Raw genomic sequence first — 72,089 nt, forward strand, 5'->3', positions numbered from 1 at the left:
CTGGATTAACTTTTCTTCCTAGGAAAGAGTTGGGCAGAATGGTCACCCCAGCTGCTGCAGGTGCTGTGGGGGCAAGACTGGCACAGCAGGGTCACTGTCACTCCTGCAGTGCCAGGAGGGTGTCTCAGCCTGTGCTCAAGAGCCCCTATTCACTGTTCCTGAACCAAAATTCACACCGGATTTGGTCTCCAAAACCAAAAATCACGTGGCCTTGATCCATGGGAGAGCCTCCTTATTCTCTACAGACTAGTCTGGAAAAGCAGAAGGTTTTCCTGGAATGACTGTCTCAAATTGAACCTTGTGAACCTTGTGGTGCTCTGTGAGGGACCCCAGGGCTGCACACTCCGAATCAGCCCTTGTGGTGCAGAGCAAGCTACTCTGGAAACTGAGCAAGGAGAAAGGGGGCAGACAAAGGGACTTAGAAGCAGTGAATCACAATCTCCTGTTTGAGATGGTGTGTCTCTTTGTGAGGAACTGTTCAGTTCTCAGAGCTGAACAAGAGCAAAGGAGATGGGAACTGCACCAAAGGGGAACGCGTTGTCACGGTCTAAGCTGATTAAGGCTGAGCGACTTGGAATACACAATACAAATAACTGCAAAATCCTAGAATGTTGCTCTCCCTTAACTCCTGTGTCTTGCTTTTGCAGTCTCCAGGGAATAGTTTAACAAGTGCTGCTCAGACAGCCCAGCCCAGGCAGGGCTGAAGAAGCTGCGAGCAGCTCCAGGGCTCGGCAGTGCCCGATGCAGCCTTGTGCTGAGCTCTCGAACCCTGGGCCATGAAAATAACTTGGCACAAAGAATACAGAAGCCTCTTACAGGTTTACAGGCATTTTTCCAGCTTTGGCATCTATCTCCACTTCAAGTTTTAGGCACAAGTCTGCTTTGTGTGTGTTCCTACCCCCCTGCAAATTGTGCTGCCAGAGCTGTCTGTGCTGCAGCCGGACCGATTGACAGCTTTGCCTCCAGCCAGAATTCTGGTTCAAAGGAATATCCAATTCTGTGTAATAAAGTTTGCATGAAATTTTTACCTGCAACAATTCCCCAATGTGCTGAACTGCATGATACTGACTTATACAATACATCATTTTTGCAGCAGAGTTAAACAAAATGCAAAGTCGGACTCAGTTTGATTTTTCTCAGTCGTGATCACAGATATTATACACATGTGACAGCCATAAGCCATTATTTCCATTATTTTGTAGTGTATAAACATCAAATATAACAACTGTTTTAATCAAATCAAATGTTTAAATGTAGACTTTAAAATATATTTCACCTATAAAAATTAAAAATTAACCCCAAAAAATGTTTTCAGATAAAAGATTGAAAGTATGTGAAATATTAAAAATTGCTGCCTCAGTGTTATTGAAATACTTTACATTTTTAAAAAATGAAATGTTAGAGTGGAAGAATTTCCATAGACATTTGATTTAGATGAAAACATATTTTTTAACAGAACAGTATTCCATTGAAAAAATTCCAATTGCATGTTCTAGTGGGCAATTTTTCAATGACATTTTCAAAAGAACAATCTGCATGTGAAAAATTTTCCAACAAGCTCTTGTGAGCTCTTAAAGTCAAGAAGAAGTAGTTTTCAAATAATCCATTTTGAAAGGCAGTTATTATTCCATGTTTTACACCTCTTACAGTAAAAAAAGCAGACCAAACATAGGCAATTTCTGGGCTTTCTGTTACCTCCTTTCTAACTTAAAATACAAAATGAAAAGAAATGTTCCCAGAATTAAAAACCATGAGTGATTTTTAAATGGGTTGTGCTGTGGATGTTGCTTACCTTAGGTAGGGATCCACACATGGCAGCTGAGCTCTGGTGTCCAAGCACGGCCTCCAGTTCCAGCTCAGGTCTGCAGTTTGAATTTCCCTCTTTAGACTGATTTAGGGAATGTATCTGAATTTTGGTGGTACTTGCAAGTCCAGTTATTGACCCCACATCCCCTATCAAGCGCTGTCTAAAATACAGAAGCAACCAAAGAATAAATCAACATTAAACTTGTCCCATTCTAACCCTTTGATGAGATCAGGTGGAGAATCTGCTTGAGATCCCGCTGTGATACTGTTTACAGGGAACATTTACTACATTTCCAATTCCCATTTTGTTTTCTTAATGGTTGTTCCCAGTTTTTCAACCACACAACCCCTGCTGAAGGTGGCTGTGCCTGCTGGGTTTTTGTGCATGTGCTGAGCCCAGGTTTGTGTGACTGGGATGTGCAGGTGAGGAGGGATGTGGCCCAAGGTGATACCTCACAAGGGAGATTTAGCAGAATGGAAAATACCACTGTGATCTACAGCCCAAATTCCAAGCTTGTGCTTCAAATCTGCTGGTTCAGGACTTGGAATCCACACTGGTTCGAGCACTTTGACATTCAGGGAAAATCGTGGCCTCTTTTCAAGATCTGAATGTGTTATAAAAGTGCAGGGGTTATTTTCCTCCAGTTGAGAGGGACAGCTCTTGCCTCCAGAGCAGAGGCACCTCCCAGTCAGTGTAAATGACAGTGGCCCCTTTTACAGCTCTGCCACAGATCTGTTCTTGGAGTTCACACCCAGAAGTCAGGAGGGAACAGAGTTTTCAGTCCTCCTCCACTGAGTCACAGAGATGAGGCTTGTGCAGGGTACAGCACACAGCTGTGCCATGAACTGCTCTGGACAGGGTCTGGTTGTTCTGCATCACATGAGCAGACAGCCACAACACCCCATAGTGTCTGCAGAGATGGGAATTTACAGATGCACCTGGATATGAGAAGAAAGGTCTGTTCCAGGTATCCATTCCTCTCCTGTTTCACAGAAGTAATTAGATCTCTTGTTCTCTGCCTCAATCTCTACTTCCACTTTTCCCATAAGGTGGTTTAGTTGTCCTAAATTACAGATCAAAGAGCTAAATGCTAAATGCCAGGCTAATTGACTCATTTCTTGCTGTAGTCTAAGAAAACCCAAGACAGTTCAGAGGGTAATTCATCTCACCCTTAGATAGCCATCTCCAGTAAGTCAGAAAAGAGCTCTTTGGAGGTGTACCTCTGCTCACTGCCCTCCAGAGTTTGGCATATGCCTTTCCTGTGCTGGAGGTAAAGTGGGACAAATCACATCTTGCAGCATTGTCCATGCAAAGAGACATTAAAGTGTGGAGAGAAGAGATCACAGCAGAAACAACCACGGCATTCTGAGACAGTCCATCCCCTCTGCCCCAGCTGCCATCTGTTGCAGCCATTCCAGCAGATGGTGGTGATCCCTGTGGCACAGCCAGTGGCACACGGACGTCCTCCGCGCTGGCCGGTGAGCAGGCAGCTGCTGCCTCCTGGAGGCATCCGATGCTGACCTGGCTGAACTTTTTGCTGAAGCAGCTGAGAAATGTTCCTGCAGTCCCTCCCATTGCTCGGCTGCAGACTCAAAAGCTTTCACAGGAGGGGCAGGAACAAACCACAGGCAGCTGTTACACAAGGATGCATTATCAGGGCATTAGGAATGAATGCAAAATGCTCCTGGAAGGTTTAGTTCTTCCAACTGATGCTTTCTTATTTCTGCTTGAGCTACAGAGGATCTCTGAAGATTCATCCAATTTGTTCTATATATACCCCAACTGGTTGTTATTCTTTGCCCTGGAGGGAGTTGCAAATTGTGTGTGCAGCCTGTCCTTTTTGTAAAGAGATTTCCCATGAAGTATCCCCCTGCTTGCACAGTCCAAGCAGATGGCACTGGGCAGGTAAAGAGCTATTCTCTGAGAAGTGCTAGCTATGAACATTCTTTCAAACATTAATAACTTGAGAAACACAGCAGCAGCAATTAGATGCAAAGTGACATAAATTACTTCTCGAAGATTCCATTAGTTAAAAAATGATGTGCATGAAAGAGAAGAGCATAAAAGAAAAAAGAGCATAAAAGAAAAGCACAATCCCACAAGCCAGCGTGAGCTGACTCAGTCTACCTGAGAGACACCCACAGCAGAAGTTCATTGCAAAGACAAGGGAGCAGCTAATCTAGTGAAGGCAACCAGCCCAGATGTTTTGTTTAGATTCTGATTGTTTTTTTATTGCCTGCTGCTGTACATCAGCCCACAGCACCAAGATGGGGGGACTGGGGATGAATGCAGAAAGAAAGGAAATTTTTTATTAAATGCATCATAAAAGGGAGGGACATGGCAAGGAATGAAGGATCTAAGGACAATGGGATGGACCACTCTTCATCTGTAGGTCAATTTTTACTGCATTTCAGATCAGCAATTGCACGAGTCATTATTATCAGGTCAGTTTTATTGGATCAATTTGGCAATCTCAGTACAGCGTCTAATGTCGAAAGGAAAGACTTCAAAGACTGAAGAGATTTAGGAGTCTAAGTCACACTCATGAGCAGTGGAACTTAAACTCTCTGAGGATTTAAGTGCTTTTAGAAATGGGACATGGTCTCCTCATCCCTGCACACACTTCTGGAAGCATTATCCCACTTGGCCACAGCACAGTGCCCGCCGGTCTCCTCACTGTCAGTCCTGGTGCACAGGTCAAGGACTGAGTGGTTCACAGCAATTACTGGTTATGAAATTCTCTTTTTCTTCTTCTCAGAATAGTCCTTCCTGTCGAGAGCAGGCATGTTGGCAGGCAATGATGTTGTAGAGAAATATTTCAGTGAAGAAATAGAGAAACCTGTTGTCCGAAGAAGGCACTGTGGTATTTTCCATGAGTAAAAAAATGTTAAAAACTGAGAGATGTACAAATGAATACAATGCAGAGACAGGGATAAACTAAATGAAATGTTGGCAGATCTGGAAAGACCTAATGTGCCACTGGGACAGTGAAGACTGTTTTCCTGGACTACAAAGGAAACCTGCAAAACTGTTAAATAAAACTGGGGTTTCAAAAGAAAGAGAACATTTTCATTTTAGTTGAGGCCAGGAGGAATAGCTGTTTTCTTTGCTTTTGAAGAAAAGAAATGGCTGGGGAGAAACAGGGCTACAGAGCTGCTCTGGCCATCAGCAGTTGTGTTGCTGCTGCTCCCAACCAGCCTTCAGCTTCCTCAGCTGGGTATGTTGAATCTCACCTCAGGGGGGTGTGGGGCACATCTCAGTTCCACATCCTGAAGCCCAATCCCCATGCCTTATACCTTTCAGACTCCACTTATTTGTTCTCATCAGAAGTTCTCAATGAGACAAAAGAGATCCATACTTGGAACATAATAAATTACCCCAAGCTCCCTCTCAATATCTTTGTCCTTATGTGTTAAATAGATGCTGTCCCTGAAGAAATACCAGTGGATCAGAAATTGTGGTGGTGGCCCCACAGCCTGGATCTCAGCATCTGAGACTCTGGCTCGTCAACACAGCTCCAGTCCCATTCCAGACGTGCATCCTGCCAGCAGGGTGAAACAGGAGTGAGCTCTGGGCACCTCACCAGAGAATCCTGTGAAGCCCTGCTCCACCTGGATGTGTCCTTTCCTCACCAAAGAGCTCCGTGGTACTCAGGGCTTTTTATAGCTGATCTTCATCTATCCAGATGGTTTTCCTCTGCTCTTCCCCAATCCTGTCTTTTATTGTGCGGATCAGATCCTCAATGCTGCTCCAGGCCTCTGCCTCCACAGAGGCATAAAGGCAAGGCAGAGCTTCCAGCTCCTTCTCCTTCAGGCGGCACATCCGTAAGAACTCATCCTCCGTCTCCGGCTTCGGCAGCAGTTTCCTGTATGGAATGAGCAGACCAAAAATAAATGTCTTGCATCTTAAGTTAATCCTGTAGTCCCAGCTGTCCCATCAAGAATTTATTTTCTCCTAACTACTTACAAGCAATAAAAGCAGTGAGGAATGCAGCTACTCCAGGTCTACCATGCCCTTACCTCTATGCTGCCCCCAAGGAGAAATATTTGCTATGGGGAAACAATTTAAGAGGATTGAATGGAGGGAGAGTGCAAGTGTTTACGAGCTCTCCTCTTCTTGCATTACCTTAAGAAATGCTGTGGGAGTGCTGAGCACGGAGAAAACCACATTTTCTTCAGTCTCATCCTCCCACAATGCTCATTGCCACCAGTGACAGTGAAAGAGTGCCAAATTTGGGGAATTCCTGCTTTCTCTGGTTGTAAGATTTTAGGGAGGAGTCATGGGAGGAAATAGTGCACATAGAAGTACCAGATGGAGAGGGATGAGGTTCTTTATTTGTCTCGGTGAGAACATTATTGGACTCAAGAATTATTCACTGAGTAAGACAGAACATCAAATATGCAAAAGGTTTGACATGTTACCTGAACCTCTTGATGTTTTTCTCTGAGACTCTTATAAAGAGAACAATAGGATATATCTTGGCTTTGATTAAATCCTTCGTGCAGCTTATTCCAGCTTCCAGGAGACAATGCTTGTTCTAAAAACAAAGTCATAACAGTGTCACAAAGGAAAATTTACTGCTGTGGAATCTCAAGATAATGATATCTATCCCTTATGGGGTCATTTGGAAAGCTCTCTATTTACCATTGTACTGATTTAAAACCTTTTAATCAAATAGACATTTAAAGTCCAGCTCCTCCTACTGGTTTAAAACTAGTCAGTCAAATAAAAGTTGATCTTAACAGCTTTCTAAAAAGGTTTGAAATGGAAATGGAGTGCCCTAAAGATGAAAAGTAGGATAAAAGACCAGTTTTACACATAGACACAAACACAGAGACTTGCTTTCTGTTCAGAAAGAACATTTTCTGCAACTACTTGTGAGACAAAAACCCATCACTTTAATTCTCCTTTCTTTCCTTGCTGTGCATCAAATCTTCTCTACTTGACATTAGATCTCCGTCTTGGGCATTGCTGTCTTTGTTTTGTACACCTGTGTCTGGGTTTCAGGCTTCTCTTTCCTTTGTCTAGGTCCTTGTATCTCTTACTCTCGTGTATTCATATATACTGATGATATGAAAAGGAAATGAATAAAGGATGGGGCACAGAAAATGAAAGGATATTTAACTGCATCTATGTGGGTCATCACAGGGAATGAGGGAGAATATAAAAGGATATGGCAGAGGATGGGAAAGAAAAGGAAAGTAAGACCACAAATAAAAATCACTTGGGGGAATAAATAAAAATCTGAGAGGGAAAGAGGGCAGGAGAGAGAGTGCAACTGTAAATTGGTCAGTGTGTTGTCCAGGACACTGCAGAGAGGTTCACAGAGAGCCCAGAGAAGGGACACAGAGCACTATGAGCACCTTGGCAGCAACAGCCTCGATGTTGGCAGGTACAATACATTCGTATGTGTTCAGATTCTTTTCTCTGCTGAAGATGACAGTCTCTGTCCTTTGCTTCTTTAAGAACTCCTCCTTTGTTACAATATCTAGGAAGAGATGTGGATGGGGACAGAATCAAATTTACAGCAGCAGAACACGTAGAAAAGTATCCAGTAGTACTTCACATGGGATGTAAGAATGGTTCAGGGAAGGAGGATGAGCAATGAATTGTCTTAACAGCTGCCTCATTTCTTCCATTGAATTCAATTAAAGCCTAATCTGATCACATCTGAGCATCTCAGCTATATCCTGCACCAATGAGTCCTTGGGCAATTACTACAACACTATGAAGGCATTAAATTAAAACAGTAAATACAATTCCAGCACCTAATGTTATATAGTAACAGTGCAGGGATGGCAGATGCTGAGAAGTGCTAAAAAAAGGTGGTCTCTTCAGCACAGGATCCTAAAACAAGGATTTAGTGTTCCAACATTTGTGTTTAAAGTTTCAAAAAAATTTGGCTTAGGTTGCAGTGTGTGGTACCAGCCCCCTTGTGAATTGCAGCTCTACATCAAAGCTTTTGTTTTATGTTGCAAGACAGGGGATATTTATTATAATACTTAACTTCTCAGTTTCTCTGTCTGGATGACTGTAAGGCTGCATACTATGCTGTGGGTATTCAATATTAGTGTAAAAATGAAACGTCAGCTCAGTTTAATGCTGGGTTGTATACAATCCTGCCCTGCAGCCATCACGGCACTGCGTACTGCTTTAATAGTAAATACTTAGCATGGAAGAAAATCAGTCTTTCCAGTAGATCAAATGCACAATCTTCACAGCTTGGATGAGACAGAAACCTAAAGTTGCTCTAGGGAAGATATTCCTCATAATAGCAAATACTAGAAACAAATTAATCAAAATTTCACATTGCCTAGATATGCAGTATGCAAACAGTATGCAAACAGAAAGAGCACTCACAGCATTTCAGTCTCTGAGGGGCAGCCTAGCAACCACACAGCATACACATGGATAATATTTATAGACACAGAATCTCATAACCATGTGTACTGGCTGTCTCAAAAACATTCAAATATCCCAGATAGTCACAAAAAGCAGGATTTACAGCTACACATCACTCTGATGTGACTTGAAGTACCTCAAGCAACTCTCACATGTGCATTCCCCTACGTGTGCACGCATATAGATGTTCATATTTCCAACACAGAGGGCTGACAGTCACGGCCCTCTCTTATCCCATTACCTGGCTTGCACATGTTGAATTCCAGGGCACCTCCAGAGTTGAGAAGTTTCTGCACCAAGGGCTTGGCCAGCATGGTGGGGGTGAAGAGCACGGGGCGCCTGCGCTCGCAGTGGATGGGTCTCACCAAGCTGTACGGGATCAGACTGAGCTTCTTATCCAGCTCACTCTCGGAATCCAAATCTGAGCAAAGAACAACACATTTATCTTCTGGTTCAAGACATTTGTCTTCTTCATGGTTCCTCTCCATCAATATTTGGAGAAACAAAGGAAACACACATGAAATGACATGGTTAGTCATACTGGTCCTCCTTCCCTTCTGCTGGGGTTGCCTTTACTATGATCACAGCACTACGATGTCCAACATAATGCTGAATAATTCAACTGCTTTTTGCTTTCCAGAGATTATTTCTTAACCTCTTCAACACAGCATTTGCTGTGGACTCTCTGCTTGTTAGCTTGACTTACTCCAAGTTAAATGTTTTGGAGCAAAAGGCAGAAAGCAGCTAAAGAGCTGCCAGCCAAACTGGACAATTCAATGTCCTAAAGCTGCCTGTGAAGTTAGTGCCCCAAGCACTTTTAGCACAATCAGTTTTGGTCACAATTGCTGTTGAGCTTTAGCAGAGTGGACCACAAACACAAGACCTGTGATGTATTTTGCAGCCTTGCTGTTCTGTAGATGTTTATGTAGGCTTTTGTGTCAGTGCTATGTGTGTAAAGGCTATTTTAGAGTTGTACCTTCCAGTTTATCAGGCAGCTGCTTCTTCCCTTCCGATGAGCTGAGCGCCAGGCCCGAGGGCCAGCCCGTGACAATGCGGACCCGCTCGTTGCTGTTCATTCGCTTGTATTTGTTCTCAGACCTACTGACAAACTAAAAACGTGAACAAAAAAAGAGTTTTGAGCCTCATTTATTGCATGATTTACCCTCCCATGTATTCACCAGCCAACACTCTTTACCTGTGAGATCTGAATCACTTGTGTCTATCAAAGTCAGGACTCCGTGCATCTGTGAACTGAATTCTAAGGCTCTTTAAATATCATAGATCTGTTTCAGAGCCTGTGTTAATCCCTTTGGGATTTGTTGTTTTGTTCTCCGCTCCTAAGAAGCATGTTTACCCTTCACAAAGCTCCCTGCTATCTCCAGTACAAGCACTGATGTGTACATCATACCCAGAGTATGTGCACAAATGTATCACAGGCTATACCCAAACTGCCTCTTCTTTGCTCTACCAGAGAGACTTAAAAACTCCCAAATGGCATCTTTTTACAGTCATTTTACACGAGAAATAGGCTTCATGCTTTCCTTGCTCATCCACCCGCCTATTCCTCTATCCAAACATTAACTCCTCCTCCTGTATTTGCTAACCTTTCCCAACCTCCTTCCTTCACAAGGCTCTGTCTTTCACCCCACAGTCTCTGTCACGCTCAGAGTCACTAGCCCACAATTAAAGGACTGTTTTCTGATGGAGCCCTATCTTAGAGACTTGGAGATTTGATCCAGCCCATTGGATTTGTCCTTATGGTACAAACAAAGCACATTTCAGCCTCTGATGGCATATGTGTGGGATTCCTCAAGGCACATCAGTAAAGGAAGCTGTGCTCTTAAAAACAAATACCCCACATCACAACAGAAAACACAACCCATCCTTCTCCTTCATGCATTAAATCTCTTTTTGATAGGAATAAATTCCGATACAACCTCTAGACCTGAGCTGGGATTTCTGGGTGAATTAGGACAGCCTGAGAATATCTACTGTTCAGATCCACTATTTCAGACATTGCCCTGAGGATTTGAACTTTATTACCTGTAAAATCTGGCCCAAAAGAAAGCTTGCTCTGGATAGGCGAGGGCTGGTTTTTGGGTCGTTCTGCAGGGCTGGCTCCTCTGGCTGCAAAGTATTCTACCAAAAAATAACACAGGTGTTTTTCTTCCCCCCTCTTTTTTTTGTATTTTTTAAAATCATAACATTTGAGAAACAAAAGAAGTCAAACCAGATATTTTATATTTCCAATAGAAGGGATAGTGATTGATGCCTATCCCAAATAGAATGTTCTAAACAAACTGTGGACATGGCATGGCCTGTGCTGACAAACACTGCTTTTTCACTGCTCTTCACATTCCTGTGTTCACAGACTGTTCTCCACACCTAAGAAAGAGAGAATTTCTGCACCAAGAAAGAGTATGCACAGCTTTTGCTTTCCCAAGCACCTGTGCCAGTGATCTCTGTCCCTTTCATCAGTGGGGCTGTGAGCAATGTGTGACACTTAACCTTGACTGAAATCAAGCACAAGCACTGTCTACCTGTCTGCAAAACTTAGAAGCATGATCTCCCAGATTGTAAAAATAACTTATTGTAATTAATACACCAATAAGGCAGTTTTAATTATGTGAAAATGGAATTTTGGGGTCTAAAGAAAGAAAAATCAAACTTCTTTAAGTGATGGAAAATTAAAAATGAGAAGGGCTGTTGTGTGCAAAGGCCTGATAATCCCAATTCTCTCCACAGCATCCAGGCTGGAAGAGACAGGTCTTTGTGAAGTGGGACAACAGACTCTGGTTAAGAGGCTTATTCACAATAGGAGAGATAATTCTGATTATTAACTGCAAGGATACAACTTTTTCCTCATGTGTACATGAAGATGCATTAATATTTAGAGGCAGAGAAGCATGAGAAGGGTAACAAAAACACAGAACAGAGTTTGGACTTTTAAAGTGTAGTCCCTCCTAGCTGGAAGGGTTAATAGTGAGCCAGAACTGGGTTCATTCTCAGGGACAGTATTATTTAATGCAAACAGAAGGTGCCCACTGCCTGACACAATCAAAACCTACAGAGAGTGTAAACAGGAATTTTTGTAAAATGATGATGAAAAATGAAAAATGAAAAAGCAGTAGCAGGGAGTGTGAGGTGTTTGTTTGTAGATACTTTACCCGCAGTGCCCGAAGGGTGTTGTAGGAGTTTTCTGTCTCATCTTTGCTTCCTCTGTGCATCAACCGCTGCAGCTTCACCAAAAGGAGTTGCTGGGCTCTGAAAGAAAGGATGAAATCACACAGATCAAGGTATTTTTGAAACCACTCACAAGAAAGCTGGATTGCAATGGGTCTGTGCCTACAGAAAAGATGAAACGGAAATAGCAGTGAGGACTGACTGAACCACGCAGTAAAGGCAGGAACAAAACAATAGGAAGAACTGCACTGCAGTTAAGGATTAAAGAATATCCACAGAATATTTGAATAGGATATTTTTTTAGCAACCCACTTTATTTTTTCAGGTAACATCTGGAATCTCCGTCCTTAAGTTTTATAGCTCATACTAGAGTTTAACATCATCAAAATTTGAGACATAGACACCTCTTTCCTCACAGGAGTAATTAAGTTTCCCGTTTCTAGATCCCTGCTCTCAGTAATGGTCACTCAGTGTCGCTCTCACCTGCTGTAGCTGGGTATGGTCCCCATCTCCAGGTCCCTGTCAGTGAAGGGATCCACCCTGGCACACAGCCACTCACACCTGCCCTGGTACATGGTGTCGAGAATGTGGACAATCTCATCACATTTCACGGACAGGGAGCAGCAGTCCAGCTGGCTGGAGATGTTCAGGTTCAGGCGGATGTGGAACGAGTCCCCCGAGGTGATGATTCCCTCCTCCAGCTCCCACAGCAGCTTGCGGTACCCTGCAGCAGGGAGGGAAGGGCTGAGGATCTCACACTCTGCTCTTGCTGCATTCCCTCTGGGACAAGCCACAGCATGAACTGAGGTTCCTCTGACAGAGGTTTGTACTTCCAGAGTGCTGCTTGCACTCTGTAGTTCCAGCAAAATCATGAGCCTGCACCTCAGAGACACTGATGGGGCACAGACTCTCAGCTCTGTGGGAATATTCTCATTTTAATGCTACTCTTAAGTAACTCCATTCTCAGTACTCCCCACATGACCTGTGGAACAGAGAACTTCTCAGCAAAGACACAGGCACAGCTATAGCTCTGCCCTCTAAGTACCGTGTGAGTTCTGCCACCAATTTTAATGACAAGTTATTCCCCTTATTATTAGCTCTAATTGGCACTCCCAGAATCTATAACATGCTTTATCTGCAGTTAAGTGATGCTCAAAAAATTGCAATAGTCTTTCTTACCATTGAAAACATCAAAGAAAATCAAAGGCATCACTTCCTGCGTGATCTATGCAGCTGAAATTCTCTAACCAGCATAAAAATATGAATGCCCATTTATACACACCAGTAAAGAATGGATTTTGGAATGCAATTTTTGATCCATAACCTGAAATTATCATTATAGAACCTGAACACTAAGATCAAATTCTGTTCACCACACATGAACCCCAGCTGTTAAAGATAAGATAAAGCCACAAAGGTAATAAACAGGGCAACTCCATCAGGTAAATGCTAAATCGACCAGCTGAATAAAGATCATTCAGCTTGCCACATTGTATTGCAGAAAACTGTACATAAAAATAAACTTGAGCATGTTTCATGAGTCATGTTGCTATTGACCACCATGTAAATTTTTCAGAATCCTGTTGACAAGCACGTTTTTTTTTTTTTAGATGCCAGGCTAAAAGCTGAAGCAGTTCCATGGAGAAGCTGTAATTAACACCAGTGGCATGCTCCAGATTTATCCCAATATAAAGGATATGGTGGTCTTGTCACTCTCTTCCAGACAAGTTGCTATAAAACCCTGGGATTACTTGAGATAAGAAACACTTTTAGTCTTACCTTCATGATTTGATTTATACTGGAGTGTTACTGGACCACTGCACCTCTGAATTGTCCAGTGAACTTCTTCCTTTGTGCAAGTATCCAAAGGAACACTTTGATTTTCCCCTTTAATGCAGCCCTCCAACTAGATATGAAAGAAATATTACTCTCCAGTGCAGGTTCAATCTCTGAGTCAGTTAAACCATTTTTTTAAAGTGCCATGATCTTTTTCATATTAAAAAATGCAGACACTTTGTTATCAGGATGTAGATTATGTCTTAATTATATGATTCTTTTTCTCTCAAATTAGGAATGCTAGCAGTCGACAAAACTGCAGCATTTGGACAATCCCAGGCTTCCCTGGGAGTGAGAAGTGCAGGAATATAAATTGTGGAGGGTGTTTTTCCCCCTTGGAGGCATTTTAACAGGAAAATGGTTTGGGGACACTGGCAATGGAGGGAAAACTAAGTAAAGAGTGGCAGGGACAGCATGGGGGGGTGGCGGTCACCAGCGCCGCTTGGTGACGGTTTGATGCTCACCAGGAGGATCTGGTGTCCCTCCCGAAGGCCAGCTTTCTCTGCAGGGGAGCCTGTCTTGACAGAGCTGACGAAGCTGCCTTTGTCATTGCCCCCCAGCAGGGTGATCTCTGAGTTGAGGCTGTCCCCGTTGAGCGTCACGCGCTGGATGGTGTGACACGAGCTCCTGACGCGGCCCACGGACGTGACAGAGGGACGGAAGGGTCTGTGCCCATGACAGGAAGGGACACTTGGTTATCTCACTCTGAGTTAAATGCATGCATGAGAAATGAGACATTTACAAATAAACCAGCATCATCAAGCACTAGGATCTAAGGGCTCTAAAAGAAATCCTTGTTACTGCACAAGTTCTGGAGAAGAGCTCCCAGTGCATGTCTGAAAACTCGGTGTATAACAGTTCTCTGCTCAGCAAGCTCTTGCAGCAAGATAGCAAGATCACAAGGAGAAATTGAAGCCTTTAGAAGATTTTGTCTGCCTTGAAGTTTTTGAATTTTTAGGATGACCTTCATGGGTTTACAGGACATGAAAGGGCTCCAAGATAACGTTATACTGCTGCCACCATAATCACTCCTGCTGCTATAACTTCAGCAACTAATAAATAAATATTTTCCACCTCAGCACATTTTCCTCTCAGTCTCTAAGGTAAGCAAACTGGCATCTCAAATACCTTTCCAGAGAGAACTTTCTAAATATGGAGTTGACATGCTCGAGCTCGTAGGCATCCAGGCCTTCTGACTGATGAGAAGAGGAGGAAGAATGCACTGAAGGAGCTCCATGTGAATGCCTGTCGTGACTGTCATCTGGAAAGAGTAACAAGAATGATAATGAGTCCTGGATAAAGTGACAAAGATGGAAAAGGGGAAAATGAATTTTGATTGATCCCAGCCAAAGCTGAAGTAGGAAATTCTTCATGCAGAGCTATGATTCATATCGACAGGACATGGTACAAGGAATTCCACTCTCATAGAGCAGAAACTGGGAAGGGATCTCTGGAGACTGTTTAGTCAAAGGTGAATGCAAGGTCAGCTCAAGGAGATTGCTCAGGACTTTGTCTAGTTGGGTTTTGATATCTCCAAGGCTCTCTGGACAGCCCTATTCCAGTGTTTGCTCACCCTCATGGTAACAAAACTGACCCTTTTCCTTACTTAGTTCTTCAGGAATGACTGCCTTCCCCTTCTCAGCACTGGTTGACTCTTTGTTTCCTTGATTTACTCACAGGATGTGTATCCCATTTACTCAGAGCAGGGTTGGTTATCTGACAGTCTCTGTAGCTGGGGAGCTGATCACATATTAGCTCATAATTCAGTTATACATGATATCCTCTTGCTTACCATCCAGCTCCAAAGCATCACATCCAAAGCTGTCATTGTCCTCTTCAACCAGGCTGGAATTAAAAACAAAGCATGAGATAATGGAAGAGAAAGAAAGCTGAACATTTTCAAGCTTTCAGCAGATTTCCAGCTTCAGTAGATTTCATTAAGTTCTGAAGGAGGAACTTTTTCTGTGAAAAAGGAAGATGTTGGAGGTGTTGCATCAGGCAATGGTGCAGCTGCAAAAAAAATAGGCAAGTAACATCCTTGAGGGTCCAGGGAAGATACAGAAAAGGACAGGAGACAACACGTGTCAGCCAGCATGGGAAGCATGTGAAGCAGCAAGAAGGTTCAGAAGGAAGAACTGCCAGCAGCAGTGGGGGAATGAAGATTTTGCTGAGGACAAAAGGAAGCTGCTGACTGATGGTCTGGTGTGTGACTCACACCACGCTTGGTTCAGCACGGAGATCAAGGCTGCACCACGCCTGCTGTGCATGCACTGCACCATGGGCGCTTTCCACAACAGAGACAAAAGCCAGAAGTTCACTGATGGACAGAGTGAATGCAAGGACAGTTACTGAGGTGCAGCAGAAGAGGAGTCATTTATCTGCTTGATTTGAAGTACTTGAAGCATTTTATAGCAGTGTCAGGGTACCTCACATGGCTACTCAGGTACCTGCAGTACAGAATGGCAAAGTGCTCAAGGCTCCTGCACAGGAATTGCCACAGTTCTGGTCTCAGCCCAGCTCCCAGGGACACAGACATTCCTGCCAAGGTGACCAGGTTGGCTGGCCTTAAAACCACTCTAAATTCACTGAAATTTTGCTCTTGCAGGGATATTGGGGCTGTCCAGCCAAGGGAGTGATCTGTCAGCTTCACTAGAAGGACTTCATTAAACCATGTCCTTTGGTTGCAAAGCTGTTTAAATAACAGCTTGTTGTTTTTCCCATTCAAAATGATTTGTAGGCCTCCTGTGGAGCTGATATTCCTCATATTTGGCTCCAGCTGAAGGGTGAATTTTTGCAGCCAGGCTGCAGAGAATCAGCTATTTTTACACCATGTATAAGCAGGGAAATAATGTACCTTTTCCTACATTAAATGATGATCTCACCGTTTTTTTTTTCACACAAATTAAGAAGAGATGAACTGTGAAACCTGCAACTTGGCTTGCAAACAGCAATTATTCTGGATTATGTTCACAAATAAGTTCCAAAAATTTATCATGCTAATTACAAAGTTATAAACTACAGTAAACTTTTGGGTAGGTTCTTGAGATACTTGACTTTAGTGATTATCTGCCCAACAAAATAAGCCCACATTCAGACCTTGTTCCTGGATACCTTTTCTTTCCACATGAAGGATATCTAAAGTGAGGAAAAAATTGAGATTTCAGTAAAACTCCGTCTTCCAATGCCTTAACCCATGGAACAGAATACAGTCAGAGTTACAGTGAAGTAAGTCCACAAGATGAATAATCTCCATGTAATCTCTACTGTGTTCTGTAATACAGAGCAAATATTGAAAAGTTCAGGTGTGCCAAAGGTTTCTCAAGCACCCAAAGCACAAAACATTCAAATCATTAATAAAAAAAACCCTTTTCTCCATCTTGAATTGATACAACACACTTTAAAAAGGGACTTGGAGGACAATGAAGGAGAAGCTAAGGGAGACTAAAATAAACACTGCTTAAATCCTCAGCAGCCCAGAAAATTATGTGGGAGAAACAGCTGAGGATGCCCTCAGTGGAAAGCTGTCTTAAAAAGCTGTTCAGAGAGAAAGGCAGAAGTGGCAGTCTGCCCAAGATCAGATTGTTTTGAAAAACATAAAAATCTGAATAAAGGTCTTCTAAAGATTAGATATTAAAAACAAATATAATAAAGATCTGAACCCTCCACATATATTGCTTTCTTCTAAATTGGTCTGCTCTGTTCTTTTCTCCTTCTGCTTGGTACCTTTAGGGAATGTATTGTGTCTCCAGGTATTTGTGATGCAGACACCGATGCTATTGACACCACACCAACACAGCATGTCTGAGTATTGCATTGCAAAAAGCCTTTTAGAAAAGGGGTCAGTGCCCTTTAGGGAGCTTTGAGGCTGGAGAGGTCTCTCTCCTTCCTGCCACCAACTTCCCACTCACTAGCTGATGTGATTTCACTGCCAGGGGAACTCCACGGGGCCCTGACCCAACAGAAGTGGAAGCTGCAGCAGAAGGTGAAGCCAAGGGCAAAGCCTCTCTCCCCTCCCTTCTCTGCTGAGAAACAGACTGAGACTCACAAAAATCACCTCCCTCCTCCACTCCTCACAGACGTGCAAGCAGCTCTGCTCTACTTCAGCAGCTTACAGAGGGAAGGGGGAGCTTTGAGAGAAGGGGAAAGAACAGGGACACGTGGGCAGCATGGAGATGAGGGGCAAAAACTGAAGTTGGATCAGTGCAAAAGGCAGACAGAGCACTTTCCAGCAGCATCAGAGCCGAGTCATCCCAGTCCTGTCGGTGTTTCTGTCCATCACAGTCAGTGCTGCAGTGCTGTCACAGTGTCACTCATCCCAGATGAGCTGTCCTGAACTCCTGAGTGGTTTGGACAAAATGTGGGATGGAGGGCTGCAGCCTTGAGAAGTTTAGGTTAATGCTATGCCTTACAGAGGTTCCTCAAGCAGAGGATGTCTAGAGCCATTTTCCCTTGTCCTGGTGCCAGCAGGCTCGGGCAGTGTCCCCAGTGTGACCCACCTGCAGTGAGAGGTGTCCTCCTTGCAGCGCCGCACGATGGAATCGTTCCCGGGGGGCTCGGGCGTGGTGGACATGATGCTGTCATTGCGGCTTCGCAGGGTTTGCTTGGGATCAGAAACCAAGGGGTGTCAGAAAGGTTATCTGGCTGAAATGTGTTCTCACTTCTAACTCACAGCAGCATTAACAATGGTGCTCTGCACTCTGCACTGAGGAGCACACACAGAAAAAGAAGAGGAGTTGATTCTAGCTGTGCAGAATCCAAGAGCACTCATCTATCCCAGTTTTTAGCACAATGCACAGCTTGTGTGCTGCCACTGCACCTTCTCCTGTGACCACACAACTGCCTGATTTACTGAGCCATTGTAACTTTACCCTTGATGTGTGGTCTGTGTGTGGCACAGCTGACAGGAGGAGGGGGATGAAAAGCAGTATGTGTACCTATATAAATATATATATAGTTAGAATAAGGAAGAAAAATACTGATCCCCATATATTAAATAATTAATCTTCCAGTGCACTGGAAACTAAACCCTGAACTGCACTAGAGGGAAGACAGGATAAGTCACCTGAACATCCAACAGATATTCCAAAAAATATTCCTAACCCAGCTAAGCTTATTATGAGTGGCAGCAAGTTCTTTCCTGGCTATTCTTGAGTATAATTTTAATTTCCTGGGGGCAGCATTTTTCACAGTGTTCTAGAAAGATGTTTTGTTCTTTGTTATTAACACTCTGCAAGAGCACTCTCTCTATCTGCCTGTCCTGCTGTGTCAGTGCTCACATATGTATAATGGAATATCTACCTTGGAAGATTATGGGGATACAGCAAGCAGGGAAGAAATGGTTTGACTATGGTATGCAGAAGTTTCCAACTGTGATCTGCACCCCTTTCCTCACTCACTATTACTTATAGAAAAGCATTATAGAACTCAAAAAACCCTTAAAATTTTCTCAGATAAGTTACAAAGGAGCTTTTAAAGTAAATCTCTTTCTTCTAACAGTAAATGTTAAATGGCACAAGGAGACAGCAAGAGGTCATAAATACCTCTGAAATATCTTTAAATAAACATAAACCAATTCTGTGATTTAGGGAGAGGCTAATAACATAGTTCTAACAAAATACAGGTAAAAGGATTAAGGGAGTTTCTGACAAGGGCCCTGAATGGGATCTCAGCTAGGATGCTGGGGAAGTGCTAATACTGAGTTGTGAAAGCTCTAAACCACATCAGGAGAGATGGCTTTAGACAGGGAAGGGGCTTCCTTACAATCTTGGTGACTTCACAGCTGCTGATGGAGTTAGTGATGGACACAGAGGAGCTCGTGTCCGTGCGGCCAGTGCTGCCCTCGGCCCCGTCTTCATCCTGTGCTCTGACTGCTGCACTCACAGGGACACGGGAAACAACAGAGAGAACACACCAGAGAGAGGGAGAAGCATGTCAGAGCACTTCCAGTGCAGAGCCTCTCACACATGTGCCACTGCACTGCTGTTCTCGTTCCATTTTTAACTGGACAGGGGCCCTGGGCACGCTCCTGCCCTGCAGCCCTGGCTCCTGTTCCTTCCCCAGCAGTTCCCAACAAAGCACACAAATTCCCACCCCTCTGCACAGACTCCTGCCCACTTTGTCTCTCAGCTCTGTCCTGGATGTTTTTAATAGATCTGTGAATGCTATTTGACAAATTTAAGGATTGTTTCATGAATTTATGTTTTAATTTCACCACCCGAATCCGGCGATCTGCAAGGTTGCCTCACTGAATTATACTTTTTTACAATAAATAATTTACAACAGAGACCAAGAAGCCTGAGATCCTCAGCAGCCCCAGGTAACACAGAGTGAGTGTGGGCTCCTGCCCTTCCTCAGCACACTGTCTGACAGCAAAGCTGCTGTTTAACATGGAATACCTGGGAGCAGGAGTCTTTTGGATATTTTGGATATTTTGTCCAAGAGAGGCACACACAACTACTGAAGGAAGTGCTGCCTCTGATGGTGTTTGGTGTTTCAGGGGCAGTGTTACAAACAAGAGGAATTAGGAGTAGCTCAAACATGAGTGTACAGCAACAAATTTGATAACTTGGCACCTGGCTGGGGCATGGGTCAATCCCCCACTCCCAGCCTTTGCAATGCTTTAGATTTAAAATTAATTCCCTTTTGCTGAAGGACAAAGGAACTCATTAGACAATTGCTAGATTAGGGCCTTTTCAGCTTGAATGATTTTTCCAACAGCAAAAAGAGAATGGTATAATGATTTTTAGTACAGATGTTACACAAATGACTTTACAACTTTTGTAACCTAAATGGAAAACTGAATAAACAGAAAATTTAGGTAAGTTATAGGATGCACATTGTGTGCCTGGGGAGGTATCTCTGGGTGGAGAGGACAGTGAAGTAGAACACTTGACTACTTTAAATCATTACATTTGTAACTGTGAGAGAAAGTGGTTTTTTTTACTGACTTGGACTTAGTTAAGAATTTCCCTGGTTGGCATGTTTGTTAAAACAACTTAGAGAGATTAAGTGAAAGAGACAAAGCAATGGAAAAGGAATAACGACATAGGTGCTCTTTCTGACCTTGAAACTCTGATGTTTTGTTCATGCTGACAGGGGATTTAGCTCTTGGACTTATCTAAAAGAAAGAGGACAAAAATCAGCACAAATGCAGAATATTTACCACACACTGCAAACCAGATATTTTCACCACCTTTTTTTCACTGTTATGTTGTAATATACTTGCCCTCTTTTAAACAACAGGACACACAATTTAAAAGATATTTAGTTGTCCAAATACCACAACAGTAATGGAGGGTGAGCTACCTGGCTACTTTTGAATGTCTGGCCCAAATACATTGCAATTTCTAGATTTTGCTGAGGAAACAAAGAGACAAAAGGTGAAGTGGGTGCCTTGGGACTGGTTTCAGGCAGCTGTTAATACAACAGGCATCCTTTTGGAGTGTGCAATGTGAAAAATGCATCTCTATTGCCATAAGTAATAATGACAGTCAGAGCTCAGAAAGGTTATGAAGGGCAGGGAGAATTCAAACACAGATGAAAGAAAAGAGAACCTCAAAAGTCCAAATGTTAGATTTTTATGGGTTTTTTATACAGTTCATGAGTCCAGCATCAGACAATAGCCATGTGAATGCTGCTAGTCAGGGAAAGCATGAATCCAACTCATGCTACCCCTTCCTGTTAGGAGCGAGGAAATTGCCATAACTTAATTCTAAATTAGATAGTTAATTTTGCTCCAGGTTGTGTCCATTTCTTTCTATTTTTCCTTCCAGCTGCTGCGAGCTTTTCCCAACGCTTTGTTTTTCACCTTCAGTGTGTGTTGGACCTCAGGCATTATGTCATTTTTTTTCCCCACTAATGTTAAGGAGGCAAAGAATCAATTTATTGACAATGCTCCAAGAATGCGAATGAACAGCAGGAGTGAGAAGAAAACAGAAAATGGGGAGAAGGGACAGGAAACAGTCTATGAAGCCTGATTAGATCTGCTCCTCAAGATGCAAATCACCACAGGGCAAAAGCTGACAGCTCACTATCATACACAGATCTATTCTTATCTTTACAGAAGTTTCAGAGGCACAGCCACAACATGTGTTATGTCTGATAGTTCTTAAAGTCCCTGCTCTGTGTCATTCCAGCCTCAGATTCACACACACCTGGATCCCCTTTAGGTTCAGTCTTCTCTTGAGACGAACTTGATCAGGCAAGAAGAATTTGTTGTCTTCTGGAGAGTCCTCAGAAGTGGAGGAGTCATCGGCTTCCTGCCCGTTGGCTTTTGGGCCAGAAGTCCCAAAGGCCTGGGAGATAACGGTAATGGGAAGATTCCGTGGCAAACTCTGAAGATCACAAGGGAAGATTTTTATTTCTGGGACCACTTTGGTACAACTCATAACCTTCCTGTAGAGTAATCTGATTGAACCTATTACAACTCCAGTGCTTCAGAAGCTCACGTAGAATGTGGCTCCAGACCTAATAAGTAATTTGGGCTGAGATTTGTGGGTATTTCTGGTCACAGACTGAATTCTTTTTCACTCACAAAATATTTGTAGTTTCTACCTCAGTGTAGAAAATAATTTTTTTCTGCATTTTCCCCCTTCCATTTAAAGTCAAGCCTTTGGGAAGCCATGTGTATGACAACTTGTAAAAACACTATAGCAAAGGATTCACAACACTGACATTTAGTAGCAGATTAGTTTTTTCAGTTAATTAATGGAAAGAATTAGAAATGTCCCCTCCCCTTTCTAGAGCAAAATATTTGCAACAGCAAGTCTTAACCAAAGAGCTGATGTCTGCCTTGGTGAGTTGTACCTGGTCGAGGAAGTTGCTGTCCTTGGAGAGGCGGCGGAGTTTGCACTCCAGGTTGACGATGCACGCTTCCTTCCGCACCACCTCGATCCTGAGCTCGTCGTTCCTCTCCTCCAGCTCCCGGATCTGCTTCCTGTATTTATCCTTCTCAATCAGGCAGTGGGAGTACTGGGTCTGAGCCTCGTCGCGCGAGCGGAACGCCTGCAGCGGGGGCAGGAAAGCTCTGTGGCACCTGGGCACAGAACCTCTTCCTGCTGCTTTTGTTTGTAAGGTGTTGGCAGCTTCAGAAGTGGTACCCAGCCACCCATTAACACAGCAATCAGGACCAGGATGGGCCACAGTAGCACCATTAAAAATTATGATGATGAGGGTGGTTCATTTACAGCTCCCTCTGGGCTGGGGGAAAAGTGTCCCCGAGTGCAAATGGGGTGGCTTGACACTGACATAAAGCCTTGTAGGAGCTGCTGTTAAGAACCTGGTCCTGCCTGCCAGATGCTACACTGTGGAAACAACCCAATATTACCCTGTGTTTAATTACCACAATGCAAATCCCAACAAGTAATTCTTTTAACTGCTTATTTTATAATGGTATTTTGGGCCCAATTACCTACAATTCCCCAAAGTCACCCAGAACAGATAGAGGTTTTTGCTATTGATTTTCCCCCACTTTAACTGTTAGATACCTGGTCCCGCTCCTTTTCCACCTCTTCCAGCTGTATCATCACAGTGTTCATGCGGTGCTTGTACATCTCACAGTCTTTTCCTAGTGTTGAGCACTTTAACTCCAAATCTTCTTTCTCCTCAAGATACTGGAAACGACACACTGTTAACTGTGGATGATACAATTCCTCCAAGGCCATCTTCCTCTGGCCCCTGGAAGTTGCTATAATAGATAAGGTATCCTAGATACCAAGGTTGAGCCAAATTCCTTAAGAATTTGGTCACTCTCCTAACACTTTGGAAGATAATTGGTTAGAAATTAGTTTGTGTAATTGGTCAGTTCACCTTTAGAACTTCTCACTTGGATTGGATGCTCTTCTTTGTATAAACTTTTATTGGTTGTAGTTTGAATCCCCCCTGAACCTATAAATATGACTGTCTGCCCTTTGTTCTGGGAGAATCCTGCCTGACTCTCTTTGCATGAAATAAAGATTCTTGTGGAACTCATCAAGTAAGGCCTCTGGTCTTTCTCTGCTGGCTAAATGTGAGCTTTCTGAGAGATAGCTAAATGATAATAGCACTCTCTAGTCCTGGTAGATACCACCAGGGACCAAAAAGAAAGTCATAGCTAACCACCACTGCTCTCAGAGGCATTTTGGGCACCAGCCTGAGATATTCCATCCTTCTGTTCCTCACCTTGTCTCTCAAGTCCTCCACATGACGAATCTCCTCTTGGAGATTAAAGATCTTGTTGACCAACTCATGGCGATCCTCCAGTGCCTCCTTACGGTCGTGTTCCAGAATATCCAGAATGGCTTTGTCTGAATCTGGCAAACCCCTTTTGTCAGCCTGAGGAAAGACATGTTTTAGAGCCAGGTCAGGGAAACAGAAAATAGTTTTGCAGGGAGAGAAGTGTCAGAGAGAGTAAAAAGCAAGAAGAATAGCAAATGAACGAGGTACTGCAATGGGAAAGCAGGAGAAGAGATGGACATTTGTTCATATTTTAGAGCAGTGTCAGAAAAGATGAATAAAATCTGTCTTGCTGTCAGAACAGTCTGATGAAGGAACTGTTTTACTGGTCTATTGTACTGGCTACAATTTGATCCAGTTTGGATGCAGTGACAATTCTTCACTCCAAGCCCTGTATTCAAAACTCTTTTCTATTAATCACCTCTCACTGAGCACAAAATTCACCCTTTTCCAAAGAGCAGGGCCTAAGAAAATATTCAGGAGAATTTTTAAGGCATGCACAGGCTTTGCAGGGCTGTGCTCAGAGAATATTAAACATGACTGGAGTACCTTGTACCATGGCTTCATTTTCTACACTGTCCAGGAATATAATTTCTTTCAGATTTAAAATTAACAAGATTACCAAAGCAGGTTCCAACACATAATTGCCATCCAAAATGAACCATAAATGGAAGATGAAAAAAGCATAAAATGCAAGCAAGGAATATGTGTATTTATTTTTAAAATACCTAGACTGAGTAGGAGATTTCAGGGACATTTTGGTTATCCAGTATTTCTAAACATACCTAAGCATTTCTAAACCAAACTGGTTCGAGTTTATTTCTACTTTCACTTAGGAGAATTTAAATCCTATTTTTAGCTGTTTCACTGTTTCTTTAAGAGCTGCAAGACCATTTCAATTAATATAAGAGACCAACATGAGCCAGAGCTTCCAGAATCTTCTACCCTACACTCTTTTTCAACCTTTGAATTGGATTGGTGTTTGAACTAAGAATCATTAGGCACTGCTAGAGGCTACAGCCATTTCTGAAAGGCCTTCTATTGATAATTTTTAGGTGTCATTTTAAAATGCCACAAGCCTTTTATAACAAAGTGCTAAGTAATCTCACATATATCCCAATATTTAGCTAAGTTCTTCACAGGGGAGTCCTAAATGTGCTGCACATCAACTGTTTTTCCCTACCTGCCCAAACACAGGCTGGTGAAGCTTACAGCAGGGTTCTGCAGGGCACCCTGGTGCTTAGTGACCACTCAAGTACAGGAACCTTTATCATCCTCTGCTTCCTTAAAACCTTCTGGCAAAGATATGGAAACAGCCTAACATGGGGTACACAGAGCCACTGTCAGAAATTTCTGTGCTGGCTGTTTAACACAGATTTGTAGTGACAGGCTGGTACAATGTTCAGCAATTAAACACTGCACTCTTGCAGGAGCCAATTTCTCATGTACACTTGATTTTTTTAGAGGACTATTTTAGTAGAACTCCTCCTCATGCATGTGTCTGTACAGGGAGCACTCCAGGCAGCTGGGAGCTGTACAAGCAGCCTTCTGTTTGTCCAGACTTTGCACTTATGCTGGTTGGAGCTTTGCAGGCAGAGGTTTCAGCCAACACCTCCTGCACTGTAACTGGAGAATGTGTGGGTTTGGATTTTAAAGGCAGCAAGCTGCTTTTATACCTGAATGATGGACTGTAACTCTTGGATTTTTGTCTTCATCATCTCATTTTCCCGCTCCAGCTCCAGAACCTGTTCCTTTTTGGGTCGGTTTTCAATGTCATTTTTCAGCTTCAAAGACTGGTTCCTCTCCAGCTTGCACTCCTCTTCCACCTTGTTCAAGCGATGCTTCAGCTGGTCAATCTAAAGCAGCCAAGGAGCAGTGAAAAGGAGAAAGAGGAGAGGAAGGGAATTCTTCCTAGCTCTGACATTTAGTGCTCTGAACAAATTCTCACTTCCACGTGGAAAACACAGTGGGGAGAACAGCTTAAGCTGTGAATGCTAATGAGAAGTCGATAATTGGGAATGTCCACAACTGAACTGGTGAAGTCTCAAGTACAAACCTGCTACTTGCCAGCTACAACTCACATGGGCTGGTTGTGAAATTTTGTAATACCTGGACTAAAAAAAAAATTCTCATTCCTCCAATAAATAAAGAGATATGAAAGAGAATGAACACTTAGGAGGCTGACCACACATTGTGCTTTTTGCACAAGGATTATCTGGATCAGAGAAAACAGGAGAAAATTCAGGATATCTTTCTGAATAAATCCCCAGCAGCAGCAGTGCTGCTGACCTAAAAAAGCTAAAATGATGTTTTTAACAAGCAGTTATGTTTCAAATTTTATTTTTACTTGCATTCTATTCTTTTAATTCATTATCTGCCAATAATATACGTCACTGCAGTTGGCATTTCTGTGCAGTGATGCCTTCAATCATTTGGATAAGCAAAGCAAATGAGAGCTCCACATCTTTCTGCTGTCAGAGGAGGTCTCATTTCCTCAGATGCCACAGGCACCCTCCATTGCTGCCCAGAGCATTTATCTCACCTCCAGCTGCAGGTCCCGGCTCCTTATCACAGCCATGCTCTTCTCGTCACTCAGCTGGGCATATCTCATGGCCAGGTTGTAGTTCTCATCTTTCACCTTGACCAGCTCATCGTTGTAGTTATTCCTCTCCTCCTTCATCTTGTTGTATCTCTCCTGGAAGGTGAGCAGCTCTATCTTGTTCAGCTTTAGCTGCTTTCGCTCATCCTCCAGCTGGCGGGACTTGGCCAGGAGCTCACAGCGCTGCACGTCTTTTGTCTTCACTTGCTGCTGGAGCTTGATGATCTCATTCATTAGGAAATGGGTAAGGCCTTCATGTCCCTCCTCCACTGAAAATGTTTGAGCAGTTTATCAATGTCTGGTAAAGTAACTTATTTAAGTCACTTTATTAATAAGGTAATCAGTGGGATCAGCGGAATTATGTAAGAAACAAACAGCGAGAATATGTACAGAGGTGCAGAATTCACACAAATTCACCCAAATTCACACACCTGCAGACCTGTATGTCTAACTGGGAACAGCACAAATATTACACAGCACACTGGTATCACAATCACAATATACACACGTACAGCTGGATAGAAGATGAAGCCTTTACATTTGTCTTGTTTCAGCTGAGCCTGTGGAAACAGCACAACCTTTGTAAAAGTAATCTGTACAAGTACAATTAATCTGAATGCTTCAAATATGCTGCACATGTGTAAGTTATCAGTAACAGTAATTTAGTCCACTGTTCCAACATAGCTTCTCTTGAGAATTCTGGAAATGCCTATCACTCCATTTGAAGCTCTTCAGTTCATTCAGACAGCTTGGCTGTCCCTTTGCTTTATACATTACCTACCACATTTTGCTTTGAAGGGGACTGAAAAGCATTCTACACAAAGATTAGCTTTTATTTCCACTTCTTGCCTGGAAAAAAACAAGCCAGTCTTCCAGACAGTCCTTACTTCAACAGGCTCCTTTGTGATTGATTCTACTCACCAACAATAGTGGAAAATCTCCGTGTAGGTTCTTTCCCTGTCACCAGTTTGTAGAGTTCAGGGTAGTAAAACTCCAGGCTCTCTAAGAACACCACATAGCCCCTCTGGCCTTTGGTGTGGAGGATGTCCAGCAGTCGGCCTGGGTACAGACAGCAGATTGGTGACACATCAGCCCCACCAGCAGCGTGAGCAAATATCACATCCCTGATGTTCACCTCTGCCACAGCAACGAGCTGTGCAAAATCTGGCTGATTAACTGAGTTCAGCTGAACCCAAAAAGTAATGCCACCAATTCTATAAGTTTGTGCTGATCGTTATTCTGCAGGAGTGTGGGCAAATTGGTCTCTGGAACAGAAATTTCAAAGGACAAGTTATTCAGTGCAGCCTTTACCAGGCAGGGATGGCAGATCTTCCAGTGACAAATCACAAAGTACTGCAAGACAGCTAAAAAGCTACTCCTGGAATGGCACTGACTGCTGCTTGTGTTAACTGAAACATTTGCCAAGGCTTTGATGGGAATTTGAACCCCACGAGCTGCAGTCTGCACAACACTGGAAAGAGTCTTTATTATCAAAATAGCAGCAGAATCTCCCTGTACATCAAACCTCCTGTAAATAAGATAAAAGAGTTTCCATCTGATAATCTGTAACTTGATTCAGGCTCTCTCCAGACTCAGCAGAGCAAAGCTATTCAGAGATGCAGATGGAGCCACTGACCAGATAATTACCTGCTCTGTTGATTTTGGAGGGCAGCATGAGTGAGTTGAGCACCTCATCCTCATCCTGCTCGTCGATGACTTTGCACTGCCGTAAGTAGGGGGTCAGTTTGGCTGGGTTGATGTAGCGGCTCAGCATGTGCCGGTTGCACTCCACGTTCTCCCACAAAGCCTCCTCTTCATCTTTCAGGGTCTCCAGGCAGTCATCCATCTCTGGCTCTGCCCCTGAACAAAGGACACAATTGGCAAATGAACACCAAGCAGGATAGCTGCAATCCCAGTAATTTTTTGTGCTTCCATGTCATACGGGATGAGCTCAGAACCACTTCTGACTAATGCTGAATTTGCCCAATATTGAAGCTGTTTGAAGTGCAGCCTGTCCTCAGCTCATCTGGGAAATGACAGTTCACAGAAGTGCTACCCTGAGCCTATGAACTACTGCTCATTGCTCTCCAGTGATGAATCTGCACTCAGCCAACTCCACCAAGCTCTCTACAAGTCAGAGGATGTCTCTGCTCAAGAGAGCAATGGCAAAGGGCACAGAGCAAGGCAAGAAAGGAATGAACCTGCAGAGCTCAGAGCAAAAGACAAATACTGGCTGCAGGCAATGAAGGCTTTCATCCTCACCTCCTTTGCTCCTCCAAGCTGTACTGATGTGAACCTGCACAGATGTGATGAGCCAGCACCTGTAAGTGTCTGCACACAAGAATGGTTAAGGCAGGTCAGTGTGTGCAGCTGCTGTGGATGCACTGAGGGGGGGCACTGCAGGTACCTGGGAGCTCAGACCTCGCTTTCCCTGCAGGAGGGGGCAGGTAACAGCATTGTGTCACTGCAGTCTGAAAACGTTCTTGACTCATGCAAATGTTGTCACACGGTTTCTGAGTGCTTGCGAAGCAATTTCCTGCCAGTTCCTAATTTGTACCCACCTCATTAGAGGAGGTTACATGGTAGGCTACAGTGAGGCAAGAAAACTTGTACTGAAGTTAAAACCAAAGAAACTGTCTATAAAAAAAAAATCTTTCCTTCTTTATTTTGTGATAAATATTAACCTTTCAACTAGTACTATTTCTGCATTCTAGCTTTCATAGGACCTTGTGATCCAGGTGCCACGTGGAACATAAGCTTCTATTTCAAGTCCAGAGGCCCTGGTGGAATAAGAATATGCAGTTCTTGGAGCATGAGAGAGCAGAGCTCTGCTTTATGAGGCAGAGCTGGTAATGCTGGTAATCAGTAACTAAAGACCTCAAAAGCAACACGTTGTTTTTCTCAGCTTCCAGCTTTAGGAACTGGGGAGCAGCCTGTGTTCCACTGAGCATCCCTGAGCAAAACCAGCTCATGAACTGCATAGCCAAGGGCGATAAATTCCTCATTTTGAAAACTAAAGCCAAAAGTGTTAATCTGCTAAATAATGTGCTTTGATAATGCTAAATGTGTTTGTCAGTGTTCTCACATAATGAAATACAGAATATTCCTACAAAAACAATGCATGTTCTCTGTTTGATGCTTTAAAAAGTTTTCCCAATTTGTCAAAAATCCTAGTCTGGGTTTCAATATCTCTATGAGAAAAATCTGGATGTTTTTCCACACTATGGACAAGTTAAGGGAGTATTGGTAGGGGTTTTGTTCTTCTGTACTCCAGCAGAGTTCTTTTCTTTGCAGTTTCATATCCTAGGAGCCACTTATTGCACATCTGCTTTGATGCTTGCATGGGGATTCATTACTCCACTGGCTGCTATTGCATATTCTGGCAGAGACAGCAGTCCCCTGAGGGCCAGGAAGACCAGGGCAGTTCAGTGGGATGCAGAATCATGGGGAAAGGCTGTAGTTAGGGGAAAAATCTCCCTGATCTTACTAACTCCAGACTGGCTGGGTGAAATTCTTCCTGAATGCCAGTATTTATGTACGGTGTCATTTAAAAATGACACTGAAGCTATGAGCAGAATAAAGGTAAAACAATAGAGAAAAAGCTTTACAAAGCAGGTTGCAGTGGGAGGAATGCTAAAGGTGAAAGAGCTTCATCTGAAGTCCTCACACATTCTCATGTATTTTACTCTCCACCATTATTCTGGAAGTCACTGTATTTCACTTCAAAGGTGAATTTAACAAACGCTCCATAATTGGAGAAGCTGGACTTTGGGGAGTGGAAGGCAGTGAAGCAGAAGGTCACAGTACCTCAGTCAGCTCACAGCCACAGCCACCCACTGCAGCTGACAAAAGGAGAGGCACAGGCCCTTTAATTTCTGGGAGCGTACCAGGGAGCTCACGGATGAACCTCAGAGTGCAAAAGAAGCACTCGCCTGAATTTCATAAAATGCAAGATATCTTGTAATCTGCTGCGCTGAACCAGAAATTATTGCACACTGTCAGCAGTTCCCTCAGGACATTAGTAAGGGATTTCTCCACTAAATGATTCAAAGAAGAGTTCACTCATCAGCGTAATTCTCAACATGAATACCCTTTTTTTTTTTTTACCTGACATTAAAAAAAATCTTTATCAAATAGTCCCTTGTGTATGGGCATAATACATCCATGCTGTTATTTTGGGGACATAATGTTTAATGGGAAAGTAATAAGTATATTGGATGAGTGGTTAAGAATTTTAAAATATTTCTGGTAGCAAAGTCCTGCTAAACTATAAGGAGAGCAAGCCCTGAGAAATTGCCTTTAGTGGAAGGGTCCTTCACTGGCAGGTAGGAATGTCAGACTCCCTTGTGCTTCCTTCTTTGGCATTCCACCTTGGAAATGCCCTGCCAGAATCACAGCCAAGCTCTGTCCTGGCAGCCTGTGCTGCCCAGCTGCTCCCAGGGATGTGGCACAGGTCTCACTCCTCCCCTTCCTACAGCTCAAGGTGCTGCCTTTGGTGTGAGTCCTTGGCCAGGCTGCTCTGAGAGCACAACCCCCATGGAGCTCCAGTGTCCCGTGGAGCTGTTCCAGAGGAAACAGCAATGAACAGCTGATATAAGTGCAGAACCCCTCCCCCTGAGCAAATAATTCTTTGATTTAGTATTTAATATAATGTTGAATAGGAAACAAAATGCTTGCCATTGGGTGAAATTTTGGTGTGCTGGTCAAAAACCTAGATGCAACAACTGAAACTCAGTGGGAAACCAATAAAGGTCTTGTATACTGGCTTTAATTTTAGAAGTTTTTTAGCAGTACATGCATTTCCTAGGCATTTTATAGCCCTTATTCCCTGCTTCTGTCCTTCCTGTGATGATACTGCAGAAAAGTTGTTTTCACTTACAAAATTAAAAATGACAGATTTAAAATTATTTCAAATGTGTAATCACTTATTTTATCTGATCTTTATTACCATTATCTAATTTGTGATTCCAACACCTCTTGAGTTGTAAACTAACACATCCAGGAGTTGTGATATGTCATAGAAATACTATGGCATCCCTTACAAATCACAGGTGTGAACTCACAGACTTGGACTGACTTCAACAGACATTAAGGAAAAAGAAATCAGAAATCACCACAGCAGTTAAAAAATTGCTCTCCTGCTGCTCCTTTCAGTAGTTAGTATACAAAATAGCTTTTAACTGCAGGAGAGTTTAATCCAGTAATAATCTCAGCTCGTTCCATCTATTTCAAAGGTCTCTGTAGATGCAGACAAATAAAAGAGAGGATCCCTTTTTACATTAAAAGGAACACTGCTTCCCTTGTCTCCTTTTCTCTCTCAGGGACTATCCTTCTGCTGGCTGTGAATCGTTCTGGATGTTTGCTGGGTTTTTTTGTGGTGTATTTTTCAGCTGAACAAATCACCTTGCAGTTAAAGCTGCTCTCTGTTCTCACTCAGACTCTGCACTCTCATATGTCAGTGACACTCTCCACTGATCAAGGGAATAAAGCCTGCAGGCTTCAGACCCAGGGGTTCTATAAAGTGCTCATCACCAGGTCACATCTAAAGCTTCATTTTTGTTTTTTATGCTTTGTTTGATGATGGTGCAGAAATTAACCCTTCAGCTGTTCAATTATTTGCATCCCTGTGCTCTCAACTCCTGCCAGCCTGTCAATACTCAGGAATTATCATGTAGCTGAGAGCAAATGCAGCTTTCAGCTCAGGTTTCTGATTTCCTGATATTCCCTTTGTGAAATATGAAAAAAGGGTTTTTTCTTCCTACTGAGAAGCAGAAGAAAGTTTATTTTGGAAGAGGTAATCTATTGTTATGATTTGGATTTCTGCATTTGTCACAGATGTTCACAGACTGGCAGTGTTTAAAAAGAAAACACAGCACACTAAATGTTTTGCATATTATAAGTGAATAAGAACATAATTTTATGTAAAATGCTGAGTATAAAAGAAATCATCATACTTTAAACCAAAAATAAAGATGAAAACAACACTCTAAAATTCTGTATCTAATTATCTCAGCATTTTGAGGGTGTTGTTCCACCTCCTCTTTCTTTCTCTGCACATCCCCAGAGTCCGTGGGACAATGTCTTTTCTCCCTGCAGTTTGTACAGCACCTCACATGACAAAGTGTAACAACTGGGTGATTTTCTCAAAAGCTGCTTGTGTGGATATGTGCAGATTTGCAATATCAGAGAACCACAAAACCACAAAGGGATTTAGAGCTATTTTTACTTTTCGAGGGAAGTCACAGTTTAAAGTGTGATAAGGAAATTATATTCCTTTGCTTAAGGACAGGAGAGCTGTGTGTGCCTTCCAGGCTTTCTGAAATGCTGAATACCAGCAGTTTCCAATTACGTTGGCTGCTCTCTGGATGTTCTGTGGTACTGAAAACCACTTTTAAAAGGTTTAAACATTGATAAAGACTACTAAATTTGCTTACCTATCCTTGCAATTTTTTTGATACAGATGTTAAATCCAGACTCCCGCAGGAGACGAGGCAGTGTCTTCATCTGCCTTTGAGAATTTGCACTTTATATCCTTTCTTTCTCCCTCAGTGTCCCCACCTGAAAACAAGGCTGGCAATGGGCATGTTTGTGACAAGGTAGGATTTGTTAATTAGTGACTACAAAGCACACAGAACCACTGAGATGGAAACCCCCCAGAAAGATATTTATTATTGGTGCATTTTTATTACTTCAGATTCTGCAGACTTCAGAACACTTTCTGAAGGCAGTAGCCCTGCTGACTGGGCTGGGTTGTATTTCTGTTTTGGGTCAGAGTGATGCACATGAAAAGAACCATTCTGTCTATCTCAGAACTCCTTCTTTATACAAGAGATTCAACCAGCTTACTTATTTCAACAAAATAGAAAAGAAAAAAAATAGAATAAGAGATACCAAAGTAATAGAAGAGCAAGAGGCTTTAAACACAAAATAGGATTATTTTTGCACAAAAATGTCTTATTCAGTTCCATGGAGTCAATCTGCCTGTTCCACAGAGCCTACAAAACAAACCCCAAGACCAGCAGACCTGCAAGGCTGCAGGGAGGTAAAGTTAAGATCTTCAGTAGCTAACATGAGTAGAGCTCCCATTTTCTGAACAGAAGAGAGGGAGAAGGAAGCAAACCAAACTCCCTAACTGGTTCAGAGAGTTCTGGGGGCATCTTCATCTTCATCTGGCTTCAGAAGACAGAAAAAAATTCTCTTTGTTTTCATAACTATAATCCCAACAACCAAATGAGAGAAAAAGAAATGAAGGATTCTATCATGTTACTCTCATTCAGGACTTCTCCCTTCTGAAAAAAACAAAACAAACAAACCAAGCAATTGAATAAATCAGAGATTTATGTCTAATCACTTTTCCTGTCCTAACAGAAGGGGGTCAGAAGAATTAATACTCTTGGAAATCCCTTTAATTATCTCTTTCTTTGTCTTCATTTACTTTCCTAAGAACAGATCCACATAAAGCCCCATCTCAGAAAAAAGGGTAACTCCTACATAAAGCACTGATCAATTACTGGTGCTGTCAGTCAAGACACCCAACAGTTTGCTTAGAACCACCTAAACCAGAAAACGCTGTGTGCAACAAAGACAAGTTTTCAATGGTGCAGGATAATACTGCCTAAGAGTAGAACAATGAATGAATTCCACACTTACTACATTGAGCTTCTGTGTGTTTTGAAACTGCAAGTGAAATTCTATACAATTCCTGTTGTTTTCTGGAGGAAAACACTATTCACACATTAAGAATCTCGTTTTTCCCAATGCAATACTGTTGCAAAGACCCCAATCAGTGCAGCAATACTCCTTAGGATCCTGCAATGATTTCTGTTTCAGGAAAGGCTGAGATTGGTGTTTTTCCATTTCACACCCCACCTGCTGGCAGTATCTGCTCTACCTCTTCCTCAAGTCTGGCAGCCTTAGAGCCTCTGAGCTCCGATCACCTGATCTCTCAGGAAGGAAATGACTCATTTTGCTCAATGGCCAACTGAGAGCAGGTTGTGCTGCTGCCAACATGCAACAGGCAGCATCCAATCAGCTTTGCTAGCAGCACACACATTATTGATAATAAACAAAGACAATGGAAAAATCCTCCTCTGCAAATAGCTGAAACCATGTTTTGACAACTGTCATTTCTCTGTGTGTCACTATTTCCTACAAACAATTAGGCTGCTGCCATCTCTGGCAGTAACACACAGTTCTGAGAGAGGAGCAAATTTTGGGGGTGGATTCATCTCACCATTTTGGATTAGGGATTAATTTAGAATCCAGTTCCTCTCTAGTGATGGAAAATTATCTGTTCAAAACTCTTCATTCCATCATTTTATACTTGCACCTTGGAATGATCTCCAAAGATTGGTTTCCAGCCACCCCAAATCACTTGGGTTCCCTCTGGGGTCCGTGGAGAGAGATTTATCCTCCTCATGCCAATATCTACACTGGTGATTAGATTGGCATTATTCTGTTTTCACATATTATTTAGAATCTGACACCCAGATTTCAGATACTGTCATACTGCCATTATTGAATGCTAATATGTGTAAAAGTAAATGAGAAATGAGAGATATGAACAATGAGACATTCAGAAAAAATAAGTGAAGAGGGGAGAGAAAGATGAAACTTGAGGGTGAAAAATGGTGAGGTTGGGGAAAAGGAAATATTAAAAAGGGAACAGGAAAAGAAAAAGAAAGTTAGAGAAAGAGGAACTCAACAGAATGAAAGTGAGGAACAAAAGTGAGACAGAGATGAGAAGAGGAAAGGCCTTACTAAAGGCAAAGACAAGAATGTGGGAATAAATAGGGAAGGACCTTCCACAGATACGAAACATCAGGAATCAGCACCACTTCTGAGCATGCAAATCAAGATAATGGGACAGTAATTAAAATAAATAATTTACCACAGGATTTCAGTGCATCTATTTTAAAGGATTTGCAAAGTAGCAGTGGAGAGTTGAGTGCCTGACATTTAATAAATGCTTTAATCTACACATGCTCCGTCCTGTTCCGCATGGTGATGAGGAGGGCAGCAGAAATCTCTGTGCTAACGTAGTGCAAATATATTTATATAGCTGCCCTTCTGGTCTGGAGCATCAGCTACTGACACAAGCATTTCCTTTCAACCAACGTGTGCTAAAAGCCAAGATCTAAGAATGAAGCTGTCACCCTCGTGAGAATGGGGCTCAGAAGTCATTACTGGGTCCCAGGTTAATTTTTTCTTTAGACTGACTCACTTTGTTTTTACAACTAATAATGAGATTCTTGCCAGGTCAGGAGGAGGTGAAGGCACAGCTGGGGGCAAGTCCTGTGTGTTTAGGAGGAGTCTTGAATTAAAAATTCAAGTTGCTCAAAGATGCAAATGGTTTGATGACAGTAGGTTAAGTCCCAGTAAATGTCTGCTCGAATTACAAGTTCCAGCACGTTCTTTGGCACAGAGAGCCAGTGTTTGTGAGGAATCTCCACAGGATGAGCTGCATAAGAAGCTGGTAAGGACAAGGGTTCATTAACTGGTACATATGAAACCCGCACAACGCTGGCACAGACAGCCTGATTCTTATCAGTGTTAACATTTCATTTCTATTAATACAAGCTCACATCAGGAAGAGAGAAAGAATTGTAGCTCTGCCAAACAAAACTCCTACTTAGTCTGTTGCTTGAAAAAATTGTCACTTTCTACAAACTCTTACATTACAGAAGTTTTAAAAAATAACAGAAAGAAGAACACTTTCCATTTAGTCAGATAATGACCCTCTCTAGGTGATACTCTCATCTCCAGTCAAAGGGTAACACAGAACGCATTCAAGGACAGGACTGCACTCACTTAAACAATCTCCACATTTGGAAACAACTGACAGTAAATGTGTAGGCCATTCTTAAAACAGAAAAGGTCACACTTCAATATTGAATACTGTCAGATAATCTCACTGTAATTCACCATGGCCCAGGAAAGTTTGAAAATAACATTTCATGTATCAGGCTTTATAACATGGTGGGAAAATAAGACATAAACCTATATGGAGAATCATAGAACTGGGGAATCTTCTGAGTTGCAAGGGACCCACACGGGTCAGCCAGTCCAGTTGCTGGCCCTGCACAGACACCCCAACAATCCCACCCTGTGCACCCCTGGGAGCTTTGTCCAAATGCCCCAGGAGCTCTGGCAGCCTCGGGGCTGTGCCCATTCCCTGGAGAGCCTGGGCAGAGCCCAGCACCCTCTGGGGGAAGAACCTTTTCCTAAACCAGCCTAAACCTCCCCAGACACAGCTCCAGCAGTTAAAGAATCCCACAACTAGTAAAAACATACAAAATGCAAAGAAAGAATAAATAAGAAACCAACTCTGATAACCCTCTTTTAAAGATCAACCTTAACAAACTGCTCCAAACACATGAGAAACAACCCCCATGCAAACTGTTTACTCATTACAAGAGCAGCATGAGCATGAGCAGATTGTGATGAGAATGTTTAGTTATATATTTAAACACTCTGCAAAGGTATAATAGCTGCCATCCAGCTCTGTGAAATCTTAGCCATTTGTGTTTAGCTTCTCATTTCCAACAACATATCCTGTTGCATCAAACATGGCCAGCCTCCTAAAGGTGATGACTCCCATGGTTCACACACACATTTTGCCCATTTTATATAAATGCATAGGTTATCTAGATAGAAAAGGTACCTAAACCTTACTACTTTTTGTGACCTCTTTTTAACCATTACTTTTAAAGAGACTCTTATTTTAAAGAGCAGGCTGCTCTCCTGTATCTCCACTGGAACAATGTCATACATACCTTACACAACCAACACCTCACTGGAAGAGGTGAGTTCCACTCCTAGCCACAGTCTGCCTCAGTCCTGGGTGCTCTGCTCATTGGCCAAATCCTTGCCCCTTGCTCAGAGCTGCAGGAACATCTCAGCCAGCAGCACACAGCACACACAGAGGACAACTGGATGCCATTTGATGAGGAAAAGCCCACAGTAAATCACAGCAGCCTGGTCTAGGAAGGGCAAACCCTCACCAGGAATCAGAAAGGAGCCTGATATTTAACTCCTTGTACATGGAAATGGTTGTGCTTGTTTTACAAATAGATCCTGTGCCCTCTCTGTGTTTTCACCAGTGTTTGGGACTGTGACACGCAGCTCCGGAAGCCTCCGCCCGCCGCCCTCCCTCTCAGACGTGCAGTCTATATATAACAGGCAGAAAGGTGCTGGGGGCTGCCAAACTTCCCTTTTCTTCTGAGCAGAACTTTCAAATGTGACACTGATGCTGAGGAAAGTCTTAGAGGAAGTGTTCTCACAGCCACGGAGAGCTGGGGGCTCTGGATGGAGCAGGACCTCAAACAGGTCCTTTCTTCCTGCAGGGAACCCAGCTGGGTTTCCTTTGCCATCCCCTGCCACCAAAGACCAGCAATTAAGAGCAGGAAAGCAATCTCTGGAAAATAGAGAGAGAATTCACTCTCTGTCTTGCAGAAGAGCTCCTGTGAGTCACTTCTGTAGCAATCTAAAGGAAAAATGGTCTGTTTGTACATTGTCTGTCCATTATTTCTGTAGTGGTAATGTCTCCCTGACCTTGTCCTGCTGTCTTGGGGAAGAGATAATGCCAAATGCTTGGCAATTCTATATTTTCTATGTTCAAAGCATTGCAGGGAGGAATTAAGCATCTTCTGTTGCTCTCTCCATAACTAAGCCCATTGCTCTGATGATAGGGAATAAAATACTGTAAAGCTTTCATGTGGAAAATTCATCCCCAAAGAATTAACTAACCATGGGAAGAGACTAAACTCTGGTCTCATCAGGAAACTCTGTCCGGTTCAGTTCATGGTTAATGTGTATTTTTTTCAAAAGACCCAAGAAACAAAGTACTAAAATAGCAATAAATCTGACTATTTGTCTTCACCTAGTGTGGTTCTTGACCATGAGTCAAAGTAAGAAGAAGCATGAGAATTGTATTGAATTCTCTGCTGACTGTGGAAATAAATATTTGTGAAAATAACAACTGTAAAGTGATGCCAGAATTACATTCCACCTGTGAGCATCCCAGCCTTTAAGGATGGGCAATTGCTGTTAAAACATCTACAAATACTACTACAAAAACAAGATTTGCAGGATTATTTGCACCCAAACTCTGATTTTCTGATGTTTAACAGTTTAAAGGGTGGTAACCAACTCAAAATCAGGGGAAATTTGTTTTATTCTTCTAACTTATGCCTTGAAGCACAACAATTCCTCAGCACGAGCTGACAACAAAATCATTTGCAGAATGTGCAGAAAAGCTTTGTTTTAAATTCGATGTTGCATTTGTGGCTGGGGTGAGGTTACACACAAGATGAGCACAAGCAAACGTGTGAGGATTGATTTCCCCTATTTCTCATTCCTGCTCCAGGGCACAGCTCATAATTAGGGTCAGATTTTCTAAGAGCACAGGTGGTATTTAGGCACCAAAATAAATGGCAGATTTTTGCCAGCCTTGCCTTGGAGTGTGGGATTAGGTGCTGTTATGAATCACAGGGCTGCTGAATGTTAAGCACTTTTTAAAATCAAGGCTTCTGTACACACTTAAATTAAAGCTGAGCACTTTCAAAAATCTTCTCACAACTGGAACATTCTTCAAACTCTAGGTATTGGAAAAAAGGGCCTTTAAAGCTTTGTGAGGTGCTAATTTTTATATGAATAGGGAACTGCTCTCTATAGCACCTATAAATCTGGCTGGCAGCAGTATTTAAGCAGTTCTGGTTCTCTAGTGTTGTATAAACTCTGCAGCAGTGCTCATTCCATGGGGAAGAGGGCAGATGCTGTGTGCCAGTGCTTACCTGTGTTAATTCTAAGCTGTGAAATAAATATTTTGCTAGCTAACAGGTGATGACAAACACTGCAGATGCATCAATCTCTTCTCAGCATATTGTCTCCAGACACAACTGAGATTTTAAGAATTAAATGAAATTTTAGGCTTTGAACTCTCTGAGACATAAAAAAAGAAGGGTTCTTTCTACGTGACTTTCTACAAGGAAGCAAAACAAATTTATTTTTCTTATGCTCAAAAGCTAACACAGTGTAGAAACTGTATGAGGTTTTAGATTAGACTCTCCTTTCATCATTAGTTGCTCTATTTATCTTTTTTTTTTCAAAGCCGGTGAGTTCAGCCTTGCAGAATCCATGCTGCTGACTCAGCTAACTGAGCCAAAACTCATAAAAATCTATTTAAAAAAGGTCCAATGATTTTATTTTCTAATCGTAAATATGAAATTTAATTAGCATCTCATTGCTAACGAAGTCACCATGGAAGACAAGACTGAGGAATTAGGCACAGGGATGGAACATCAAGCGTAAGACAAAGCAACTGTTATGCAGGAGCCAGTTTAACTCCTGCTTTTCTCCACTCATGTTTTCAGATTTTTTAAGAATGATGGGCAGTTTTCACAGGTTTCCTTCTCTGGGAGCAAGGCCCTTCTATCCTCTCCATGGCTGTAATTACTCCATCATGATACCCTATCATGCAAAATAAAAAATAACAACAGATAAGGTTCACTCTGGATTAGAAAAAGAAGCAAGGCAGAGCAAGTTGGATCTGAGCTCAAGATCCTGTTTTGTCATAAGCTACTCAGGTCAGCAAGTGTTTCAAATCCTGTAAAAGCAATAGACTCATCAAATGAGAAAAGAACTCTCATTATTCTCCAGGGTACTGCAAACATCAGAAAGATTAAAGGAATTTTTTTAAGCTAAGCATATGGAGAATTTAAAAGGTCTCTTCAAATAGGAATGTGTCCAGAATTTTCACTATTAGCAATTTTAGAAGCTGTGTCCCAGGCTGACATCAGCACTGAGGTTGGCATTACTGGGTGGAATTCTGTCAGCTGCCACCTTCTCCCTGAGCTCTAGAGAGGCCAGGAGCTCTTGTTCTGGTTTCACCCTCCCCAGTGGGCAGGAGAGGGTTCCACAAGTGCCTTTCCCTGCACAGCAGCACAGCCACCTGAGCTGGAGGCAGGGACAGGAGCTCTCCTGTCCCCTCTCACTGTCTCAGTGAACACAGATCATCACAGCAGAGGGGACTCGGTGCAAGTGCTGTGGGACAGCTCTGCAAGGGCTGGGGAACTGCAGCAACCACAAAGCTGTGGGTGCTTTCTCCCCACACTCACACTGAAATAGTTCACAGCAATCAGTGTGGGAGGAAGTGTTTACAGGACCTTTCCTGAGAGTTGCTAATCATTAATAACTCCTGGATTGCCAGAAGAGCTTTAGCAGTAACTGTGAGTGGGCAAACCCCCTTGGGTGCTCTCAATGACAGCACTGTCTGTGGTCAGAAGCAGTTCATTAGTGGTGGTCCTGGTTATTTATATAAGTCAGGACATATCACTGCTGCACAATCCTGCAATGGCAAAGAGCCACACCCAGACATGTTGTCACCAAGACTGACTGGGGTAACACTGCCTGTTTTATCAGCAGGGTGGTGCTGAGCTGAATGGTGGAGTTGAGGTGAACTGAGCAAGGACCAACAGCATCCTTCAAACAACTGCTGCACAGTCCCTGGTACTGGCACTGGTGATGGAAGTCTCTCTAAATGAGTCTTACTCCAGCTCAAATTCCTGAAATAACTCTCTTTCTTTCTGGTATTTATGATGCCATTTATTCCAGCAAGGAAAAAAGAGGGAATTAAACTTTCTCACTCCACAGTTTGAGGGTCTGAAATGGATAATTCTGGTAAGGCATATTTTTAAAGAACAAGGCAAGTTTAAAGCAATGGCCATATGCTCTTTTTGGATTCTTATGTGCAAACTTTCAGCACTTATCCAAAAATGTTGCTGTTCCTTTTCAGGACAGAATGGTCCAGCTGGTGGCTCAGAATCCACATGCAACCACCCACTGGTTTTTCTCTGGAAGAAATAAGGATTGCTGGTTTGGGCAGCAGAAGCTGTTCAGCTTCTCTTGGGCTTGTGTAAGGCCAAATTCAAGGTAGAGCAAATTTCTGGTCTGGGGTTAGAGAGTTCACTGCTCCCACGTGAAGGGAGAGGAGAGGTGGGCAGGAACCACATCCAGACACAGACAACACCATACAGAACACCAGGATGTGGCATTGCCCACCCCACGGAAGCTGATGCTCTGAGCTGAAACCCAGCACAGCAACCCGAACAGCCTGCATTACTGCAGCCAGCTCTATGTCTGAAACATTCTCCACAAGAGAAAAGAACTGCTAAATATCCCAAATAAAAATCTGACTTTGTTTAGACAGTTTAGAGATTGCTAAAACACAATGGCCCGTCTCTGTTTTTCATTTGCTGTGCTTTGTGCATTGCTCTACCTCCCTCTGTCACAAACTGGAGGTGAGGGATGCTTTCAGCTCTAAAGTCTGCTGGACAGAGAGGAATTTGCCAGGATTTCCATGCATGGGCTGGGAATGAGAATCAGAGAGGAGGAGGAAAGGAGATAAGACAGGTGAGGGGAGTCAGACAAACTGAAGGGAGGGAGGACTTGGGATGTTCTGTGAGGACCCAAGGAGCAGTAACAAACCACCCTCTGCCTTTTCTCACATCCTTTCCTCACAATATTTGAATCTTCAAATAATTTCTACTGTTCAGTCCCTTTGTGCAGAGACTCTACTTGAAGTGCTGATGGCACTGGCTATCTAACAGTAAAAATTTCGAAATGCAAAGATTTCTAATCCTGCTCGAGTAGCTTTGGCTTTCTGCACTATTACCATGTTGCAATGATGCAGTTGCAATGAGTTTACATTTGTCTGCATTGCAGCACATACTACAAGGAGCTTGTCACTGAATCCACAGCCTTCAAAGAGGCATTCAAATTCTGATCACTTCTGCCTCAGACCAAGCATTTTCCAGTTGTTCCTTGCAGGTGGAATATTTTTCCTGATATTGTATTCTCACATAGCATCTAAGGCCAATGTGGAGCCAGCCCTGCTCTCCCAGGTGTGCAGCCTTGCTGGGCAGTGATTCAGTGAAGGTGCTGCTGTCAATAGTGTTTAATCCAGCAAAACTGCCTGGATGCTGCTCTCAGTATGGATATGGATGAGTCACAAAAACACCATTCTGCAGTGTAACACTCCATATGAAAATACTCAAGTATCACTTTTCCTTCAGGCCACAGACTTGCGGATTAAAAAACCCAACAGATTCAGCCCTTCCAGCCTTTCGGGAAATGTGAAACTCCTTCAATTTTTTGAACAACTCAAGCAAAAGGAAAACACATTCTTTTCAATCCTAACACAAAAGTTTAAACATTTTTTTGTTTCATAATGCATTTATATCTTTCATGGCATAAATTGTAAAAAAAAAGAGAGAATAAAAGACAGAAAGAAATTAACCTTGTAAAATAAAATATGTTAGTCTTGCATCTTTCTTGGGTCTTTCTGAAAAAATATATAACTGTAAATACATGAGTATCTTACTGGAAGGATGAAGCACACATAAAAGATTCTCAAACAATTAAATCTTGAGGCTTATTCTGACTTGTTTTGGAAGAAATTGTGAAGGAAGACTAGCAGTGCAGGAGCAGGGAAGAATCTTACCCTAAGCTTGTATTTTTTTCCTCAGGAAAAAATAAGCTTAGCAATAGTAAAGAACGTGGGAAAAATTGATGGAATTTTCTATTTTCAGGCACTGCAAATCATTAGTGAAAAGAGTTTGATGATCTCACTAACTACCTCATAATAAACTACAAAAACCATATGGAATGTAAACTACCTTCACATGGTGCTCAGAGATGTGATTTAGTGCTGGACTTGGCAGTGCTGGGTTAACAGTTGGACTCAATGACCTTAAAGGTCTTTTCCAACCTAAATAATTCTGTGATTCAGAAAAAGCCAAGCAATGAGATGCAGGAAGCAGATGCTGGATAGACACTGTGACTTGTTATTGTGAAAACTGGGATGCACCAGTAGACTTTGGAGAGGATCCACAGAAAACTGCAACCAGGCAGGAAAGGCTCTTTTAAACACACACTGCATGCAAAGGACCAGTTTGGTCAGTGAGTAGCATAAGTCACTGGTATTTTAACTGAGTTGTTAAAAGCCAAAAGCCTTCAAATGATCTTCCAAATGTGATAATTTTTCAGTTCATGATCAAAGAGAAAAGTTTCAATCATAATTTTCACTGTAGTTTGGAAACGTACTTGGTGTAAAAAGACTTGAAACAACTTTTGGGTGTTTTCCCAGTTTCATCAGGATTCAGAATCTCCAGAGGGAAATATTTGATAGCTGTCTTTATAACTATTTCAAATCTTGGAGGAACTTATTTTTGTGCTCAGATATATTAAATGTAGGTAACAACCTATTAAGTACACTCAGGCTAATTTCAAGTATGGGCAGAGCCAGATTGGAGATATTTCTACACATTTAGAGCTATAAAAATGAAGTAGAAACAATTCTTCAGCTGCTAATGACAACCATATATGTACTGCTACCATACAGCTCTTCTGCATGCAGATGGAAAAAAACCCTTTATCCGAATTTAAACAGAAACCTTATGCTACATTTGGTCCTCAGCATCTCAATTATAACATGAGGAAAATTTTCCAGCAAACACCCAGTGCTCAGAGGGCCAGTGGAAATCCTTTCCTTGGCTACACTGAAGCTGATTCCTTCCCTGAACTCCAAAACCCAGAGCTGTTACCTGTGTGTAAGGCCAGGCTGGCCTCAGGGACCAGAACAAACACATCCCTTAATACAACCAAGTTACTTCACACAGAGAAATTCACTGAGGCAACAATTACTACAAATAATATCACACACACAGCTGTATATATATTTATCCTTTTGACAAAACCAGAATGTTACAGCATTTCATTTGACATTTCTTACAGATTTCCAGTGAGATTTGACAAATTTCTCTCTCCTTTTGAGCTGCTAAACAGATTCACTGAAGTAGACAGCATTAGGAAGTAATGCCCCATCCAGCCCTGAAGATAAAATAGGTTTTGCAGGGCTAACATAACAGGAATATTCTCCTCACCACATATTCAGCACTGGGAACAGACAGTGAACAACATGTTGCCAGTTTTGGGTGCTATTAGTAATGTGTGTTTGCTTCTTGAATACGAAAGTAAAATGTTCTTACCCGCTGGTAAATGTTACATGTAGATCACTAAGCTTGTGAGTTCATGATAATCACAAACTATTGCCCTTCCTAGAGCCCAAAAATTTGGCAGAAGGTTATGAAGGGAGGTGTTTGAAATCCAAGTTCAGAGGAGACTGTGCTTAAGTCAGTGTGCAAACCTCAGCCAAGGGAATCCACTGCCCAGAGCTGGGACACTCCTTGAGAGGGAATCTGGCAGAGCTGCTGTTTTGTCTAACTGCACTTTAAACAGCCTGGCACTGCATTCTCCTCTTGCCTGAGAGGAGCAAAAGTGAGAGGGTGATATAGGGAGAGAATACAGACTAAAGCAGCAGAGACAACGAAGCTTTTATCACTCATTGGATGTGTGCCACAGACACCAATTATATACATTTGACAGCAACCATTATAATTCCAGAGTCCTTGAACAAATCACAAGCAGAAAGGTTACCTTCCTGAAAATGTTCATTGCCATTAAATAAGTGACCCAAACTAGAGGGTGAAGGCAGCACTTAAGAGAAAATCTGGAGGAAGAGAAGAGATGGAGAATCTTATTACATGTAAACCTGTAAAACCCCATAATTTGCTCTGAAAAAGAAATTGCAGATTCACTGCGGATGCTGGATTCACAGCAAAGCAGACAGTGTTCTGCAAATGCAAATCTTACAGACAGCAGTGGCAAAACAGATAAGAGACAAAGAATTTTTCTCTCATATCGGTGGCGAAACTTGACCAAACTTGGTGGGGTTTATGGTTTTACCCTTCAGTTTGAAAATCCCAAGGCATACTTCCATATTTCTTTTTAAGTTTAGATTGCTATGGAGGCTGCTGCCAAAGAAAGCTGCCACAGGTCAAACTCCACCATCAGTTACACAACTTAATGACCATATCTAAGTGAAAGATTCGTATTTCATGAAAGATGTATTTCAATATCAAAGAGAGACTTGAGCCATCTGCTGACAAGTGGGTAGCTAAGGATCTCTATAAATTTCATCCTCTGTGAGAATCATCCCATATATCTATCTGAGGAAAACTTTCACCAAGCAAATGTATAGAAACCAAGGTCATTTGGTATAGGGCATTGTGGTATCTTCAGCATATCCCAGTTATTTGGGATTCATCCTTACAGAAAAGGTCTGAATTGTCTGTAATTGTAACAGATACATGTAGTCAGACAATTCTTCCTTTTCCCCACACTGAAAGTCTATTAAGAAAGTTTAGTATTAAAGTTTATTTAACTCTTAATTAGAGTTAAATCTAATTGGAAGTAACTATTTGCATAAGAACAGGGAGTCAAACACATGATTGTGAATTTCTGTTCTGGGGTTGGCTCTCCTGATCCAGCAATTTGCTGAGGAGGATAGAAAGTTTCCAGGCTCCTTCCTGCTGAAATTCCTCCTCTGCCAGACACATGATTCAAGAAACTGGACACAGACAGACACAAAAATGGAATTTCTGTCTCCAGGTCCCCTTGCAAATGTCTCAACACACCTTTGACAATGTCCATTTTTAACTCAACACAAGAGAACTATGTGATGCAAAAGAAAAAGGAGAGAAGGAGAGAGAGAAGAGACATTGTCTCAGCCAATTTATTTATGGGAGCCTTTACAAAAGGAACCAGTAATAGGGGCAAAAAATACCGATAAAACAAGGCACAAAATCCAAAAGTTTTGTAGAATGACTCAAAGGAATAAAAATGCTGTTCCCATCACAAGATGAGTTGCAACAGAGTTAGAAACAGTCATATTAGACCTGAATGTATAAAATGAGCGTCTCTTATTTTACTGTTCTAGGCTTGCAGACTTTTTGCAAGGTCCAACAGGCAAAGATATTTTAATGTACCTGTTTCTGTATTCAGAAGAGAATGCTCACAGCTCAAAGGCCACAGTTTTCTAGCTCTGAATCAGAAAGGATATCTTATAATTGCAAACATAAAAATTTAAGCTCCTTTCACTCATAAGGAGATGGACAATTTGAGAGAACCAGACAGATTGCTATGAGAATTCTCCCACATAATAATTCTCTTATTAATTCAGCTGAGTTTAATAAGTGAACCTTATTCAGTTCCCAAAAGACCACACCAGAACATCCAGAGAAATAAATCTTCAGTCTCAATAGTCCTGCTTAGGAAGGTGAGGCTAAAAAGCTTCATCAAAGAAATGCACTTATTTGTAACATCTGATTCAAAGCATACAAATTTAAGCAAGGAATAATACCAGATATTGTCCTTGGATGCAGTTTTTAGCCATGTCTGATCTTGGTGACTCACCAATATGTGTGGTATAAAAGACATGAGCTGTTTCCAGATCTTAGCAGCAAAGTAACTGCCCCTACAGAATTGGAGTTGAGAACTTTTACCTCTGGGGCTTGAAATCCCATAGGAGTCAAAAGGATAAAAAAAGATACCAGTGTCAGATCAGAAATTCCATTGTGGGGCAGAAATTCCAGAAGTGTATCAAGTTTAGTAAAAAGATTTATTAACACCTAGAACTATTTTTTACAGTTTTCCAAAGGCATTTTGCATTGTGCTCGCCCATTTTCTCATCCACCCCCAGTCCCACCACTAAGCTCTTTCTCTGCTCAGGGTGCATATTCTGCAGAGGAAAGAGGAGCTGAGAGACTGCAATACTTCCTCTGGTTCCCCTGCAGGCTGGCAGCAGGGATCATAAGGCAGCAGTGCAAGCCCAGCTGAATCAGCAGTTCCTCCCGGTTTGAATGCAATATAAAGATAAAAACAGATAGAGAAACCTGGTGGAGAGCTGTGGTAAGGAGGTAGGAAGGAGTGGGATGGCAGAAAGAGAAGGGATAGAATACACAAAGTCAGGGCAGGCTCTGTTTGAGAGTGGAGAGGAAGACAAAGGGGGTTACAGGTGTTAGAAAAAGCTGTTTGTGAGACAGAAAGAAACAGAGACAGGACGACAGTGGTTATTTGTTGTGAATGACTAAATATGAGTCTGGGCACTGGACTGTGCAAGTGTGAAAGTCTCCTATTTTGGGATGCATCCCCAAAATTGTAAATATGCAAATCCTGCATATGTCCATGGAAGGGAATGACAGGAAAGAGATGTGTGTGCAAGGACAGCCCAGTGGAGAGGCAACAGCTCTCACAGAAGGATCTTGCCAGAGCAGCAAACACAGGAGAGAGGGGATGGAGCAGGAAGTAGGAGTGCATGTGTGAAGCTGGAGGAACAGTGGGAAAGGGGAACACAAGAGCAAGAAGGAACTGGCAGAGGGGAAGGAGGGAGAGACTGAGAAGTTGAGGGAGGATGTACAGTCTATTGCACCGGCACGAACGAAGGCAGAGGCAAAGGAAAGGAAAGAAGAAGGGAAATATTTGTCACACAGAAAACACTCTTGATGGTATAAAAAGGCATAAAGAGATGGTGGAAAAGATAATAAGAAATAGAGAGGGTTGAGAATAGAAAAAAAGGAAGTGAGAAGAACAAATAAAAAGAGGAAGAAAACAAAATAAGAAGAATTTTAGTAGTTAACAGAAAGCATAAATCTCAGTGAGGAGATTTAAAGAAAGGGCTAGAGCACAACACACTATGGGCAGAACAAGAAATTCTCTGGAGAATTCCCTGTCCTTCATCTCCCCTCTCTAGACCTCCATATCAACTCTTTCCCAGTGCAAACTTGCACCTCCAGCTACAGCCTCTTTGCCTCTCTGAACCCTGAGCTCCAAGGACCAGCACAACCAAGCACCAGCCCTGCTGAGGGCAAAGAAAGCGCGGATGGAACCATTCTCAAAGCAACTTTTGAATACCAACGCACAAAGTGTGAAAGTGGAACTTTCAGTGATCAGAGCCAAGTGCTGTGGTAGGCAGCAGGGAGGTGGAGCTGCTCTGCCAGCTGCTCTCCTTACCTTGGGTGCTCATGAGTGACCGCTGGCTCGCTGCAGCTGCTGCACGCTGCGCTCCCTACGTCGCCTCCATGCAGTTGGCAGTGTCTCTCCAGGAGTCTTGGAGAGGTTATTTGTGCTCTGCAGCTATTGAAGAAGTAAAGGAAAGACAAGGAGTAAAACACCCCCTGGCCCCCAAACCACAAAAGTTTCGGGAGAATCACAAATGAAAGAGGCGCTGGTGGCAGAACGAGCAAAGAGCCACACAGAAAGTAAAAAAAAGTGTGTCAGAAACTGGGAGGGGCGGAGAAGGAAAATGCAAAGATCTGACAGGAAACCAGACTATAAATCTGCTTCGGGTTGAAAAAAACACATTTCTGCTCCCCAGCGATAGGGCCTGTTTGCAAATGACTCTGCAGGCAGGTGACAGCAGAGCCCTGTCGCACCAGGCAAGCAAATCAGGAGGCACCAGTGCCCCTTCCCCAGGAAGAGCAGAGGGCAATGCCCAGCTCAGGCACAACAAGCAGCCTGTTCCACTGCTTCACACACAGCTCCACACACTTCCAGGGATGTTTTCCTCAGGCACAAGGGGATGTGTTTAATGCCAGCCTGGCTGGGGCTGTGCCTCTTCCAGCAGCCCTGGTAGAAAGCAGGTGGGAGAGAAAATAGAATGAACTGAAGAAAGCAGTTTCAAGAACAACAGTTCCAGGCAGAAGGAGTTCTGGGTTTTCCCAAGGTTTCAAAGGTTTTTCATGAAAGCATCTATTTTATTAATAACTTCTTTTGCTAAAAGTGTAGTCAACAAGGTTTGCTTTATGCATCAGATTATTTTACAGTTGAAGGATATTTTATACAATATGTTTTCCAAAGGCAGTCTTTGCTGACACAAAGAAGCTGCAGTATCTTGTATTGCTTCAAAGCTGGATTCCAGGCTTAGGGCCAACAGGTAAACCCAGCCTTGGTGGGTCTCACAGAGGACATTTACCTCTAGGCTGCAACCAGGAGATTTCCTGGAGCCAAACCCACCAGAGCAAAGTCACTCAGTGCCTGCCCTTGCTGTTCTCTGCAGGACCAGGAGCCACCATCACTTCTAGAAACGTCCTTCAGTGCTGCTGCCACCCTGCTGAGGGATCCTGAGCCTGAACCCTTGTGTGCTGTGCTGGTTCTGGCACAAGGCACAGCTACAGCTCTGCTCCAAATCACTCCTGAGGTTTTACCTTTACACTGGGCAGGTGTGCACAGGTAAAACTTTACTGGAGTCACATCCTGGATGTGTGAGGGACAGATAGAAGAGCCCTTAAAGAAAGGATGAGAGTAATCAGGATGCCAGGGTGCAAGGGTGATCACCAGTGCAGCTACATGGGCAAACACATCAAATTCCAGGAACAATAACGGGGAATTTGAGCAGAGTCACCCATGCGTTTTGTTGTCTGGAATGATTTTTGAAAGGTTCAGTTTTTCTTTGAGAGTGACTAGAAAAACAACAACTATGCATATATGGGCATGGGCATGTGTTTATTTCCTGAGAGAAAATAACAGAAATAAAATCAGAAACACTAAGTGACCTATGGTAGATAATTTAGGAATGTGTGTGGGGGGGAAGCATGATGACAGTAGTGGAGAGAGAGAATAAGAAAGGAAAAAGTATTCAGTAGAGAATAAAGAAAAACACAACAAATGGAAAGTAAGTACAAAAGAACAGTGGAAAAACTATCAAAGGATAGAGCAGCGTCAAAGAGCAGAATAGAGGAAGTGAGGTGATACAGTGAAAAGAAGAAATGTTAACAAAATAAAGAAAACACATGGCTCAAAGTCTTGCTACAATAACACATAAACTATTCTCGCCAAACTGGAAATTTGAAGCCTGCAGAATATATTCCAGGCAGCAAAACATGGTGGGCAGTTTTGTTCCAATTCTCTCTTTTTTCTTCTCTAATTTCACATGTTTGCAACTGTACCTGGACTGGGGAAGGTCTAAGTTTATGCATTAGGATTATTCTGAAAGGGATTCTGGAAGCCATTCCAGTTCTCTATATCAAGTGCTCAAAGACTGAGGAAGGCAGGAATTCCTGCTAAGCAAGAGCAGAACTTGCTACGTCCCTACCAATTTTTTTCCAGTGAGGACTATACCATGATATGTTACTTGTACTCTTGTGCAACTTTACCAGAATTCACTGCTGGACAAACTTGGAGCTGAATGTGACAAGGTACAGGAAAACCTCCTGCTTTGAGCAGCCAAAAATTTCTCCATGCAACAACTGCACAGGTGAGCTTCTGCAGTTTCTGACTGGGTCAGTGAAACTCTGGGGGAAAACTGTGAAACAGAGCTGTAAGAATCATGGCCTACAATTCTTCCATCAAAACCAATAGTCACTTTTCACTTGAGCTTTCTGCTGCTTTCACAGAGGAAGCTGATTTGTGCATGCAACAGAGGAACCATTTTAAGCACAACCAGAGAAACTAACTCTGCTGGCAGGAGGCTTCGTGGCTTCACTTCAATTTTAAAAATCACAGATCTTCCACACATGGTTCCTAACCTGAAAGGAAAAACATGCTAAAAATTCAAATCAAAACTCACCAAGTCTCATTACAGCTTTCTCCTTCTGTCCTTGATTTCTTCAGCAAACAGGGTATCAGCCAGCACACTCTGAAAGTGCCAAGCAAGGGGTTAGGTATCATTTGTTCCTGTTCCTGCTTTTGCTTTGTTTAATGCTGTAAACTACAAACAGATCAAAAAATATAGCAACTGTTTTAAAAATGATGCCACATTTCCCTGGGTTTAAAGTGACACCATAGAGATGAAGCAATTATCCAGCAAAGCCTGAGCAGCTTTAAGGAATTTTTCATAGAAATCAAAGAACCTAAAATTCTCATAGTCATAAAGGGTTTACTGGCAAACTGAGATTAGCTGAGCAGGATACAGTCATCAATCACAAAGCCACATGTAACTGAGTATCAACTCTCCTTTAAAAGAATTTACAGTCTTAATCCCAGTTTTCAGGTGTAAAAAATTCTCTCAAGATATAAAAAAAAGTGTTATGGTGAGGCTGCAGTTCCTAGAGGCTGGCAGACTGAAGTTATATGTTTCACACAATATAAGTGTAGAAAATAATTATGTTCTATTAGGCAACCAGAAAACATGAAAAACTTTAGATGCATCACCTAAAATACAGCAAAAAACTGCAGTTTGAACCAGAGGCTTTCCTGGCCCAAATGCAGGGTCTAGAAGCCTGACTGGTAGAGTTCTAAGCAAGAAATATTCCTTTTTTCTTTTTTTTTGGGTCAGAAAATGGAATTGCCTGTCTCTGTCCTCTGTTTCTTTTTCTATAATAAGGATAATTTTTTAAAAATCCACTGGAACTTTCAGTTTAACAAGCTGTCCAGTTAAGGAGTAACAATAAACAATACTTTTTTTTGCTATTGGTGCTGGTTATGGCTTCTCAGATTTCCTTCATTAAACAATAAATTGCACCTCTACTTTCAAATGGACTCCTCTCACCTGAGTCCCCTGGAAGGACACCTGGTGTGTTTGCTGTCTCCTTTCCCAGAGACTTCAGAAAAAAAGGGATATATTTAGTTCCTTCCAATTGGTCTGATTCTGCAGGATCTGAGCCCTGCTGGTACAACCTGGATGAGTTTGCATTTAAATCCTTTGGTGGTGCTGTACTATCCCCTCCTCCAGGCTTTTACTTTAAGGTCCTTGCATAAAAAGCCAGTAAAATTTCAAAGTCATTCTATTAGGTGATCAACCAGTGGAGAAGATTTGGAATCCTAGATATTCCTCCCATTTTTACTGGTCTCCTACACGTTTCTCCCATGGGTGAATTTCATACCAGAACATCATTATTGGAGTCCACAGGGAAAATTTCTCTTTCTCCTTCTGCCTGTCCCACAGGAATCACATATCATTCCTGTGGGAATAAACTTCCCTCGGTGTAAGCTTCTACTTGTACACCACAACTTCCTACAGAAGGTTTTTTAAAGAGGTGATTCATCACCTCTAAGTCAGAACTGAAGCTGCTGCAGAGCTTTAAATATCGGCAAACCGAAGAGTTAAAAAAAATCAGCATTTGGAAGTAAAGAAACACTAAGATGTCCAGCTCTTAATCTGCTGCTCCTTTTCTCCTTTTTCCTTCTTCTCCCAAGACAGCCATCCCAGCCCATGAGGAGACTGCCCTTGATTCCTTATCAGTGTAACAGTCCCGAAAATCCCTGGGTACCAGAAAGGCATTTCACAAACTACTGATTTGAGAACTAATATATTGCATTTCTCCTGCATGCCTGAGCACAGCAGCGCCGTATATATTGTTAACACAACCCTTCCAACTCCTTAGAGCAGAGAAACAGAAGTATTAAATATTTTCCCCATTTTACATATTTTATATTATCAGCCTTGCTCAACTATCCTTAGAGACTATCACTCTTACTTAAGGATGCTCACAATTTATCATTTTTCTCTGGAGATCTGACTTCCAGAACAGAAGTATTTCCCTATTCAATTCACCAGCCTGTGCATAAGCAGCTGTTAGTGTTCATCTGCCTCTTCTAGGCATTAATATCAAAAATGCCCCTTGATCTTAAAAAGTGACACACAGCGTGGTTTCTTTAACACCTTTGGGGGTAATGGTTTAAATCCAGCAGGGAAATGTTCTCATCTATAGGTTTATGATACACATTTAAACAGTGTTTCAATTGCCTCAACTATGAAATAAGATGACAGCCAAACATATATCAGAGGGGAACAGAGAGCATAAAATTCCCTCTTTCATTTGACAGTGGTGGGGCTTACGTGGCTTTGCACAAAATGTACAGTCTCTGTCAAGTCTGACAGTGTAATGGGATTTATCCCAGTCACCTGTTAGCACACTCACCCAGTGTGGAAAATTTGGGTCCAAATCCATTCTGGGGTCTGGGTTCACAATCCATGGCACAAAAGACCAGCCCTCCACTGAAGCAAAGAACCCAGAGCTGGGGTTTTGATAGGAAAAAAAAGGGAGTAGCTTTAAGCTGAAAGAGGGTAGATTTAGATGGGATATTGGGAAGGAATTCCTCTCTGTGAGAGTGGTGAGGCTCTAGCACAGAGAAGTTGTGGCTGCCTCATTACCCTGGAATTGTTCCAGACCACACTGGGCAGGGCTTGGAGCAGCCTGGGGTAGTGGGAGGTGTCCCTGCCCACGGCAGGAGGAGGAACAAGGTGAGCTTTAAGGTCCCCTCCAACCCAAAGCAGTCTTGATTCTACAGTTCTGAGCTTCTATGAAAATTCTGCCCCTTCTTGAAGCCAAAGGGAGGGAAGCTCCAGGCTCTGTGATGCTCTCTCCAGAAAAGTCAGAGTTAATTTAATTGTTATTCCAGCTCTTCTCTTTCCCTTACACTTACATGATTCATCAAAACTGAGCTTGAGCCATAGCTCAGGTGCTTTTGTTCTTCCATATGTTCTTAATTACATGTCCATAGGGCTTAAAATCCGAGGATCTTTAAACCTGCCAGACAAATGATTTAGTTTCACAGCAACCAATGAGTTATATATTCATATCTATCCTCAATGGATGATGGGACAAAGTATTGGAGAGGTAAAAAAAGAATATTTCCTCTCCCTTACAAGTGGTAAAAATAATTTTTTTACACAGTTCAATATTTTGGTCTATTAAAAAAATAAACAAACCACCACCACAACTAGAAAAAGTTAAGAGATCAGGGCAGGCACTTCTAAAACAATATTTTTCTTAAAATAAAGAGCGACAGGAAGAAATCCAATCAATATTATTGAAAAAAAAAACATTTATAGAATTCAGATAATTGTCACCAGAACAAATATTGGAAAAAAATTTAGTTCAACAACTTCTGTTAAAATTTTTTTCTAAATAAATTAATCAGTTTCAGATCTCACCTTTTGCTTAAAACAGAAAGTCATCTTTCCCCATTTATGTGATAATAGCACTGTCAATATCTGTTCTGAATATTAGACTGAAGGATTTAACATATCTGGAATCTGAAGGATAATCTATCAAACTTGAAATTTAGTAGATGCCAGGAGAGGTGAGTTACTTATTTTTGTTTGTTTGTTTTAATTTGGAAATGTTTCTTGTCTTCTTTATAGGTCAGCATTTATTCCACTTAAAAGTATGCATATTTTAATAGAGACAAATTGAAAACAACTGGAGTGTTTTAATGGCTCACATTCTTTAACATTTTATCTTTTAAAATCTATACAGATTCTTCAAAAGGTCAGGAGGAGGAACACTTGTGCTGAGAGCACGAAGATACCACACAGAAATAGCAAAGTTAGGGTTAATTAATAATATGAACAATGTAATTTCTAAACCAAGAGTTAAATATTAATCCACATAGTTTGAAGGGACATTTTCCATCGTTTAAATATCCAGGGAGTGCAACACAGACCTGGAAGTTAAGGATTTTTACCTTTCATTACAGGTCTTCTGCATCTGCCATGATTCACTGAATCCACCAGTGCTTCTCTCTCCTCCTCTGTAAAAACAACCACAGCACCTTTGAACTTAAAACTGTTACATAAATGTGTCAAAACCAGAGTATGAATCTCCACATGAGCACATCATCAGTACACCTTAGAAGAGCAAGAATTCCTGTATTGAGTCACACCAAAGATCCATCTGTGCCAGACCACAGCAGCTGCATGGTCCCAAAGCTGGAAGCTGAAGCCATCCTTACAGAAATGTGGCTCCCCTGCAGGAACAGGAGCTGCTTCACTACAGAGAACAGAGATAAGCTTATGAAACAGGAATTTGCCAACAGCAACTCGGGCTAAGTCAGTAATTTGATGGAGAAGTTCTCAGATCCCAGAGGTCAGCCTGAGATATTACCTTGTTATGCCTTATTTCTCCTTATTGTTTTCCTTAAATAGAACAAGCTTTAGCCAACATCACATTCAGAGTTATTCTGCCAAAGTAGCAATGATCATTTCTGAGAGCAGAGGATTCTGAGGCAGCCTAGGAACATGTAATGTTTTCCAAGCAAGGGAAAGAGGGCACAAGCAGCAGGTAGTGGAGAGTTCTTCACAGGTTTTAAACAACCTGTGAGACAGATCTGGCCCCTGTGACTGAGCTGACAGAAATCCTGATGTCCCACTTGATCAGTATGTGGGATTTCCCTATGACTTGTTACTTGTAAATTATTATTTCATCTTTGGGTATATTTGTTCTTCCAAGATCTCGTGTTCATTTTCTTTTTAACTGTGTAATTCCCAAGGGAAGGACTCTGAGCATTCCTGTAGAACAGTTCTTAGAATGCATATAAATAGTGGTCATATATCACATATATTTACATATGTGAGATTAAACATAGCCATAAAACTATATGACTGCTATTTATTGTTCCATAAATGAATAGCTGGGTTGGAATTTTTAATATGTCTCTTTGAAACAATAGTGTAGGTTTCTGGAAGCCATGCTTTTCACTGCATGACAACTCTGTGTTAGAATATTTAATACCTTTACATGGATAGAATTTTCACTTCATTCCAATGCCCACATTCCCACACTCATTACAGACCATGAAATTTGTAACAAACATTAATTCACTTATCATTCATGGAGTTACTTCTGATGCACCTGATGTAATAGAATGCAGATAACCTATCTCAAAATAAGTAATGGAAACGAAATTAATTCAAGCACACATAGGTCTAGGTTTTCATCTGTAGATCTAAATTGCCTCGATTTTAATAACTTCTTAAATTTATTACGTTAATAGATAATGATATCTAATAAAACTGAAGCCTGATTTTATGAGACATTGCACTAATTACCTGGTTTGATGTGTTAATCACTGATTCTTGTGTAAAACACACCAGACCACTGCTGAGTTTGCTGACCCCCATTCATTCACAGAAATATGCCTACACTGTATTTTGTATAAAGGAGAGAAAGGACAGAGAGACAGGCACAGTCCTTTCATATAAAACTGGAAAAAAAGGTCTAAAATTTACAGCACTGCATAGTGCTTTAGACTTATTTAAGAGTCTAAAAAGTTTTGGAGAGAACAAAGAAACCATATTGTCTATTTCTGAAAAGATATGAAATTATGCATTTATCCTCCTTTGGTTCACCAAAATATGAAAAACTGCTTATAAACTTGTAGGCTTAAAATTCCAGTGAGTGAAACCTGTAAATTTTAAGAAACCCCAGTGACTCCTAAATTGGACTTTCAGTGAGACAAAGAAGCAATAATCTTAAGAGTATTGACAGAAAGAGGGAACTACCATTTTATATCAGGATTTAGAGGATGATATATTCCCCTTGCAACTCCTGTATCCAATTCTTACCCTTACACCATGACACAAACTAAATTCTCTATTCTATCCTGGATCTATTGAGCTCTCTCTCTCCACCAATATAACTGAGGAATTTAACAGCTACTCACACTAATCCTGAACATTTATCCACAACAAAAGAATTCTTTCTCAAAATACACCACCAGCCAGCGTTTTGCTAATTACCTCCTGTTGTTGTTAAGACCTGGCCTGCCTTTCTCCTGAGGAGTAATGCCTGTCTTATGCCTCAGGTTGTTTTATTTCTCTGAGTATGAGAAATTAAAGCATGCACTGAGTGTATTTGCTCTCACTGTATTTAACCACTCATTAATAGGTGATTCAAGGTTTTTTAGCGTCATCCACTTAATGAACAGGACAGGACACTTCCTTCAGGAATGGTCAGCAATCCATTTCTGGCCCTGCAAGCTTCCCAGGGGAAAAGTCAAGTGTTTGAACAAGATGGTTTGGGTCTTAAAAGATTTAACACATCGACAGCCAGCTGTCATGAAGGCTGGGAGCTGCTTGGAAAACCATCAGTCTTCCACTGATACAGCAGGGAATGGGTTTCCTATAAACACTCTCTGAAATCTTGGTCTTGTTCTGTTCTTACAGAACCTAAGTGGTCACTGCTAGATGCTCACAAAATGTCAGAGAAGTTGAAACAGGGAATCTGATTTTTGTCCCATTAAATTTATTTTTTAATACAGAAGGTCTAGGTAATGTTTCACATTTTGACACAACCTGTGTCTGGAAATACAACCAAAGTAACTGAGCAATGATGTAATTAGGCAAACAGGGTTTGGAGATGAGAGAGGGGCAGTGAAGATGGGCACATAACTTTCAGAAGACTTAACTCTTGCAAAGACAAAAGTACAAAAGCTGTTAGCAGCCCACAGGTGAAGATCTGCTGGCCAAAAGCTGCAGCTCTCCATAGTTCTGCATGGACAAAGAAGCAAAAAAAAAAAAATCCAAATGGAAATGGAACAGTAATGAAATTGTCTTAAAAGTGATTTCATATAGAACACTGTTCTGGTCCAAAAACTATATATCAGTCACTGGCCTAAGATCCTCCTAGGAAATACTCTGATGGTTTCAGAGAGTAGAATAGAGATGACAGCAAGGAAGAATAGAAGGCTTGAAATTTGAAGGGAATAAAAAAGCTTGAATCTGAAGGGAATAAAAAAAAATCATACATGAATATTGCCCTTGAGATGATGAAAATGAAAGGATGGAAGGGAAAACCAGACCTTGGACATGGAGTGCTGGTGGAAGAGGCTGCTGAGCAGGTGTGGAAGGATCAGTAATGCTGAAAGCACAGATATACACAAAGGGGACCTTTTGTCCTCATTTCTTTAAACAGAGCAGGAATTAGTTTACTTTTCTAAAGACTGTGGTAGTGTTCTGCTTTCAACAACAGCTACAAACCAGACATTTGCTATCAATAGCACTGTACACTGCTGTGCACCTTCATCTTGGGTTCTCAGCAGTCACTACCCCTCCCAAAGAAAGCAGCTCAATAATATTGTCCTACACATGCAGAAAAAAACAGGACTTGAAATTTTCCAGCACAGCCACAAACACTCTCACCAGAGGCAAACAAGAAGTGGCCTTACAAGACTTAGCACAACTTGATCCTTATTATGTTAAAATAGAGGTCTAACTCTTTTCCATATGGAAAAACTAATGTGGATGCCTGAGGTATAAGAAACAAAACAAGTATGATAGTGAGCACCAAAAACTCTAATACAGATGAATTAACAAACAAGAAGAAGTGAGGAGAAAGATTAAGATGATGATACAATGCTTTCAGCAGAGGCTTTCACTTTGCTGAGTCTAGTCTAAACTGACAGGCCTGGCTGGGAGCAAAAGCTCAAGTGTTCAGAGGAGTGGAGCAGGAGAGCTCACTTTTATATTTTGCTGACTTGAAAAGTGTCACTTTTCATTTCGGTTTTATAGTTGCTGGAGACCATTACAGCTCAGCCTGGATTGGCTTTCCCTGCCCTGGAGAAAGTCACTGCCATGTGAGGAGGCAGTAATGGTGTGGTTTATTGGCTCATTACATGGTGCCCCCACAAAAGCACTGCAGGCTCATCTGCAGCGCTTCAGCTTCACATCACTGGGGTGAAGCAGTGTACCAGGCACGGCTGTGTTTGTTTGTGTAACTCTCAGCAGCTTTACAACAGGGGAGCAGGAACACAATGTCTGCTCTGGCAAGCCCAGAGGAAAGCAAGATCATGACAGGAGACCTTCTAGGAGCTCAGTGTCCTTGAAGAGAAGAGGGCTGGTAGGGAGAACTATCAGGAGATGTAGTGGAATGTGCACGTGGTGTAGACATTGGGCACATCTTGTTTCTAGAATAAGACATATTACATCCTTTTCAGCTGAATTCAGAATGTCTCCACATGCTGTGAGGGGGTGAAGGTGATGCAGTAAAGACAGATTCTTTCTGGCACGACCCTGAGAGCAGAGAAAGAGGCTCTACAAAGCCCAACTGCTTCCTTCTGGTTACAGAATTTAGATTAACCCACTGTGAGGCTTCTGAAGGAGGAGACAGTTAGGGATATGGTAGTGCTGCTCTTTTTCCTATTGAATACTCAACACTCCTGTGGATGGAAAAGAAGAGGAAGAGGAGGCAGCCCCCAGCTGTGCTGCTGGAATGGTCAGAAGCAAAGAGTAACTCATTCTGTCATGGAGCAAAAGAGAGTAAGAGAAAATCAGAATACTCATTGTCTGTAGGTTCAGTGACTGGATGGTACCAGGATTGTAAAGTCAGAGACTGTAGGATCAATGCACAAACACAACCTGCTGCTCTGCAGCTCCCTGTAATTGAGGCAGCTAGCAATTGTCCTTGGAAATAGTGCACTGTTATAATTAAGAAGAAGACTAAGGCAAAGTTAGTGTTTTGGATCTCAGCTCTGCAAAGTCTCACGTAGGTTCTTCACACTGTGAACAGTCCTACTGAATATCAGTGCTTAAAATTAAGGCCATTAATATCTCTCTGCAGGATCAGAATCAAGGATTGTATTTTCAATCCTGTGTTAATCCTGGAAAGGGACTTCATGAGAAAGACGTTAGAATAGGGTAGACTGCAAGGCATATTCCATAAATTCTAAGATCCTGGAACCCAGACAAGCTGTGCTGTTCATTAACATTTCTGGTTTTCCCCAAACTCATCAGAGATTAATATGATTGCTGCAGCAAAGGACTATAAATACTATAGAAAAATAAAACATTTACATAGATATAAAGCCAGACTAAATTTGATTGCTTTTGCATAGCATCTCCACATTTGTATTGATACATTTGCTATCATAAAGTGGGAAAAAGAAGACACTAATTTCTCTGCATTATTTCCAGTGCCGAATCCATCAATAGTGGGAAACGTATGTCATAAACAGCTGTGAAACCCAGGCTTTCATCCCATCAAGGGTAAGACATTAGCCAGGTTATTATCAACACAATGACACACACAGAGCAAAGGAGAGGCTTTCAGGTGGAGCTTTTGCATGAAAGGTAAAAAGATTCTTTCCACAGTGAGTTTCTGTGGCTGTTTTCACCGCCTCAAGCAAATTGCATCTAACCCCCCTCCCCAACAGATATCTTCCATTACCTCCACACAGATGCAGAGAGGGTTATCTCATACATCAACTTTTTATTCAGGTAGCTAATGACTTCAACCAGCCTGAAAGTACTAAAAATAAAATGCAGAAAATTTGACTGGAATGGTTTCAGAGTTTACAAACTCACAGGAGGTGGAAGAGTCGGAAATAAAAGTGAACTTTAAGGTTCTGTACAAATTGAAAGATGGATTAAAATATACTTCAGCTCATTTCTTTTGTATCTACTGTAGATTAAATTATCACACTTGGTTCTTTTTGAAATTTTCTTCCTCCTCCCCAAGTGCCCAACTCTTTTCAGTGCTCCTGCATGAAAAGAGACAATTCCATTCCTTAGTTTCCATGCAAAATCATATGAAAGAGCTCTGTGGTTATTTAAGAAATCTTTGCCTCCAAACCCAGGTCCTCATTTGTCTGCCAGTGCCAACTTGAGAGAGCAGGCAATGATGTGAAAATGTGGAACCAGAGAATGTGCACACGCTGCAGTTTCAAACTTCTCCTTCCCGTATGTGCTCAGTCACTCGCAGCTTTGCTGTCCCTGTTTATCTTCCCCAGGAGCAGCAGTGCAGCTCCCTCGGCTGCCTTGGTGTTACTTGTGCCTGTGCCATCTGCAAGTGTGACACTGATTGATTCAGCCACGCACAGAGCTCCCAGGTTTGGCCAGGAGGACGAGCAGCAGCTTTGCTCTCCTAAGCACAACGCGCACAGTGCCAGCTCGGGGTGCTCGGCTGGGAGCTGCACCTGATGTGCCACTTCCACCTGACAGAGCCAGGACACCCCAAATGTCCAGATCAGAGCTGGTGGTTTCCACACCACAAGGAAACAGGAGCAATCAGCACCTTCCTGTCCCTCTCCTCCTGCAGTGCTCAGTCCCCAGCTGGTGTGAGAGCTGCACTGTGCTCTGCTACTTCAAAAACTTCATTACTTCTACAAAATATGTTGCAGAACATTTAACAATGCACTGTGAAGGATTATAAATAATTAAAACTAAACCATTCATGTCAGAAATAAATGAACAAAGCCCATTTTGCAATGCACCATCCCTGATTTATTTTTATTGCACTCATTTAGCTCATTTGTTAATTCTCAAAACCCAGCAGTCCGCACAGAGTGGGTCCCACACACAGCAGGGAATGCTACAGAGGTTGTGTCTTCTCTCATAAAGGACCAAATCATTGTGGGTCAATAAAAACCATACAAAATACAGAAAATTATCAACCAACTGCTCCTGGATTTCACACTCTGTGTTTTCCAAGTGTCTGCTGCTGTAAACATCTCTTTTTAAGAACCTTATCTGCACACTGCATTTGCATTGGGGTACAAAATATGCAGAATCACACTCCAATTAGAAATAATTTTAAATACAGCTCTGGCTAATATCTGCCCTGTGAGAGGCTGATATTCTCTTGGCTGCTCCCTGACTTCCAGTGGGTTTGTTTGTGAGCATTATAAATAACATTGCTTCTATTTAAAACTGCAGTTTCACAAGGTGAGGATTTCTTTGGGGGTCCACATGACAGTAGTGGGGGATCAGACATCCTCCCCTTATTGCTGTGCTAGTCTTATTTTCTGTATCACAGATATATTTCACAAAGAAAGCTTTGATCTCACACAGGAGAGGATAAATAAGCATATCATCTGAGATCTACTGCAATATGAACCTATAATATAAAAAAACCTCTACTTTTTTGCTTTGACTTATTTTTAAAGAGATTCTGTGTGGAAATAAATTTAAATCTGTAAACAAATTCCTATATTAAACACTGAAACAATTCCCCAGTAAAATTATAATGGGCTTAAACACAACTTCAAACTATTTTAGGACAAATATACATGCACCTGCAGCAAATTCCAATTCCATTCATTTTATCACAAACTTGGTTTGTCTTTATGGCTCAGTCCCTGAGAGAAGCAACTCCTGTGACAGAAAGAGCTGTTTGGGCTTTCTTTGCTGGAAGAATGCCCAAAGAAGTTGGAGAGCACAAACTTATGTGAGAACCAAGAGAAAGCAGAATGCTCATCTCAATTAAGTATCTGTTCTTATGATTCTGCCAAAAACTATTTCAAATTCTAATCATGCATTGTTAATACTATGCTTAAATTAGTTCATACTATTCCAATATTAATTATCCCACGAAATTTTGCAACCACTGCAGAGTTATCTTTGGTAAAATTTCATAGGTTTATTGATTTGATGTCAATATTTTAATCATAAACAGTTTCATGGATGGAATATTTTAAATCCTTCCTAAGGTTTCCATGTGCTTCTCTGGGCTATTTTTCTTGCCATTTAAAGAGGAAATACCTTCTCAGAAGTTAAAATGCATTTGAACAAGTAAGAAATCAAAGGTTTTGCTTCTATTCTGATCTTTTCTATGCTGTTCTGGTCCGTTCCTATGCTTTTCACAACACTGGAAGTGGAGAGGTTTGTAGCCCCAGGTCACCTCTCTTCTCTGGGAGTTTCCCTATTCATGAAACTGTAGAATATCCCTGCCTGCATTCCAAGTGCACCACAGAAATTACAGCATTTCATCTTGCTGCCTATCCACAGCAAAAATACCTATAAAGATGAACAGGATACAGAATTAGGTGTCAGACCCTTTCATCCTGAGAACAAATTTCCATCATTCCTGATGTTTCCCAGCACAAGCAGCTCCTGAAGCCTGGGCAAATCACCAGCAGCAGTCCAAGTGTGCTGCTCCCAGGGGCTATGGGCACAGAGACCTACCCTCTGTAGTCCAAAGTGAGCTCAGTTGGGCGTTAAAAAGGCTTTGAGAGAAGTGTTTTCCTCTCTGCTGGAGGTGCTGAGTGTTTGCAGAGCTGAGGTCCAAGGAGAGGGGAGGAAGCAGAACCTCAGTTCTGATTTATAGTGAGAGGAGCTTCAGCACAGCCTGTCTTGGGAGAGTCTTGAAGGAAGAGCAGCTGAGCTCACCTGAATCCCTCAGCAAGAGATTCCTGTGTCAGGACTGGGACAGACACCACTAATAAATAAACAAATCCCGCTTGTGTTCAGTAGGATGGGAACAGGCACTCATTGGGCACAAGTTCTCCCAGAATGTACCACACTCAGGGGCTGAACTTATGCACATAATGATTATTCTACCCCGTTCCTCTTTATGCATGAACTGGATTTATTTTATTTTTCTAAACCATTATTTAATAAAATAGGCAGTGCAGAAAGTAAGAAGATAATACAATCACTTCTCTTGTGTACTGTATGCTTCTCTAGCTGAAAATGTAAAAGTGTCAGAATGCATGAAGGATATCAGAAGTGTCACTAGGTCTGTTTTGTATGCAAAAGAGCACTGGAGAAGTTTTTTTTATTTAAAAATATATATTTACTCCAAATTAAATTTCTCCTACTATACCTTCAGTACTGAACAACTAGTTAAAAATAATCTGATTGGTTTTTAGATATTTATAAGTAATGCAAACCAAATGATTAACACAACTCAGATCCAGACTGCAATGTCAACATGCACAACAGCCTCAACCTGAGCAGCCTTGTCAGCCCTGAGCTTTTAAACAAATGTGAACAGTTATGGTGCTTCCAGTTCCCACCAAGGGATTGGCTCTGAAACCTATTTTGCATTGAAAACGCTGCAGACTGAAATCTTCTCAAAGGAGCCATGTTTTAACTAATGCTGCTCAGTTTTAAATCTGAATTCCTCTTCTATTTGGTATCTCCTACTTTCCACCTTACATAATTTTCATCAGAGGAAAGCAGCTGCTGAAGGATCTACAGTGGTGACCTGAGCACTGTAATTTTTTTAATATGTGTGAACTTTGTCAGGGATTGCAGTTCTGGGAAAACACAGATGTGTTACTGTGATAATTAAATGATGCCATGACGTTTGAACCAGCAACAAGTAAAGCAGAATATGTGATTCTTCCTCTTCAGCTGGAGGCAGTGGGTCAGTCAAGTGGATCAGTCATGGCCATGGCAGAGCTCACTGGTGCCCTTCAGGCCAGCTCAGCAGGGTTGTGACCACAAGCAGGGTTGGGAACAGCACACACCGAGCCCCCAGTCTGGGATGTCTGTTCAAGGGTGCCTGAGCCACCACAGCTACAGGCAGGAGAATATTCACACCATCACCAGAACAATGATGACTCTTCATTATTGAAGAAACACCATTTTAATCACCCCCTTTTTCTATTAGAACATTAACAAAAATCCCCAATAAGTAATCTGCATTTCACAAATGACAGTGACCTCGGTCTGCTGCTGCTCCAAACACAGCTTGCTTTAGGGCAATGGGCTCTTAACAACCGTCAGTTTATAGCAAATGAACATTTATCTGATTTTTTTTTATTCTATTGTATTGTATTTCTGTAATGGTCCTTGAAATTAACATTTTTACTCTGTTTTTTCACTTTTTTGATCATTACTGTAGTAAATTATAGCAGCAAAATGACTACAATGGTTTTATTTGTGTCCTAAAAACCTATTAAGTGTCTGAGTAGAAATTGTGGAGCTTTTGGAGGTTGACTGTCTTATTTCTAAGGTCGTACTTGGCCTATTGACCTAAACCAAACTGACTCTGCCTCAAATATTCGCAAGAAGAATTGCATCAAATTAAAAGCATGAAGTGAAAGAGAAAAATAGAGCCTAGACACATGGTTACATCATCAAAGTTAAAATTATCTGTGACTAGTCGAAGTGTTCCAGAGATCTCCATCAGCTTTTTTTTTTCCCTGGGAGGTCCCTGTTGTATTATTTAGATTTTTAAAACCTCCTAAGTTGAGGTATTCAACAAACTGCTGGATATAATTTATCTTACTTTAATTTATTGGAACATGTTTCTATATCACCGTTCTTATTTTAACAAAGACATTTTTTAAACTGGTAAAACTAAATGCATATTTAATTTATTTCACTCAGTAAAGAATCCTGGAGAAAATCAATTTCCATTTACAAAGGTATCCCAGCAGGCTGGGTGTCCCATTAACGCAGCATTGTGCCACTTACATCCAGGTTTATGTGACACATGCTATCATCTCTTCTCTGTGATTCTATTACTTCTGGAAAACTATGTTAAAATATAATAGAACATATAATGTGCCTTCAGACTGACAAAAGCTGTGTAAGTGGAAGGGAGTGCTGATCACTGGCAGGTTGGGTGACAGCACACCCGATGGTCAATGCACACATTTTCCTATTTCTGCCACGATGTCACCAAGCAAATTTCTTATATATCACCCCACAGCCACTGAGGACTACCAAGAGCAGGGTTCCTGACCTGCTGGGGATACACTGAGCTGATACTGCTGCTGTTTTATTCTGTTTGATCCTGACCCCAGGACTGACAAAAATCCCATTGACACCTTCCCACAGCAGCAGTCACTGGATGAGCTGATCCCCTCCGAGGAGATGCTCTCAAAAACTGCAGGGATCCATCTCAGCCTTCCCTACATAAAGGTCACTTCCCCATGCTTGGATCAAGGAGTGGGATTTTGTGTCCCTTTTTTGAGTTTGAGACTACAAGCAAGGACCTTTTCAATTACTAATAGCTGCCACAGTTCTCAAGGCATGTGTTAGGTTGAATCAACACCAAACAATCAAATTCTAATAAAGCAGCCTTTGTGAGAAGCAGTATTCACATTAAGAATTTAATCAGATTTCAGGTTGGGCTCTAATTTCACTTAAGATGTTATACAAAGTATAAACAAAAAGTGTGTGTTTATATAGATATTTAAAGATGCTGAGAATTACAGGATCCTAATTCAATTGTGGCTTCTTCTGACATCATAAACTATGGGAGAGGGAACTCCGTGGATTGTGCAACCAGAACCCAAAGCATAAATTACATTTCTGCAAACCTGACCTGCTTTGTATTTCAGACAAAACATTGATACAAATGCTGAGCAGTTTCCAGCCTTCCAGTTCTCCTGCTTGTGCTGCTTCCTCAGCCACGTCTGTTGATTCCCACAGAGCCTCGCTCCTCTTCAAGTGTTTCTGAAGAGTTCTGATATTCTTGCACACGACATTTTGCAATCAAGGAGCACAACTTCAGCAGGAATGCTGATTTAGGTGCGCACAGGCGTACCCAGGAATTACGAGGGCTTTTTCTGGGACTGCAATGTGCACAACACTGCCATGAATAATGCTGCACTCCCCGAGCTGGCAGAAGAAATGGCTGTAAAACTAATCACCTCCTAGCCCAAGAATGACACAGCTGAGGTTGCCTTTGCATACTCGATTCATCTGAAGCTGTGGGTTGCCCCTCATCCACACCAGCACAGCTTCAAAGGCATCTAAGGGAATCAGATGCTCCTGTTACCCTGAAGTTCCAAGGAATGTAGCTCTGCATGCAGTTTTAAAAACTGTTGAAAACTATAATTTACTGTATTTAATTATACAACCTTTCTTACTCAAGGATAGATGCTGCTTACTAAAGTCATGTTGGAACAAATGTAATCATGTTCTTAAATTTTAGTATATCCTTAAATCCCATTTCCTTTAGCAGGAATGTAATGAATCTCTGTTCTGATGAGGTGTGATGTTTACTTTAAAATAATATCTGAAAGCAGGAGAGAAAACTATCTCCTACCTAAACACTTTCCTTTATGGAACTTCAAGAGGACTCAGAAGTGAAAAGAGGAAGACAAAAAATGTGCATTTCTTAAGAAGGCACATAACGACCAAAGGCAAAAAGAATGGGGATAAGATTTCCAAATGTGGATGTTGTCTCTTGCTTATTCACACTATTAATATGTAGACTACATGGTAGAAATACCTCTGTTCAGTATAAACACTTACTTTTCACTTGCTAAGGCAAAGTGATGCCACTTTGGAAAAGGAAATCACAGGTCAGACAGTGACAGCAATCTTTCCTGTCCATGGATAACAATCTACCCAAGTGACAGGAGACATTCAATTTTTATAACCTGGATCTATGTCAGGTGACTGGGATCAGAAAATAGAGGGCAATTTGTTCCTAACACTTCTTTGTTGCACATTTTTTACAAGGTTTTAACCTGCAGCAACTCTGGGATTTGAAAGGAGGAGGTATCTCCTTTACACAATATCCCCACATCCCACATCAGACTAAGAGCAAATTCCAGCAAGCCATTAGCTGTGTGTAAATCAATAAAAACCAACCAAACAAAAATAAATCCCAGAGACCAAACACATAAGATCAGAATTTCCAAGCACCTGCCTGATTTATAAACTCTCTTTACTAATTCTGAACCCAAGGCTGTTATCAGCCCTGGAGCAGTGCATCAGGAATGCCACACAGCCACCAGTCTTTATCCTTATCTTCATCACCATTTCGCCTCTGCCACTTCAACAGAGCACAGAAAAAGCAACACCTCCTCTACTCCTGGATACCACTACAGGCATTTTTACTCATTATTTGAATATTGTGTACTGGATTGCTGTGCACAGATTTGTTGTAACAAATATGGTTGTTGTCTTCATGTTTCATTCCATAATAAGCTGCTGTTAAAAACGCCTTAAGATGTCCAACATGAACAGCTACAGCATGTAAAGTACAAACCACAGGGAAACTGCAGGGGGTTTGGGTTCATGTGTGTGCACACATGGAACAAACAGAAGGCAGGAGATACTTCTAGAACTGGTTCTGTTGGAAGATTGTGCTGCTACACAAGACAAGGTGACGCTGTGCCATCACTACACAAACCTGCACAACAATTCACCAACACCATGTCCAGAGACAACCACCCCAGGAGGAACTGCTGCATTGAGTTACTACAAGTTGAAATGAAGTTGCACATGCTGACTTCTTCCAAATATAGCATAAGAGTATGGTTTTTCTCTACAGATCTCTTTGAATAGTTATGAGAGGTTTGGGCATCTTGTGAGCAGTCACAGAGCTTTGAAAATGAGTATTTTTGTACCATGCTGCTGGTGATAGCATCTGTGGAACAATGTCATGGCATATGCCACAGGAATATAGCACTGAAATCAATCAACAAAGCCTCCTTCTTAACATGCTGGGAAAAAAAAAAAGTGAGACACAAATATTTCATATTTAGAATTGCATATGTTCAGAGCAGGCAGCTCTGCAGGCGAGTTGTGCTCAGGCAGCTCGGGCTCTCTGTGCTTTGCTGCAGCGCTCCTGCTGCAGCTCAGAGCCCAGAGCCTCAGCTCAGCCAGCAACAGGAGCCCCCTCTCAAAAAGGGCAGGCAGAATTCATCCCTGTGCCCAGAGCCTCAGCTCAGCCAGCAACAGGAGCCCCCTCTCAGGAAGGGCAGGCAGAATGCATCCCTGCTCCCAGCTCATGGATTGCAGAACACTCAAATCCAAAGCACAGCTGGTTCTGTCTGTGTAGTATCTTTCATCTCAGTGTCCACTAAAATATCTTTTGTCAGGACTCAAAAAAAATCTGTCACCTTTCTTTTGGCAGTGAGGTACCTTCATACTGTTAGGGACACTCTCAGGGGGTGATCAAAACAATTAGGGCATTATTAAGTAATGAAGCTCAAAAAGAATAAATCATCTTCTCCCTAATATCTGGCTCCCTGAAATCTTATCTTCTCAGAGGGTGAAACCAAATCCAGTGTCCTCAGCTGTGCTGCCATGTAACACAGCAGACACCAGCACTTTGTGACAATTACTATTCCCTAGAAAGCTGCTTTGCTGTAGTTGGAACACTCAGCATTTTTTCAGCATATGCTGAGTCCATATCAAAGGCCAGCTTGGACAGGGCTTGGAGCAACCTGGGATAGTGGAAGGTGTCCCTGCCCATGGCAGGGGGTGGAACAAGATGACATTAAGGTCCCTTCCAACTCAAACCATCCAGTAATTCTGTAATTCTATGAAATCAGGGCTGACCATCTGCAGAGAGAAAGTCCCACAGGAAAAGTTTCAGAAGCAGAGGTGGGGAAGTGTAAAGAAGCATTTAATTCAAATGCAAGGGGTGGGGGAGGGCAAGAGCTCATTCGTGAACTTTCCTCCTGCTGTCATCCCAGGTTGTGTAAATATTAGCCCTGTGAACTGGAATAATGGCTCGACTGTCTGAGAGGATGACAAGTGACAGCAAAGAACTGGGTCAGGATCAATCCCTATTTGCATACCAATTAGTTAATGTTCTTTCTTTTCTCACACAAATAGAGGAAAGAGTAACACTTCTCACTTTTAGAATAGAAAGCTTCAAATGTCTTTCATGCAATAACTTGTGTTGTATTTTTAGAAAACTTGTTTAGGCCTCAGGAGCTCTGCTAAAACTCCTTAATCCTGATTTTATACTCATCTAAGTCCCAGCTTCATCAACTCAGTTAATGTATCTTGTACCACTCACCTTTCCAGTAAACCCATGTGCTTAGCAAAGGGGTTTTTTTTTGGCCTCTGGAGCAGTTACTCCTATTTCACTTCCCCACTGCTTCTTTATAACTCCTATATTTTTCAGTATATTCCGAGAGTGATGTTTGTGGCTTTCCTCTTATTCAGGCCATAGGCCCCCTGTCAACACAGCAAACCCCAAACATGTGGCACTCCTGCAGATTCCCTCTTTGGTCATCATTAAAACAGAGCTTGAATTCCACCCTGTTTCTGTGCACAGCAGATTTATAGTAGAAATTACAAGAATCATTCATCTTTTTCAGGTTTATAGTGGAGCTCACTGCTGGACCGTTACCTCTCTTAAAGAGGTTACTTGCAGTAAGGAAATTGGAGAGAGGAGCAGCTAGATGGAAACTTTTATCATTTAGACACTGTTCTTGTCCTTATTGATCCTTGCCTTAGTTGAGTCAGTACCCCCAGCTCCAATAACCCCTTATTTCTAAAGAGGGCAGAAGCCTTGGAGAGGCTCAGAATGGTGGATTAGTAAAACAGTCACTTTCTAGGCTTATTTCTTCAAGTATTTTAATATTTCAAAGGATTAATTCTAAATGTTTTAAGAGCTTTAAATTAGTAGCTGTAACCTGATCATAAATTAAACATCTTCCCTTCCCAATGCAAAGCGATGCCGAGTTATTTGTATACTTATTGTTTGTTTACACTTGGCATCAAGATATTCCCTGGAAACTGATTTTTATTGCCAAAAGAATCTGAAAAGACAATACAACTTCCATACTAACTAATCTTGTACTATGCCTTCATCAAGCAACTTGTGCATTTCTGGTCACGCACAAACATCCCCCCAAACCCATGAAATTTTAAATGTAAATAAATATCCCAAAATCCACACAAGCAGAGCACCTAATTCTCACATCAGAATGCAGATAGGTGAGAATATGTGTGCAATCATATCCAAGTGGAATTTCAGGTGATGTAAAAGCTTAAATGAAGATTTCTGGCCAAATGGAGGAATCACAGTAACTCCAGCTTCTCTCTCCAGACAAAATGGAAACTCAGAGTCCTGGTCATGCTCATATGCTATGCCTAATATTAATTATTTATTTTACTTTTTAAAAATACAGTATATTTTCAGGCACATCTGGGTGCAGCCCCACTGCTCTAGATGCTGCAGGAACATCTGGCTCAACATCAAGCCAGAGGAAAGCTAAAGTGAATTGGACATAAGATCAAAATTTTAAAAAAATTACAATTATGTGCCCATGCTGACTTCCCTCATTATGGAAGGCTTCTTCTCCATGCTTTTCAAACAAACTTAAAGCTTTTGGGCTTCTTACTCATTCCAGAGACATTTGCTCCAGTAGACATTCCAGGAATACATACACTTCCTTTGATTTCATTTGGAGTCATCCCCAGGCCAACAGCCAGCAACACAATGGATCCTTCAGATATCATTTCCTTAGCTCATTCTGTTATTGATGAAAACTGGAAACAAAGTCCTGCTCAAGCAAAGTCATCCCAGAACTCTACTTTCCTACTGGTGCTGCAATGCTTAGAGAATAAAAACTCCTCATTTTTGAAATCCCAGGTGTCTTAAATTAACAACAGTTAATTTATCTATAATTAGCACTTCACATGACAACTACATCCCATTGGAATAAATAAACCTGTCAAGTCAACTGAAGGAAGCTTGGGAGAACAGGAAAGAGAAATTTAAATTGAGTTGGATCTCTGGATATCATTAGCTATTGGGATGGGATTGGCCAAAATGTTCATAGGCACAAGTAAAACATTATTCTGTATCAGTTGCTCAGTTTCTTCACCCCAGAAATTGGTTGACTCCAATTCCACAACCTTCAGAAACACTCAGCCCTGTATAACACAAGTAATCCCAACTATGTACTCTTTTTCAGTTTTTCTAGTTTTACACAATGTATAGCTCCTACAGTACAGCTGTATCAAAAATATATTTTCTAAGTGGAGAAGATTGAAAAAAAATAATTTCTTATTGGCCCATTTGCTTTTTAAAGAGCATAAGCACACTCCTTTTCTAAGCATTTTGAGGCTTTCACAAGTATATATTTATGTAACTCACATTGGCTTCAGTGCAAGCTGTGCATTGAGTACCTGTGTGCTGGTTTGGGCTGGGCTAATTTTCTTCACTGAAGCTGATCTGGGCCAGTTTTGGGATTTGTGCTGCAATTACACCGAATCAAGGGCTTTTCTGCTGCCCACCCCAACCCTCCAGGGAGGAGGCTGTGGATGCACAAGGAGGTGAAGGAATGCCTGGCGGTGCTTTAATTGTGTGTGAGGCTTTTGCTTTACCTATTAAACTGTCTTTATCTCAATCCATGAATTCTCATTTTTACTCTTCCAATCCCACCAGGGATGTGGGTGAGTGACTGTCTGGGGTTTACTCGCTGTCTGGGATTAAGCAACAACAACTTGGGAATTCTATTAAATCAGCAATGAAATCCATACAAGGCTCCCCAAAACACCTCTTGGCTACTGCCCTAAACCCAAAGATACAGAAGGCTCAGTGGTTTCCAGCTGACAGAATAATTGCAGTGTCTCATGCCTAAATGTCATTTCATTGCATTCTTCCTGCTTCATCTCCTATAAATTAAAAATCGTGTGATTAATCAGTTGTACTTTGGGTTCCACCCGCGGATTCATGCCCTGCCAAACCCACAGCCCAAGTGTGCCACCTAATGGCCCTGGAGTCAGGAATGCACCGATTCCTCAAGTTCAGCAATAAAATCTAAAGACAGCATCCTTTCACTTGTTGAGGTGGAGCTTCATCGTTATTTTCCTGCAGGCCCTTCCCATCCCATTTCCCCAGCAATTCTGCAGGTTGGATGAAAGAATCCCTTTAAGGCACTTGGAAATGCTGAGATAAACAAGCATTTGAATGTGACCATCAGGTTTAACCTCACAGTGGAATCCTCACTGGCTGCAAGCTGCACAAAATCCTGGACATTGCCTGGCTGCCTCCAAGC

General features: G+C 41.9%; 1 protein-coding gene across 3 annotated transcripts; it reads right to left on the reverse strand.

The window, feature by feature from the left end:
• Positions 1-4,238: 4,238 nt before the first annotated feature.
• Positions 4,239-50,585, reverse strand: CARD11 (caspase recruitment domain family member 11). Of its 3 annotated transcripts, XM_033074520.1 has the most exons (26): positions 50,503-50,585; positions 47,949-48,071; positions 27,687-27,899; positions 26,961-27,098; positions 25,983-26,308; positions 25,117-25,296; positions 23,387-23,539; positions 22,714-22,839; positions 22,034-22,231; positions 21,382-21,561; positions 20,291-20,345; positions 18,989-19,098; positions 17,725-17,828; positions 15,021-15,073; positions 14,357-14,489; positions 13,693-13,894; positions 13,172-13,298; positions 11,876-12,116; positions 11,377-11,473; positions 10,253-10,348; positions 9,186-9,318; positions 8,451-8,630; positions 7,171-7,295; positions 6,229-6,344; positions 5,440-5,672; positions 4,239-5,348 (listed from the first exon to the last, which is right to left on the reverse strand). In XM_033074520.1, exons 2-25 carry the CDS (start codon positions 47,959-47,961, stop codon positions 5,468-5,470), a joined length of 3,504 nt encoding a protein of 1,167 aa, XP_032930411.1. In that variant the 5' UTR covers positions 47,962-48,071; positions 50,503-50,585; the 3' UTR covers positions 4,239-5,348; positions 5,440-5,467. The 3 variants fall into 3 exon arrangements, with proteins under 3 accessions (XP_032930411.1, XP_032930410.1, XP_032930412.1); XM_033074519.1 differs by having other exon boundaries at positions 4,239-5,672; XM_033074521.1 differs by lacking the exons at positions 47,949-48,071; positions 50,503-50,585 and adding an exon at positions 36,815-37,115 and having other exon boundaries at positions 4,239-5,672.
• Between the last annotated feature and the right edge of the window lie 21,504 nt (positions 50,586-72,089).

This window comes from Catharus ustulatus, chromosome 16 (genome assembly GCF_009819885.2).
Source record: "Catharus ustulatus isolate bCatUst1 chromosome 16, bCatUst1.pri.v2, whole genome shotgun sequence".
NCBI classification, from domain to species: domain Eukaryota; kingdom Metazoa; phylum Chordata; class Aves; order Passeriformes; family Turdidae; genus Catharus; species Catharus ustulatus.

Excerpts from the sequence above, each read along its gene's own strand:
- CARD11 (XM_033074520.1), bottom strand. Across the intron at positions 22,232-22,713 it reads TGGAAAAGGAGCGGGACCAG|GCGTTCCGCTCGCGCGACGA; the intron begins GTATCTAACAGT and ends CCCCCGCTGCAG. Across the intron at positions 13,299-13,692 it reads AGGGACACCAGATCCTCCTG|TTGGAGGGCTGCATTAAAGG; the intron begins GTGAGCATCAAA and ends TTTCATATCTAG.